The sequence below is a fragment of the Cornus florida genome, unplaced genomic scaffold (genome assembly GCF_030987335.1).
Source record: "Cornus florida cultivar Cherokee Brave unplaced genomic scaffold, ASM3098733v1 CherokeeBrave_3.0.0_Hap2_Chr05, whole genome shotgun sequence".
NCBI classification, from domain to species: domain Eukaryota; kingdom Viridiplantae; phylum Streptophyta; class Magnoliopsida; order Cornales; family Cornaceae; genus Cornus; species Cornus florida.
In genome coordinates, this window is record NW_026775575.1 from 8,014,598 (window position 1) to 8,086,686 (window position 72,089).

Genomic DNA, 72,089 nt, shown 5'->3' on the forward strand with positions numbered 1-72,089 from the left:
GTACATCAATAAAATAATAAAGCTGACAGATCGGCCACAAAATAGAATACAGTAACAGTGACAGTATAATACAGATCCAGAATAAAAGAAATGAAAGCATAGAACAACTAGAAGTGGAGTCTCAGGAGGCCCGATCGTGAAGATCTACAGTGGCTGGAAGTGCCGGCTGTGAGTTCGATCGATCGAAGATGGAGTTCGATCGATCGAACTTAGGTCTCCACTCTTACTGAATTTTTTTTTTTTTTTTTTTTTTTTTAGGTGAGATGCAAATTTCGATCGATCGAAGAAAGATTTCGATCGATCGAAGAGGATAAAGAATGTACAAGTTTAAGGGTTCAAGAGTTGATATGTGCTGGAACCTTGGATCGATCGAACTTGGAATTCGATCGATCGAACATGAAAAATTTGGAAAAGTCCCGAGAGCATGCATTTTGGAGTGTGGATGCAGGTCCAAAATTTTTCTAAGTGTTGGGACTCATGATCGATCGAACCACATGTTGGATCGATCGAAAGGTAGTTCGATCGATCGAAATGGTTTACGATCGATCGAACTTTTGAGAATTTGGAGATCCCGAGAGCATACATTTTGGAATTTGGATGCAGGTCCAAAATTTTTCTAAGTGTTGGGACTCATGATCGATCGAACCACATGTTGGATCGATCGAAAGGTAGTTCGATCGATCGAAATGGTTTACGATCGATCGAACTTTTGAGAATTTGGAGATCCCGAGAGCATGCATTTTGGAATTTGGATGCAGGTCCAAAATTTTTCTAAGTGTTGGGTGCAAAATGAGAGCTGGATCGATCGAGTCCATAGTTGGATCGATCGAACCAAGACTTGGATCGATCGAAATAATGCCTAAATGCTCAAAATGACTTGAATGCTCATGCAATCCCTTACTCAGTTCCTTCCAATTTATATGAACCACAAAAACAGTATCTAGACTTCGCAAGAATCAAAATGCAAATAGAAATGAGGGAGGAATAGGGTTTTGACATCCTACGAATTTCGATGCTAGTCTTTAACGTCTCTAGCAAGATCTAGGGTTCTTTTAACCCGGATCAAAGATCTTGCAATGCATCCCCTCCTTTTTGGGATGAGAGATGTTTTGAGTTCCACCCAACAAATGGTTCTTGGAAGAACTTGTTGGATTTAACTCAAAAGATGTTTTTAAATTCTTATCAAAATCTTCATCAATATGTTCATACACCGGGTCAATAAGATTTGCAGCCTCTAAATGTCTTTGAAAGACTTGGCCCTCTATGTATGGTTTCAATCTTTGCCCATTCACCTTGAAGATGTTCCCCTTCTTCAAGTCTTGTATCTCTACCGCTCCATGCGGTGCAACCGAGATAATTTCATAGGGACCTTCCCACTTGGTTCTCAATTTGCCGGGAAAGTGTTTTAACCTAGAGTTGAAAAGCCAAGCTTTTTGACCGGGTTCTAAGGACTTCTTCACAATATGCTTATCATGGAAGGCTTTGGTTCTTTCTTTGTAGAGCTTGGCATTATCATAAGCATTGTGCCTTAGCTCTTCCAATTCACTCAATTGAAGTAGCCTATTTTCTCCGGCTTTGGCTAGGTCAAAATTGAGCTTTTTAACTGCCCAAAAGGCTTTGTGTTCTAGCTCAACTGGAAGATGGCAAGGCTTCCCATAAACAATTCTATAAGGGGACATGCCAATGGGAGTCTTATATGCCGTACGATAAGCCCACAAAGCATCATTTAGCTTTCTTGACCAATCTTTCCGGGTGGGGTTAACCGTTTTCTCAAGGATATGCTTAATTTCCCAGTTAGACACTTCAATTTGTCCACTTGTTTGAGGATGGTAGGGAGTGGCTACTTTGTGAGTGACGGAGTACTTAAGAAATAATTGCCTCAAGAAATGATTGCAAAAATGCTTTCCTCCATCACTTATCATAGCCCTTGGCATACCAAAACGAGCAAAGATATTGGATTTAATGAATTGAATGACCACGGAGTGATCATTTGTTTTGGTAGCACAAGCCTCAACCCACTTAGAAACATAATCAACGGCAAGAAGAATGTATTGATAACCATATGACATAGGAAATGGACCCATGAAATCAATGCCCCAAATATCAAAAATTTCAACAACCAATATATTGGTTAATGGCATCATATCTCTTTTAGACATTGTTCCCATCTTTTGACACCTCTCACACGACTTGCAAAAGTTGTAGGCATCTCTATGAATTGTGGGCCAAAAGCGCCCACTTTGAAGAACCTTTAGGGCGGTCTTCTTTGCACTAAAATGCCCACCACATGCAAGTGTGTGGCAAAACACTAGAACACTTGGGATTTCACTCTCTGGAATGCATCTTCTCACAATTTGATCGGGACAATAACGGTATAAAACAGGGTCTTCCCAATAGTAATTCCGGATGTTGGCAAAGAAACGATTTTTGTTGTTCTTTGACCAAGAGGTTGGAAGCTTGCCTAATGCCAAATAATTCACAATATCAGCGAACCAAGGCATTATTCCATTTGAGACTTGAAAAAGTTGTTCATCCAGGAAGGAATCATGAATTGGAGGACTAGGGAAAGGCTCTATTTGTAATCTGGAAAGATGATCAGCAACCACATTTTCGGTGCCCTTTTTGTCCTTGATTTCAAAATCGAATTCCTGGAGGAGTAAAATCCATCTAATCAATCTAGGTTTTGTTTCCCTTTTTGTTAAAAGATGTCTCAATGCAGTATGATCAGCGTAAACAACAACCTTAGATCCTAGCAAATAAGAGCGGAACTTATCAAGAGCATATACTATAGCAAGTAATTCCTTCTCGGTAGTGGAGTAATTCAATTGAGCTCCTGAGAAGGTTTTGCTTGCATAGTATATGGCACAAGGGAGTTTACCTACTCGTTGGCCCAAAACTGCCCCCATGGCATAGTCAGAAGCATCACACATAATTTCAAAGGGCAAAGACCAATTAGGAGGTTGCATGATAGGGGCCGATGACAATGAAGTGCGTAATTTATGAAAGGCGTCTAGGCATGCTTGATCAAAGACGAAAGGAGTATCCTTGGCAAGAAGATTGCACAAAGGTCTAGCGATTTTGCTAAAGTCCTTGATGAAGCGACGATAGAAGCCGGCATGACCTAGAAAAGAGCGAACTTCCCTCACCGTTGAAGGTGGGGGTAGTTCAGAGATGAGTTCAACTTTCGCCTTATCTACCTCAATTCCTCTTCTAGATATGACGTGACCCAAAACAATTCCCTCTTGAACCATGAAATGGCTCTTTTCCCAACTAAGAACAAGGTTTGTTTCACGGCATCTTTTAAGCACTAAGTCCAAATTTTTGAGGCAAGCATCAAAGGAAGACCCAAAAATAGAAAAATCATCTATGAAGACCTCAAGATACTCTTCCACCATATCCGAAAAGATAGACATCATACACCTTTGGAATGTAGCAGGAGCATTGCACAAACCATAAGGCATCCGTCTATAAGCAAATGTGCTAAATGGACATGTAAAGGTGGTTTCTCTTGGTCTAATGGGTCAAGGGCCACTTGGTTGTAACCGGAATATCCATCTAGAAAGTAATAGTATTGTTGCCCCGCCAATCTCTCTAAGATTTGATCAATGAAGGGTAAAGGGAAATGATCCTTTCTAGTGGCGGCATTTAATTTTCGGTAATCAATGCACACACGCCATGAGTTGGCGGTGCGCTTAGAGATTTCCTCACCTTTAGCATTTTCAACCACGGTAATTCTCGACTTTTTAGGAACTACTTGTGTAGGACTCACCCATTTGCTATCGGAGATTGGGTAGATGATTCCGGTATCCAAAAGTTTCACTACTTTTTTCTTAACTACCTCTTTCATGTTAGGATTCAATCTCCTTTGGGCATCCCTAAAGGGTTTTGTATCCTCTTCCATGAGTATACGATGCATACAAATGGAAGGATCAATTCCCTTAAGGTCCGCCACACTCCACCCTATAGCTTCTTTGTTTTCTTTAAGTACATTAAGTAGAGCATTTTCTTGGTCCTTATCTAGGCTTGAAGAGATGATAACCGGAAAAGCGTCGCGAGGACCTAGAAATGTATACTTAAGATTAGAAGGCAAAGTTTTTAGTTCAAGACTTGGTAGAGATACCAAAGATGGAACCGGAGGAGTACTAGAAAGTGAAGGAAGAGGCTCAATTGGAGTTTTCCATGGTGGACAATTCAAACTTGCTATGGATTCCATTATATTGCTTACTTCATTGATTGAATTTTCATTATCAAACCCACAACTCTCATACATTTCAAGAAGACATGAGTCAAGAGGATCATCGGATAAAAGAGATGAGAGATCATCCTCAAACGGTTGTTTCATGATCATTGTGGGAATTGATTCCTCAACAACCTCATCTAACACATCAATAACATAACACTCATTTTCATCTATGGGATGTCGACTTGCATTGAAAACATTGAGTTTGACCATCATGTTGCCAAAAGAAAGATCCATGATTCCGGACCTACAATTGATAGTGGCATTGGCGGTGGCAAGGAATGGTCTTCCCAAGATGATTGGGATTTGAGTAGTGGAATTAGCAACCGGTTCAGTGTCTAACACTACAAAATCAACCGGAAAGTAGAATTTATCTACTTTGACAAGGATGTCCTCAACCATACCCCTAGGTGTTTTGATGGATCTATCGGCTGTTTGAAGCACCACCGAGGTTGGTTTTAACTCATTTAACCCCAATTGGACATACACAGAATAAGGAATCAGGTTAACACTTGAACCTAAGTCAAGAAGAGCTCTCCGGATCTCGTGATTTCCAATTACACATGAAATGGTTGGAGCACCGGGGTCTTTGCATTTGAGTGGAGTATTTTGTTGAAGAATGGAGCTCACTTGCTCCGTGATGAACACTTTCTTAGGACCTTGTCCTTTGTTCCTCCTCTTTTATGTGCAAAGATCTTTCAAGAATTTGGCATAAGGCGGAATTTGCTTAATTGCATCTAAGAGGGGAAGATTTATGTTCACTTGCTTGAAAACATCCATCATGTCAAGTATTTTCCCATCTTGCCTCTCTTGAGGTGAGGTTTCTCTCAAAGCATAAGGGAAAGGAGCTTTTGGCTCATGACATTTTTGCACTTGAGAAGATGATGAAGATTGAGTATTCCGATTTGGAACATTCTCATCCAAAGAGATAGGTATGGAATTGGAATTTTGATGAGTGACAACATTTGGTTGCACCGATTCACTATCCTCCTTTGGCAACTCAACCTTATTGTCAACTTGCTTACCACTTCTCAAAGTAGTGATTGCTTGTGTTTGAACTTGTGAGGCATTCTTCGACGTAGAGTTTGCCTCCACACAAAATTGAGCTTTTGGGTTCCTCTCGGGTTGACTAGGTAACTTACCCACTTCCCTTGCATTCAATGCATTAGCTATGATCCCGATTTGGGACTCTAGCTTTGATATAGATTGAGTGTGTGAATGCAACAAATTTGTGTTCTTCTCTAGGCTATCCAAAGCCATTAAAACCTTATCTTCAAATGTAGAATCATTATGAAGTGCATGAGGAGAATGATGCTCCGTTTGGAATTCATACCATTGAGGATTTGAAGAATTATTCATTCTTTGATGATATGAAGGAGTGAACCCTTATAAACTTTCATTTCTCTTATGAGGTGGAATGTACTTGTTTTGAAAATTCTGAGCTTGAAAAGAATTTGGATGTTCATTCCACCTTGGAACATAAACATTGGAATAGGGATGAGCAAATGTAGCATTGACTTGTTCATAGTGTTCATTATAAGCATGTCCGTGGGGACAATCAAAAGTAGTGTGCAAAACAGTTGAACATGTCATACAAGGCTCATTCATTTGAGAGGTATGATGATGAGGATAGGAATTATTAGCCGGTTTTTGATTTAACAAGAATTGGTCAAACTTTTGAGAAAGAGTTTTAATCTCGGCTACAATTCCCATTGAACTCTCTATTTGACAAACTTGAGAATTTTTCTTCTTCTCTTTTCGTTCATGGTCAATTTGAGAAGTATAAAATTTTTGTAAAGAGTTTTCGCTCATCTTCTCAAAGAGTTGCCAAATGTCATCCTCATGTTTCCCAAAATATGATCCTTCACATGATGTATCAACAATATCTTTATGAATGTCGGATAGGCTCTCATAGAAGGATTGAACCACTTGCCATTTTGGAATGCCATGATGTGGGCCTTTCCCTAGCAAGTCATTCAATCTTTCCCAAGCCTGATGTAATAACTCCCCTTCTTTTTGAGAAAAAGTTCTAATTGAAGTACGCATAGCATTGGTCAAGCTCATGGGATAAAACTTTTTTAAAAATTCATTTTGCATTTGCATCCAAGAAGTTATAGAATTTGCTTCCAAAGTATTGAACCAATGCTTTGCCGTGCTTTTGAGGGTGAAAGGGAAAAGGAGTAGTCTAATCACTTCCTCCGGGACATTCATGTATCTAATGGTTGAACATATTTCAAAGAATTCATTTAGATGCTTATAAGGATCCTCATCATTTAGACCAAAGAAAAGTGGACACAATTGAATAGTTTCGGGCTTGATTTCATATTAATTTGTCTCGAAATTAGGCAACATGATACAAGAAGGTGCATGGTATGCATGGAGATCATAATAGTCACGAAGTACCATTGGAGGCATTGGAGCTTGAGCTCCGAGACCGTATTGATCGGGAGGGAGGTTTTGCATGTAATGCGGGTCTAGGTGGCCAAGATTACCCTCTAGGTTTTCCATGTGAATGCCTAGAGTGAATGATCAAGTAAAGACTACAAATCACAACAAAGCAATCAAACAAACACTTCTCCTCCACAACAAGTCAAATATCATCAACTTCCTCCATATACAATAATTCCCATACTCCCATGCTTTCAATGATATGCAATGCCACCACGTGGGCCCCCGATTTAACTAAGGAGGTTAAGTAAGAAGGTCTCACAATAGTCCTTTAGCACTTCAACTCCAAATTTAAAAGCTTAGCTTAGCAAAAATTTTTTAGCAACTCTTCATTTTAAGCATTTTTCCTTTGCTTTGCTTTGCTCCTTAGCTTGGAAGTTCTTTGCTAGCTCCTTGCTCAATGCACCTTGTTAATGAAGAACAAACTTAATAAGTAATCAAAAACAGAAAATAAAAAGGAAGTAAAGACACGATCAAAAGAGTACTAATCCTAATTGAATTTCACAATTCGACGTTGCCAATTTAAAATCCCCGGCAACGGCGCCAAAAACTGACCGGGTCCTTTACGAGGGTCGCGATACCAAGTCAAGCTTGAAGAGTTGTGTGTGTTTAGGAGGTGGCCAAGTTTTACATTTATAAAAAGCCACTACTACCTTTCTCTATATAAAATATAGATAGGGCGAGTAGGGATCGTCCCAAGGGATTTGATGGTGTATCGAATTGTGAACTATGGTAATTAGGGTTTGTAGGTCGAGTGATCACACAATTGGTTGGTTGGTTGAATATACTAAATGAGCTAAACTATAATAAAGCAATGCAATAAGATAAAAAGTAAGTAAGAAGGAAAGGTCTTGGGGTGTAGAGATCACCACCAAACAATACTATTCCAAACCATAATCAAGTGACTAATGAGGGAAATGAATGTGTTGCAACAATGTTGTGTGTGTAAAAGACATTCAATTGGTAAGGGTGACTCAACAAGTGCAAATTGTCTCAATCAACATGTGTGAGGCCACAATACATCTATTGGTAGAGGAATATATTGTCTAAACATCATGTGAAGATAACAAAATAACAATTCAAGTCATTGAACCTTTCATTAAGCTCATAGTCCAAGCAATCCATAAGGATGATTTAGTTAAACATGCATTATCTAATCATCATGTGAGAGGTACAAAATATCTATTGAGAGAAGAATAAATTGTCTAAACACATGTGAAAGATACAACATATCATAACTAATCATTAACCCTTCATTAAGCTCAAAATTCCCTTACATCACAAAATTAGAGCATATGCTTCTTGCATTCAAAAGCATGGAACATCAAAGAACAAGTATGAATTGTTTCCCCAACTAAGACTACACTACTTAAAAGAGAAACACAATCCATCAAGGAATAAGTATGAACCATCTAGAGACATAACAAGAGCATTACATTAAGAACTTCATATTTTGGCAATCTCAAGATTAAAGGCATTAATACACATAGACATGCATCAATAACATTAAATCTAGAGGTGAGCATCTACTCTAGCATACATAGACATATAGATAGAGAAAATGATCAATTAAAAGCATTAATCCGTAGAACTCAATGAATAATCAAGATCTTCATAAGTTCAAGAATCAAAATATGCATTACAACATACATCCCTCAAAATTACACAAGATTGGGTAAAGAAAGCATGCTTGGGGCTAACTCTAGCCCCAAGAAGAGGTCTAGCCACTCATGGTAGTGATGATCCAACCCTCAAGGGCTAACTCCATGGCTGCTCCTTGTAGATGCAGATCTCCTCCAATGGTTGCTCTAGCTTCCTCCCTTCTTCCTCTCCAAGAATAGCTTCCAAGATGATTTTCAATGTGTGACAAGAGACTCTAGGCTCCTCCCCAAAAAGTGTATCATATTCCTTATATAGGTAGGTCAAATACACCCTATGATGAGCTGTGGTCGTGCAAGGCATATTCTCCAATGATTGGGTGAAGGACGGAATAAATGAGCTGGACTTTAACTTTTTCTCGCTGGAGGAAGTTCGATAGATCGAACCTTAACTTGGATCGATCGAAGATGGGTTCGATCCATCGAACTGCATCTTGGATCGATCGAAGTGGTCTGACTCCTCCGGATAAGAACAAGGCTGAGATATTTCGAAGATATTTATGGGGAAAAAGACAAAAGTGGTTGGTAGGCGTACAGCTGTGGATAAGATTAATCATTTGAATAGGACAAAATAGGGTTCGATCGATCGAAGGTGATGTTGGATCGATCGAACTTGGAATTTTAGCAAAGGCCAAGGTTGGATCTATCGAGAAGTACTGTGATCGATCATAGATGTTCGATCGATCGAACTCTAAGTTGGATTGATCGAACTTTTCAGCTGCACAACTTTGATTCCTTTTTGCTCCTTGCTTTCTCCACTTTGCTCACTCCTTTGGTTTATCTCAGGATTGCTTCAATTAAGCTGTTATTTGGCTGAGTTAGCTCAATTTTGGGATTAGTGCCTGAAAATATAAATAACACGTAATAAGTCTAAAACGGCAAAGTAAGATAGATAAAGGTACTAGAATGCTTAAGCTTAATGGGTTTAAATACGCACTTTTCGGTGCTCATCACACCCCCAAACTGAAATATTGCTAGTCCCTAGCAATGAACTAAGAAGTAAAGGAATGAAATGAACAACTAAACAAGTATAAACTGGAAAGCAAGTAAAATGATAGCGCCACTTTCGTAGGGAACACGATTGCATTTAGCATATGCAACAAGCCTTTTAAACCCCTAGGTTACCCCTAGTGGACGAGTAAAGTCTCGTGAGGGTTTCCAGAAATGGTACCCACAAACATTAAGCTCATTCTTTCAAAAGAGGCACCAATATTGCAAACCAGCATTGGGAGAAAACTACCTCAAGTATACAATTTTTCAACCGTTTTTAAGCAATCTCCCAAAATTTCAATATCAAGCAAGCAAGCATGGTCCTCCACACATCAAGAAAATGATCATTAAAAATCAAAACAAGTCTAGAATCCATGTGAGAGGTCCGGCATCAAGTGTGTTGCTATCTTAGCTAACTAGAGAAGTAATCACATCCTTACCCTCAAACTAGCACACAAATCTAGTACCGATCGTCAAGATAAGAGAGTGGACCTTTTATTAAAGCTTTATTGTTCTAGGTGCGCTTATTCTTTTCACTCTATTTCTTTTTTTTTTATTTTTTTTTTTTTTATTGAGGATCAAAGATGGAAGTATTGTGCAATGTGTTGATCTCTTAAGCTTTCTAGAAGATTCATGTAGCGAGCTTTAGGTCAATGACTCCCAAACCAGATGGCTTTAGGGCATTAGGTGTTAAGACATCCCTAAGGACTTACAAACTCAAATAAACTAGGCTACAAATCAAGACGACGACCATCTAATCATTTCCCACTTCTCACCTTTTGGGAGAAGTCCTCACTTTTATTGCTTTTTGCAACTTCTTCTTTCTTTTTTTTTTTTTTTTTTTTTTTTTTTTCAATTCAATTATTAACCTAGAGTTTGGGCCCTCCACCTTTCGGCGTGAGAAGTTCACTGCTTAATGAGGCAAGAATCCCGGCTACTCAATGAAAAGGGGTTGTTATCCACCTTTATCAAGAATGAAAGCTTTCAATGCACTACTAGCCCAATTGGGATATAACCAATTCAATAATCAACAAAGCATGTACCCCACAATTGAATGCTAGCGTGCGCCGGTGCTAGTGTAGAATCCTAGAATGAATCTCAAAACAATCACAAAATCAGGATGATGTGGACCACAAATGCAAGCAAGATATCAATCTTTTGAATAATTTACTCCTAAATGGCATCCTCAAGGCATACAAGGAGTATTGGACTCTCAAGTCAAGGAATTTTTAAATTTTAAGCAATATAGTCCTCAAAAGATCAAAATCATAGCTAGAAATGGACCAAGTATAGAAATATTCCTCAAATACACAAGACATGCTCAAAATTTGAATTTTAAAGTAACACTGAAACATACACCAATACCCCCAAACTTAAAGTGCACATTGTCCTTAATGTGTGAAGAGAACAAAGGAAAGAGTATACCAGTGCTTTAGACATGAATGATCGAGATAGAAGTATCCAAAGTGGGTGGCATGGCCCCCCCAAACTTGTGATAAACTGTGGTCCTGAAAAGTTTGCACTCGGATAAAGTCATTAGATAACAAGATAGGATAATCAGTGCACAGTGGACATGCAAGTGTAAGATGGGATAAATAGAGAATAGAGAGAGAGGTGTAAGAGTGGTCCTGAAAAATTAGGCAGCAGTCTCTCACTGAAGTCACTGTGGTGTACCTGATGGAGTCAAATATACAAATATGAGATACTAAGAGACATCCATAATCAAGAAGCAATATATAGAGAATATAAAGTGCAGGTACATCAATAAAATAATAAAGCCGACAGACCGGCCACAAAATAGAATACAGTAACAGTGACAGTATAATACAGATCCAGAATAAAAGAAATGAAAGCATAGAACAACTGGAAGTGGAGTCTCAGGAGGCCCGATCGTGAAGATCTGCAGTGGCTGGAGGTGCCGACTGTGAGTTCGATCGATCGAAGATGGAGTTCGATCGATCGAACTTAGGTCTCCACTCTTAATGAATTTTTTTTTTTTTTTTTTAGGTGAGATGCAAATTTCGATCGATCGAAGAAGATAAAGAATGTACAAGTTTAAGGGTTCAAGAGTTGATATGTGCTGGAACCTTGGATCGATCGAACTTGGAATTCGATCGATCGAACATGAAAAATTTGGAAAAGTCCCGAGAGCATGCATTTTGGAGTGTGGATGCAGGTCCAAAATTTTTCTAAGTGTTGGGACTCATGATCGATCGAACCACATGTTGGATCAATCGAAAGGTAGTTCGATCGATCGAAATGGTTTACGATCGATCGAACTTTTGAGAATTTGGAGATCCCGAGAGCATACATTTTGGAATTTGGATGCAAGTCCAAAATTTTTCTAAGTGTTGGGACTCATGATCAATCGAACCACATGTTGGATCGATCGAAAGGTAGTTCGATTGATCGAAATGGTTTACGATCGATCGAACTTTTGAGAATTTGGAGATCCCGAGAGCATGCATTTTGGAATTTGGATGCAGGTCCAAAATTTTTCTAAGTGTTGGGTGCAAAATGAGAGCTGGATCGATCGAGTCCATAGTTGGATCGATCGAACCAAGACTTGGATCGATCAAAATTATGCCTAAATGCTCAAAATGACTTGAATGCTCATGCAATCCCTTACTCAGTTCCTTCCAATTTATATGAAACAGAAAAACAGTATCTAGACTTCGCAAGAATCAAAATGCAAGATAGAAATGAGGGAGGAATAGGGTTTTGACATCCTACGAATTTCGATGCTAGTCTTTAACGTCTCTAGCAAGACCTAGGGTTCTTTTAACCCAGATCAAAGATCTTGCAATGCATCCCCTCCTTTTTGGGATGAGAGATGTTTTGAGTTCCACCCAACAAATGGTTCTTTGAAGAACTTGTTGGATTTAACTCAAAAGATGTTTTTAAATTCTTATCAAAATCTTCATCAATATGTTCATACACCGTGTCAATAAGATTTGCAGCCTCTAAATGTCTTTGAAAGACTTGGCCCTCTATGTATGGTTTCAATCTTTGCCCATTCACCTTGAAGATGTTCCCCTTCTTCAAGTCTTGTATCTCTACCGCTCCATGCGGTGCAACCGAGATAATTTCATAGGGACCTTCCCACTTAGTTCTCAATTTGCCGGGAAAGAGTTTTAACCTAGAGTTGAAAAGCTAAGCTTTTTGACCGGGTTCTAAGGACTTCTTCACAATATGCTTATCATGGAAGGCTTTGGTTCTTTCTTTGTAGAGCTTGGCATTATCATAAGCATTGTGCCTTAGCTCTTCCAATTCACTCAATTGAAGTAGCCTATTTTCTCCGGCTTTGGCTAGGTCAAAATTGAGCTTTTTAACTGCCCAAAAGGCTTTGTGTTCTAGCTCAACTGGAAGATGGCAAGGCTTCCCATAAACAATTCTATAAGGGGACATGCCAATGGGAGTCTTATATGCCGTACGATAAGCCCACAAAGCATCATTTAGCTTTCTTGACCAATCTTTCCGGGTGGGGTTAACCGTTTTCTCAAGGATATGCTTAATTTCCCGGTTAGACACTTCAATTTGTCCATTTGTTTGAGGATGGTAGGGAGTGGCTACTTCGTGAGTGACGGAGTACTTAAGAAATAATTGCCTCAAGAAATGATTGCAAAAATGCTTTCCTCCATCACTTATCATAGCCCTTGGCATACCAAAACGAGCAAAGATATTGGATTTAATGAATTGAATGACCACGGAGTGATCATTTGTTTTGGTAGCACAAGCCTCAACCCACTTAGAAACATAATCAACGGCAAGAAGAATGTATTGATAACCATATGACATAGGAAATGGACCCATGAAATCAATGCCCCAAATATCAAAAATTTCAACAACCAATATATTGGTTAATGGCATCATATCTCTTTTAGACATTGTTCCCATCTTTTGACACCTCTCACACGACTTGCAAAAGTTGTAGGCATCTCTATGAATAGTGGGCCAAAAGAGCCCACTTTGAAGAACCTTTAGGGCGGTCTTCTTTGCACTAAAATGCCCACCACATGCAAGTGTGTGGCAAAACACTAGAACACTTGGGATTTCACTCTCTGGAATGCATCTTCTCACAATTTGATCGGGACAATAACGGTATAAAACAGGGTCTTCCCAATAGTAATTCCGGATGTTGGCAAAGAAACGATTTTTGTCGTTCTTTGACCAAGAGGTTGGAAGCTTGCCTAATGCCAAATAATTCACAATATCAGCGAACCAAGGCATTATTCCATTTGAGACTTGAAAAAGTTGTTCATCCGGGAAGGAATCATGAATTGGAGGACTAGGGAAAGGCTCTATTTGTAATCTGGAAAGATGATCAGCAACCACATTTTCGGTGCCCTTTTTGTCCTTGATTTCAAAATCGAATTCCTGGAGGAGTAAAATCCATCTAATCAATCTAGGTTTTGTTTCCCTTTTTGTTAAAAGATGTCTCAATGCAGCATGATCAGAGTAAACAACAACCTTAGATCCTAGCAAATAAGAGCGGAACTTATCAAGAGCATATACTATAGCAAGTAATTCCTTCTCGGTAGTAGAGTAATTCAATTGAGCTCCTGAGAAGGTTTTGCTTGCATAGTATATGGCACAAGGGAGCTTACCTACTCGTTGGCCCAAAACTGCCCCCATGGCATAGTCAGAAGCATCACACATAATTTCAAAGAGCAAAGACCAATTAGGAGGTTGCATGATAGGGGCATATGACAATGAAGTGCGCAATTTATGAAAGGCGTCTAGGCATGCTTGATCAAAGACGAAAGGAGTATCCTTGGCAAGAAGATTGCACAAAGGTCTAGCAATTTTGCTAAAGTCCTTGATGAAGCGGCGATAGAAGCCGGCATGACCTAGAAAAGAGCGAACTTCCCTCACCGTTGAAGGTGGGGGTAGTTCAGAGATGAGTTCAACTTTCGCCTTATCTACCTCAATTCCTCTTCTAGATATGACGTGACCCAAAACAATTCCCTCTTGAACCATGAAATGGCTCTTTTCCCAACTAAGAACAAGGTTTGTTTCACGGCATCTTTTAAGCACTAAGTCCAAATTTTTGAGGCAAGCATCAAAGGAAGACCCAAAAATAGAAAAATCATCCATGAAGACCTCAAGATACTCTTCCACCATATCTGAAATGATAGACATCATACACCTTTGGAATGTAGCAAGAGCATTGCACAAACCATAAGGCATCCGTCTATAAGCAAATATGCTAAATAGACATGTAAAGGTGGTTTTCTCTTGGTCTAATGGGTCAAGGGCCACTTGGTTGTAACCGGAATATCCATCTAGAAAGCAATAGTATTGTTGCCCCGCCAATCTCTCTAAGATTTGATCAATGAAGGGTAAAGGGAAATGATCCTTTCTAGTGGCGGCATTTAATTTTCGGTAATCAATGCACACACGCCATGAGTTGGCGGTGCGCTTAGAGATTTCCTCACCTTTAGCATTTTCAACCACGGTAATTCTCGACTTTTTGGGAACTACTTGTGTAGGACTCACCCATTTGCTATCGGAGATTGGGTAGATGATTCCGGCATCCAAAAGTTTCACTACTTTTTTCTTAACTACCTCTTTTATGTTAGGATTCAATCTCCTTTGGGCATCCCTAAAGGGTTTTGTATCCTCTTCCATGAGTATACGATGCATACAAATGGAAGGATCAATTCCCTTAAGGTCCGCCACACTCCACCCTATAGCTTCTTTGTTTTCTTTAAGTACATTAAGTAGAGCATTTTCTTGGTCCTTATCTAGGCTTGAAGAGATGATAACCGGAAGAGCGTCGCGAGGACCTAGAAATGCATACTTAAGATTAGAAGGCAAATTTTTTAGTTCAAGAGTTGGGGGAGATACCAAAGATGGAACCGGAGGAGTACTAGAAAGTGAAGGAAGAGGCTCAATTGGAGTTTTCCATGGTGGACAATTCAAACTTGCTACGGATTCCATTATATTCCTTACTTCATTGATTGAATTTTCATTATCAAACCCACAACTCTCATACATTTCAAGAAGACATGAGTCAAGAGGATCATCGGATAAAAGAGATGAGAGATCATCCTCAAGCGGTTGTTTCATGATCATTGTGGGAATTGATTCCTCAACAACCTCATCTAACACATCAATAACATAACATTCATCTTCATCTATGGGATGTCGACTTGCATTGAAAACATTGAGTTTGACCATCATGTTGCCAAAAGAAAGATCCATGATTCCGGACCTACAATTGATAGTGGCATTGGCGGTGGCAAGGAATGGTCTTCCCAAGATGATTGGGATTTGAGTAGTGGAATTAGCAACCGGTTCAGTGTCTAACACTACAAAATCAACCAGAAAGTAGAATTTATCTACTTTGACAAGGATGTCCTCAACCATACCCCTAGGTGTTTTGATGGATCTATCGGCCATTTGAAGCACCACCGAGGTTGGTTTTAACTCATTTAACCCCAATTGGACATACACAGAATAAGGAATCAGGTTAACACTTGAACCTAAGTCAAGAAGAGCTCTTCGGATCTCGTGATTTCCAATTACACATGAAATGGTTGGAGCACCGGGATCTTTGCATTTGAGTGGAGTATTTTGTTGAAGAATGGAGCTCACTTGCTCCGTGATGAACACTTTCTTAGGACCTTTTCCTTTGTTCCTCCTCTTTTGTGTGCAAAGATCTTTCAAGAATTTGGCATAAGGCGGAATTTGCTTAATTACATTTAAGAGGGGAATATTTATGTTCACTTGCTTGAAAACATCCATCATGTCAAGTATTTTCCCATCTTGCCTCTCTTCAGGTGAGGTTTCTCTCAAAGCATAAGGGAAAGGAGCTTTTGGCTCATGACATTTTGGCACTTGAGAAGATGATGAAGATTGAGTATTCCGATTTGGAACATTCTCATCCAAAGGATAGGTATGGAATTGGAATTTTGATGAGTGACAACATTTGGTTGCACCGATTCACTATCCTCCTTTGGCAACTCAACCTTATTGTCAACTTGCTTACCACTTCTCAAAGTAGTGATTGCTTGTGTTTGAACTTGTGAGGCATTCTCCGACGTAGAGTTTGCCTCCACACAAAATTGAGCTTTTGGGTTCCTCTCGGGTTGACTAGGTAACTTACCCACTTCCCTTGCATTCAATGCATTAGCTATGATCCCGATTTGGGACTCTAGCTTTGATATAGATTGAGAGTGTGAATGCAACAAATTTGTGTTCTTCTCTAGGCTATCCAAAGCCATTAAAACCTTATCTTCAAATGTAGAATCATTATGAAGTGCATGAGGAGAATGATGCTCCGTTTGGAATTCATACAATTGAGGATGTGAAGAATTATTCATTCTTTGATGATATGAAGGAGTGAACCCTTGTAAACTTTCATTCTCTTGTGAGGTGGAATGTACTTGTTTTGAAAATTCTGACCTTGAAAAGAATTTGGATGTTCATTCCACCTTGGAATATAAACATTGGAATAGGGATGAGCAAATGTAGCATTGACTTGTTCATAGTGTTCATTATAAGCATGTCCGTGGGGACAATCAAAAGTAGTGTGCAAAACACTTGAACATGTCATACAAGGCTCATTCATTTGAGAGGTATGATGATGAGGATAGGAATTGTTAGCCGGTTTTTAATTTAACAAGAATTGGTCAAACTTTTGAGAAAGAGTTTTAATCTCGGCTACAATTCCCATTGAACTCTCTATTTGACAAACTTGAGAATTTTTCTTCTTCTCTTTTCGTTCATGGTCAATTTGAGAAGTATAAAATTTTTGTAAAGAGTTTTCGCTCATCTTCTCAAAGAGTTGCCAAATGTCATCCTCATGTTTCCCAAAATATGATCCTTCACATGATGTATCAACAATATCTTTATGAATATCGGATAGGCTCTCATAGAAGGATTGAACCACTTGCCATTTTGGAATGCCATGATGTGGGCATTATAGAACCAGGTGAGCTGACTAATAAGTTGAGACTCATTTATACCTTATGCATTCATTGCCATAGACAGATGTGTGGCTGTCGGGGTATGTGGTTTAATATTATTGGCATGTGTTGCTAAGTGATATGCTCAGTATATTTATTAATACCTTGAGATGTGTTACCACTGTGTAGGACTTATAGTCTGTGTTGTCAGTACCGTGCACCATGTATTAATAGCTGATTTCCCAGGTAGGGAAAGGAGACACTTAACCACCTCGTGTGAGTCTAAGTGATCACCGTCTATTCTGGTTGAGGTCTTATTATACATTGTGTAGTTTCCTTAGGATGTATACAGATATAGTACTCATCCAATTCATAATGATTAATTTATTTGATTCTCTGATTTGGGTCACAGTAGAGAGGACTTGCTCGTGGGGTTGACCCACCATTGTTGTTATTTCAGGATACGGTCAGTATCCGTTCCAAGGTTGAGGTTAGCAGTGTGGGACCACCGTCCGAACTCATCTACTCTTACGATCCAGTTCAGGGTAGAAGTTTTATGTATTACTTCAGTTTCAGTTTTTATTTACTTTTGACGTTGAACTCTCAGGTTTATATTTAGGGATCCTTGACATAGGATTTCTAAGTTGTAACGGAGTACTGTATTAAATAAAGGATGGATGGAGGTTTTATTAATTAGTGTTCCTTTCCTATCTAAATTCTTTTATTATTATCATTTTGTATTCCATGCTTGTATATTGCCAATTGTTTTTGATATCCCTCGTTTTTTGTGTATAAGCCTGATCAACTTATGCATGAAAAATGTTAGGGGTGTCACAATACGCTACTCCTATTGTTGGTGTGTCTTTAGAGTCCTCTAGGACGATTGTGGTGTGTTATCATTGTAGTCAACTAGGATACCGCAAGGCAGAGTGTCCACTTGATAGACCTAGTTCCAGAGTTTGTTTACGGTGTGGTCAGCCGGGCCACGTGAAGAGGGACTGTCCACAGAGGAGATGAGACATTAATATGATTGATTCTTGATGTAACGGGGGATACCTATGAGATTAGGTGGATACCTGTGCACTATTATGCTTGTTGTAACGGGAGCTACCTGTGAGTTTTGTAACGGGGGGTTACCTGTGACTGTGTTGTAACGGGGGATACCTATGAGTCATGTCGTGTTGTAACGGGGGACACCTGTGAGTCATTTTGTGTTGTAACGGGGGACACCTGTGAGTCATGTCGTATTATTGTCTGTGAGTCATTTTGTGTTGTAACGGGGGACACCTATGAGTCATGTCGTATTGTTACCAATAAGTCGTGTGTGTGTTGTGTTATGTTGTAACGGGGGTTACCTGTAAGTCTGGTGTTGTAATGGGGGATAGTCTTATAACGGGAGATACCCGTGAGTTTTGTAAAAGGTGATACCTGTGAGTTTTGTAACGAGAGATACCTGTGAGATTGGGCAGACTCCTGTACACTATTGTGCTGGTTGTAACGGGGGATACCTATGAGATTGGGCGGATACCTGTACACTATTGTTCTAGTTTTGTGCAGTATCTGTTTCATCTATGCCAAGATGGTGGACATGTCCGCTAGTGTGGTTCTGGATTGGGGTGATGCTGATGATAGTTGGTGTGTGAACCCGTGGGGCAAGATATAATTCGAGATGTTTTGTATGTGTTTCATGTTCTAATGTTGTACCGGTTGTGATCATTATGTATTAAAGCAATAACGTATTTGTGTGACTATGTGTATTCCAGACAGTTGTATTGGATAATGATGTATATTTTATGAGTAGATGGGCTCTTATGTGTTAGTTTTATTAGTAGATTGATGACAAAAGGGTTTTTAGCCATGTTACTTTAAAGGTTATTGATGTGGTGGTCAACGTTACGTAGTTGTTTATATGAATGAAAGGTCTAAATTACCGCTTGTAAAGATTTTCTTTGGGCAGGATGGGACGCGATGTCCCCTTAACGTTTCAAGAAGGGGCACTATTTTATATTACGTATGGACGCTAGGTGTATGAGTTATAGATCGAGCTGTTTCACCTCCATATTGTTCCTTTTCCTTGGCATCTCGTATATAAGGTATCGATAAGCGCATGTTCAATTTCGTTACGGGAAAGGGATTTGTTTTCCCCTTCTTCTTGATTCGGTCCTGGCAAGGACTTTGTTGCTTGTGAGTTTCGTATCTCCATATAGAAGTTGTGTGTGTCAGTGGATGAAAGGACTTTATAGAGTTTCTCTTTTATTAGGGACCCCGAGTGAGGGTTTGATCTGAATCGTTCGACTAGTGATAAGTGCTCAAATGTTGCACATTTTAGCACCTAAGTTAGGGTATTTTAGTCCTTTCATCTATCTTACTTTCCTGTTTTAGTTCTAATTCTTGTTTTTGTCTATTTCAGGTCAATAAGGTTCAAACGGGCTAAAAACAGTCCATTAAGCCCTTTTTAGAGTCAAGTAGAAAATCCGAAAAAAGTTCAAAAAACTGCACTGGAGCATCCACGATCGATCGCAAATTCTTCACGATCGATCGTAGGCCACATCATCGTTCGCAGCCATGTCAGCATTGGATAAGGCCACCACATCATCGTTCATTCAAAGTCACGATCGATCGCAGTGTTCGCAGTGCCACGTCAGCACCAGCTCAACAGAGAAGATTGTCACTTGTCAAGATGAGACTGTCATGTCAGCTACAATCGATCACAAAAGTTCGCGATCGATTGCAAAATTCCACATCAATCGCAACTCTACTAGCAGTTAGCTGTTTTATTCCGGTTTCGCCCGAACTTCACCTACCAAGTGGCTGCGAGATTGAACCAATAAGAATCTCATTTCTGACTTGTTTAGCAAAGCAAAATGAACCATTTGTTGGGGGTTAGCTAATTTTAGATAGAGATCAACTTTAGACATTAGAAATTCTTTCTTTAGAATTAGGGTTCTTAGGAAAAAAAGAGGCAAAAACATCGAGATCTTGAGGATTTCTACCAAGAAGACCAAGAGAAAGAAGATAAAGCCATGTTTGGGAATTGCCCTTGAGGATTCCAATACCACATCTACCTCCTCCATGAGTGGCTAAACACCATCTTAGGGCTTGGAAGAGCTCTAGGCTTGTTCTCTAAACTCTTGTGCTTATAGCCACTTGATTCCCGAATATGCATAGTGTGAATTTCCCATAGTTTAGACAATTAACCATGTTATGAGGCTAGTGGTAAAGTTAATCCCTAAGTTCTTCTTCCCTTGATCTCAATACTTGTTAATTTAGTTTATTTTCAGTTTTATTGCAATTTAGAAGTAGAAAACAACAAAATCATCTTCTCTCAAATTAAATTAGGATTAATTTTATACTTAACAATCCACCATAATCCTCGAGGTTCGACACCCTCAACATAGCCCTATCCTATAAGGATTCGTTCTATTGCGAGTGGTTTTATCATTGAAAACATGCATCAACCGTAAGAGTAGATCTGTGCTGTAAACCTAGTTCATTGGTGACTGAATGATGGTTGTCTGCTCGCCCGATGTGGGTAAGTTCATGCCAACTAGCTCACCAAAAGTAAGTGCCAACTGGTTGACCGGAGCGAGTTCCGGCTCTGCCGTGGCCGGTGTAGTTGGGATTCTTTTACCGGATGCGTGGAGGGCATCCTCGAATTTTTCCATTTGAGTAAGCAGCTGGGCATTGATGTTATACATCGCTTGTAAGATGTAACCTACATCGAGTCTGTACTTTAATTTTACCGATGAATGAGATCTGGCGCTAGTGACTCCGATGGCAGATACGTTTATCTGTGCTGGTGGAAGGTGTGGCTCATCTAGATTCATCTTCTTGCTAGGATATCCCCAGCGGAGTCACCAAATGTATGTACCTGCTTTTTGAGTCAAACTAAGAATGAAATCATATCTAGGAATATCGCCAAAACAATGCAAAGAATACAGAAGAGTGGATTGAGGGAGAGAAAATCAACCCAATCTAGGGATTGAAAACGATGGTAGAGAAGAACGATGCCTGGAGCTTTGATAGAGCCCAATTCTTCACCCTTATCCTTTCTTTCAACCACCTCTTTATAACCCTAGGTCATCAAGATTGTATCCATTAGGCCTAATGATAAAGTGAGTCAGGGCTGATGAAGAGTACATCAAAGTCTTATCAGTTATGGCGATGTGCAAAGCTTCAGCTCAATCTAGCGACCTCAGTCCAAACCATCAGGTGAGAGCAGCAATTTTAGACCACCACCACCTGAGAATTTTCAGCGAGCCAAATTGAGAGCACAAATGTACAACGCCAATATATAACAGTTCCGATGAACCTCTGGTGATCTTCAGTTCCAGCCCATCAAAGACTAATGCAAATGGGCAAGGTGGAGTGGGAAGTATAATGATGGGCAAACGACATCACTAGGTTTTTTATGTCCTCTTCCGTCATTTCACAAAATAATGTATTTTAAAATTATTTGTAAATTGTAACGGTAAGGGTAATTTAGACAAACTCTATTTTAAATGTCTCAGAGGGATCTATTTGCACAAATTTAAAACTTTAGTGGTGTTTTCTGCACGTGTGGGGTGTGATATGCACTGTAAGCATACTACAGGGGTGTTTTCTGCACTTCACCCATATTTAATATTTATATAAGTTAGATCTAGAAACTCTTGGTAAAGTTAGCAATTTTGCACAAATGCTTCCCTTTAAAACGTGATAAAAAGGTAATTGAATTTGACAATAAAATATCTTTCCTCTTTGGTTCGAACAGACACAATTGGTTCTGTTTTAGACCACAACTGGTTGTATTTTTAATGAGAAGTATTTTCCACCTATGAAAAACATAACCGATTGTGTTCCAAGTGCAACTAGTTTTGTTTTTCCTGAGACTAAAAATAAGCTTGTTCTAATTCAAAAACATCCAACTCTCAATGTTAAAACATAACCCTAAGTAGGGATGTCAACAGGGCGGATTCAAGACGGGACACCCCTTTCCCAAACCCGTCCCACCAATTAAAATTTTTTCCCAAACTCGAATGGGGTGCTCCAAATCAGTTCGGGGCAAATCAGTTCGGGGTGGGTTCAGGGTGCCCTGTTATGCATATTTTTTTATAAAAAAAAAAGTAAATAAATAATTCAAATTTGAATAAATTTAAGATAAAATTTGTAAATGTTTAACAATAATAATAACAAAAATGTTGTTAAAATTTAAAATTATCATAAGAAATAAAAGAAAAATATAACTTATAGGTAATAAAAAATATTTATTTATTAGCTACAAATTAGGGATTATTACGTATAAATAGTGCTAATGACTCATATTTACCATTTGATGGAATCAAAGTCCCATAGTTTCAAAAAAATGAAAACATGAAAAAACACTGTTTACCCTCATTGAGGTACCACTTTTAAGCGCATAGGTATCGCTTTTTGTGCATGCAGGTACCACTTTTTGTTATCAAGTACCAAATTTTTTTGCTACACAAAATTGGTACCTAATGCACAAAAAGTGGTACCTATGTCATTAAAGTGGTACATTTATGTCCAAAACAAAGTGGTACCTGATGCACAAAAAGTGGTACATCAGTGCACAAAAAGTGGTACCTCAGTGAGGGTAATCAGTGTTTTTTCATGTCCACGTTAACATTTTAGTCAATTTTATTTTTTCGAAACTATGAAACTATTAAATGGTAAATATTAGTCATTAGCACCATTTACTAGCACCCAACCTCAGGCAACCGATACTGGTGTTTCAGGGAAAAAGAATATAGCCCATTCTATGATGGCCTAACCCACCAATTGAGTTGTGAACATTCTGCCAAAGCCACGGATTGCTATAACTTTGTATTTGAAAATTTAAATTATAATGACCAACAATGAAAAGAAAAAAAGAGTAATGCTACTGTAAGGTCAACCTCATCATTTTTTTTTTAATAATTTCTTAGCATTTTCTTTGTTTTTTTTACAAATATTGAGGGCCAAATCTAACCATTTGAAAGAGGATTGTATGAGAATTATATAATCAAAATTTTGTACTAAATTTCATTTCCATACGTCAAAGTTTGACACTTCTTTTTACCCTATTAATGTCGACCATCTAATTTTATTTTATAATATTTTGAATTGATTTGTTTTTTATGTAAGTGAGATCATTGTATTATTAGTAACACGATGATATAACTTACGTATTATTTTCTTTGCCCAAAGTATGTTAAAATGTATTTAAACCCATTCTACTAAGGACAGCAGGTTAAATTACATTCCTTTAGACTGAATATATGTATTTACACAATCCAAGGTTCCCATTCTCACGTTCCACATGCGCCCTCATTCACATTCTCACTCTATGTGACTTAAATTTTGCCACTTTCACATTTCAGCTCTCGAAATCGCTCCGACCCTCGCTTTATGTGACTTAGGTGCTATTTAATAACTCAATTCAGTGCTTAATTCTGAACATATTAAGTGCTTATTCAATTGAATTAAAATAAGATAAAATTTTAAGTGACAGAGACACCTCTTATCACTAAATGTTAAACACACTTCCCTAAACCCCGCGACTTGTAGGATGGTTTAGAACACACTTGAGATACACGTGATTCTATTACTACAAATTATTTGTGATCCCACCATCCACGTATTTTCTCTCCAAAATAGTCACTGATGCCTATAATTGTAGAGTAATAACCATTCCAACCGGCACTAGCCTTCTCTTCATGAATCATGAATGGCATACAGAGGAGCAGTAGCAACCCAATGAGGACGTTGAAGGGGATTGTGCTTCTCTTCTCCTTGCAATATTCAAAGTATAAAAATGATGAACACCCACTGTACTTCGCTACAATCTTGTAGGAGTAACTACAGCTCTGTTTATACATCTACATTTGTCCAACCATACAACAAAAGTAAACGCTATAATACAATATATTATGGTCCCTTGTGTGTTGGGTGTTGAATAATCCAAGATTTCTGGCATCACCTGTAATTAAATGCAAGAAATGAAAGAAAATGAATGTTTTATTGTGTGAGAAGGAGAGAGAATATGAACAAATAATAATAATAATAACAATCTCCTATTTATTTCCGAACTCGTTGACTAAGAAATAATACTAGAAATTGATATTTGAGGGGTTGACAAGCCCCACCCTTCTCCTTTCCCTTTTCCTTTCCTTGTTTATAAACCCAACACCAAATAATTTCTCCCTTTCTTTATCCTTTTCCTTCAAACTTCTACATTCATATTTAATTCTAAATTTATCACATAAGTTTGCTAACACTTCCACCAAGACTTGTATTAAATGCCCTTCCAAATGATTCTATTCGCAGCCCATCCAAAAAAGATGTATTCGTTGCGTTGAAATTCATGTTTTATTTTGTGACCGTAATTTCGGTCCCGTGATTAGTGGATCACATTTAATTAGATATTTTAATTTATTTTATTTTATTCCTTTATTGTAACCCTAATTGATAAATATAAATACAAGTGTCTTCACTCAATGAGAGGAAAGCAATTACACAATTTATTTTTTTATCATTTTGGTATCAGAGCCTTACACACTCCTCTCTTCAAACCACTGGCCGACACCACCCACCTCCCACCTCCACCCTCTTCCCTAACTTGGGAGTCTAGCCTACCTTCGAATCTCTTGGGAGTGTTTTCTCGTGTTTGAACCCCTCTTTCGGGGTATTTTTCAGTGAGTAGTTGTGATGTGCTGGGGTGATCTACCATTCTTTGATGATTTCGGGCTACTGGTGTGTTCAGTAGCATCTTCGTGAGCTTCGCGATTTTCTTGTTGGAGAAATTTGTAAAGTTTTCTGAGTTCTTTTTTGATGGGTGACTAGTGAAAAAAGTAAGGAGGTAGTTGTTTCTCAACATATTCCGGCTCGACGGGTTACAAGTGTGTTGTTGAATGGATGTAATTCTGCATCATGGTCTTGCTTCTTTCGGCTTTATCTTGGAGCGAAAGGGAAGATGAGTTGGATATTGGGAAAGGAAAAGAAACCTGGTGTTGATGATCCTAAATTTGCTACATGGGATATGGACAACTGCACGATTCTAAGATGGCTATTTAATTCTATGGAGAAGCAACTTTACAATATGTTCATGAACTATGACACGGTACACAATCTTTGGACTGCTTTGACTCAGATGTATGTGCATGCGCGCAATGATTCCTGAATCTTTGAGTTGTACAGGGAAATCCCGGGCAAACCAGGAACTTTTGGGATTATCTATGGCAGATTATTTTGGGTATTTACAATCTCGTTGGGAGGAGTTGGCTCCGTATGAACCCCTAAGTGATTTTCCACCAGACTTTGCCTCTATTGTTGTTAAGCGTTTAGATCATCAACATACCTACCAATTCTTGATGGGGTTCAAACCTGAATTCGAATCTCTTCGAACTCAGATTTTGAATTCATCACCCATACCATCTTTGTATGATGCTTTTGCGACTATTGATAGTGATGAGCACCGACGCCGCTTACTTCAGCCTATTCTGATCCATCTAGTGCAGGGGATCAAATGGCGTTTGTGGCTAATTCTGGGTCCCGTTCTATTGGCGGTAAAGTTGTTCGCCATCAGTGTGGAGAAATCGGACATATGAAAGCCCGTTGATTCAAGTTGCATCCTGAGTTGAAGCAAAAAAAAAATTCAGAAATCGGAATGGTCCTTCACGCACCCCCTCCCGCACCACTACTATTGCTGATGCTAGCCCTGGGCCAGTTATTAACTTCCCAGATGTCACTCAACTACAATCTCAGATTGGCCAACTTCAAGATCAGCTTAGTACTCTTGTTCAACGGCCTGCAGTGTTGGTGTGACTTCTCCTACCACCTCCACAACTACACTTGCCATAGGTAACTCCCACTTCTTTTCACGTTAAGAAAGGGAATCCTACATGTGTTCTTGACTTTGGCGCAAATGATCATATGACTGGTTAGTTATCAGTGTTTTCTGATGTTACCCCTGTTCACCAATCTGTTTTCCATGCAAACGGGTCCAAGTCTTATATACATCACAAGGGTAGTGTGCGTTTGTTTCCTGATATTAATTTATCATCTGTTTTTCATGTTCCCGGTTTTACCTTTAACCTCTTACCTGTAAGTCTTCTTGCAAAATCTCTTAACTATGCAGTAATTTTCTTTCCTGGTCATTGCATGTTACAGGACCTGGATTCAAGGAAGATTTTTTGCAGGGTATATGAGTGCGACGGGCTATACTACTTTGGCGATTCACCACCTTCTTCTTTCAGTCTTCAAGCATCTGTTTTACCTAATTCACTTTCTTTTGTTTTTTCTTTAAAAACATTGCAATTGTGGCATGCCGGTTTAGGACATACAAGTTTTCAGTACTTATGTTGGTTATTTCCTGAGTCAATAAAAGCTTGTAAGACTTCCAAATTTCATTGTGTGGTTTGTGAGCTTTATAAACATACTAGATCCAGTTATATTCCTCGTATGCATCGTGCTCCTGCTGCATTTGATTTAATACATTCTGATGTGTGGGGTCCTTCTCTCGTTACTACATTGTCTAGTTATCGGTACCATGTTATTTTTATTGATGATCATACTCGGTGTACATGGGTATATTTGCTTAAAAAGAAGTCTGAGATTCCTCATGTGTTTACTCAATTCCTCCAGTCAATAAAAAACCAATTCAATACGGTTGTCAAAAATATTCGATCAAATAATGGGCGTAAATACATTTCCAATGATTTTTGCTCTCACCTTAATGAAAAATTGTCACATCATGGATGTCGTTCAGTGCCTCCTACGAGGAATGAATGTACCAAAATATTTCTGGCATATAGCTGTTCTCACTGCCTGTTATCTGATCAATTGTACTCCCTTCAAATTCTTAAGCCCGACAATACTTTATTTTCCATTATCCCTCAAGTATTTGGGTGTACGTGGTTTGATCAAAATCGTAGTCCTACGCGTACCAAACTTGATGATAAAGTTGTTCAGTGTGTCTTTCTGGGTTATTCTTCTATGTCTAAAGGATATCGATGCAATAATCCTGTGTCTAAACATTTTTATCATTCTATGGATGTCACTTTTTGTGAGGAGAGACCCTTCTTTGGCCATTCTTCTCATGTGCAGGAACATGTCTATATATGTTGCTCCCACTGCAGAGCCTTTTCCTCTGGCTCGACCTCTTTCCTCTTTTTGAGCAGAATAATGTGCAGGAGCCTTCTACTCCTACTCTTCCCACTGAGCAGGCTCCTCCTCCTTTGTAGGTATATTCACGTCGCCCTCGCACTCAGGATCCAATGAAACTCCCTTGGATACAGGGACTTCCCCTCCTATCTCTGATGCACTTCCTCCTCGATATTCATCCTGTGTTCGAAAACGGGCTTGGTATGGTTTTTCCTGCAGTACTAATTATCCTATTTCCAAGTATGTGTCTTATCATACTCTTTCAGATTCTTATAAATCCTTTTTGGGTAAGCTCGATATTCCTCGATCCGTTTCATAGGCACTTTGTTATCCTGAATGGGTTGAGGCAATGAAAGTGGAAATGAATGCTCTTCAGAAAAATCAAACTTGGGAACTTGTCTCTTTACCTGTTGGGGCTAAAACAGTGGGGTGTAAGTGAAATAGTTGGTTGATGGATATATTGATCGGTACAAGGTGGTTGCTAAGGGATTTACTCAGATTCCGGGGCAGGACTTTAATGCTACCTTTGCTCCAGTTGCTAAGTTAACAATTGTTCGCCTTCTAGTGTCAATGGCATCTTCTCATTCTTGGCCTATCCATCAACTGGACGTCAAAAATGCTTTTCTTAATGGAAATTTACAGGAGACCTTCTATATGAATTCGCCACCAGGGTTTCGAGCTGAGGGGGAGTATTTGGGTAAGGTTTGTCGGTTGCAGAAGTCTCTTTATGGGCTAAAACAATCTCCTAGAGCTTGGTTTCGTTGTTTTAGTGTTGTTATGGGAATGAACTTTACACAGTGTCACAGTGATCATACGTGCTTTGTTCGGAGACACATGAATGGTAGATGTATTATTATCTCAGTATATATAGATGATGTTATCATCACTGGATATGATGCCCTCCGGAATTGCTCATGTTAAGAAGGATTTGGGTCAGTTCTTTGATATAAAAGATTTGGGTCCCTTGATTTTCTTGGCATAGAGGTTGCTCCGTCAAGTCATGGCATATCTTTATCTCAGCGTAAGTATGCTATGGATCTTCTTCGGGAAACAGGAATGATGGGGTATAGACCTGCCTCTACTCCTATGGATCCGAATATTAAACTTTCTGATGAATCTGGTGACTTGCTTCCTGATCCCTCTATGTATCAACGTTTGGTTAGTCGTCTCATTTACTTGACGAATACCAGGCCAGATTTGACTTTTACAGTTAGTGTTGTGAGTCAATTTATGCATGCTCCGTGTTCGTCACATTTAGATGCAGTTTACCATATCTTGAGATATCTCAAGACTTGTCCTGGCCTTGGCTTATTTTATGCATCGGGTAGTCAATCTGGAGAGTCATGTTTTACAGATGCAGATTATGCAAGATCTAAAACAGACAGGCGTTCTACTTCTGGATTTTGTACTTTCTCTGGCAGTCATCTTATATCATGGAAAAGTAAGAAGCAAGCAGTAGTGTCTAGGTCATCTGCTGAGGCTGAATATCGTGCTATGGCACTGGGCATGTATGAACTTCTATAGTTTCAATCTCTTGGGCTTCGCTGTGGAAGATTCTTCTAAATTGTTTTGTGATAATAAGTCTGCTATCATGCTTTGCTTCCAATTCTGTTCTCCATGAGAGCTCTAAACACATTGAAATTGCAGATGGTCTAAACAATAAGTCTGTTATCATGCTTGTTTCCGATTATGTTACCATATCTTGAGATATCTCAAGACTTGTCCTGGCCTTGGCTTATTTTATGCATCGGGTAGTCAATCTGGAGTGTCATGTTTTACAGATGCAGATTATGCAGGATCTAAAACAGACAGGCGTTCTGGATTTTGTACTTTCTATGGCAGTCAATTTATATCATGGAAAAGTAAGAAGCAAGCAGTAGTATCTAGGTCATCCGTTGAGGCTGAATATCGTGCTCTGGCACTGGGCACGTATGAACTTCTATGGCTTCAATCTCTTGGGCTTCGCTGTGGAAGATTCTTCTAAATTGTTTTGTTTAAGTCTACCATCATGCTTGGTTCCGATTATGTTCTCCGTGAGAGGTCTAAACACATTGAAGTTGATATTCACTTCTTTTGGGAAAAAGTTCAGTCTGGTGCTATTGTTCCAGTGTTTGTTCATTTGTCTGATTAAACAGCCGATATGTTTACTAAGTCAGTGGGGCCATCTCTACTTCAGTCCTCAATTGGCAAGCTAGGTCTGATTGACATCTTTGTTCCAGCTTAAGGGGGAGTGTTGAAATTCATGTTTTATTTTGTCTCCGTAATTCCAGGTCCCGTGATTAGTGGATCACTATCAATTAGAGATTTTAATTTATTTTATTCCATTATTGTAACGCTAATTGATAAATATAAATACAAGTGTCTGCACTCAATGAGAGGAAAGTAATTACACAATTTATTTTTTTATCTTTTCATTATAATAGCAAAAAGTCTTCCAAGTCAACAGCAATATAATTGCCTTCCAAACACTTCCAAAATGACTTCCGCAATTCCACTCTTTTGAAATCAGTGTTACACTCACATTGTAACCCAATATACTTGTGCAAGTACAAGAGTCATATCTGTCTGCATAAAAAGTTGTGTCAAGAAAGAATAGAGAGGATTATTTGAGGGCTAATGAAAAAAATCTGGGTTGATCTGACTCACGCTCTTGCTAAGTAATAAGGAGTCTTAAACCACTAAGTACTAAGATAAATTGCCAATGGACCTTAACTTCTCTACCTCTTTTTCATTTCCTGTTTTATTGTATTTTATTTACGAGGTCCATGTCTCCTTACTACCAACATGACTGGATGAAAGAATAACTAAGTTAAAATGCTTAACAAAGGCAGTAGCAAATTCTTGGCCAGAGGATAGATGTCACTTACACTTGAATCACTCTGAAGCTTATAATATCTTCCTAACCCTGAGGTATGAGTACATAAGAAAAAAAGCCACCACTGCGCCGAAAATAATTCCTGCTGTTGTCAGCCAAAATGCGAACTACATAAAGCCAAACAAAGAAATAGTGATAACATGACCATGTGAATATCACCCAGACAAGAACAGAGAATGTGCATTGTGTATCTAGAGATCCAAGAGGAAATACCACACGTTCTTCAAGATAGGACTTCAAGTTCATGCCAAATATACCTGTAGTCAGCAAAATAACAAGCTCTTGACATGGGCTAAAGCATGAAAACATTCATATCTCACTGAGATTTTCTATGCACTATATTAGTTGTCCCATGGATATGATGAAATCTAATTTCTACTTAATTAGGATTTAGGAATTCCAAGAAATGGCAAAATGTACTTCCAATATGTTACTTTCCTTCTTGCTCTTGTCTTTGTTGTGTCAAATACATATTTGTTCAGTGCATCTTATTTGTTTTGTAATTTACTTCCTTGAAAATCATCAAAAGGTTACCCAACTCAATGTACTCAACCATATATACATAGGCAACTAGAATAAAACCTAATCAAACACTACTATGAAATTAAACCCCAAAATAAGAATAAGCCTAAATTTTAGAAATCCCAAAAGGAAATAAAGATAAATATTTAATCCTTCTTCAAAAGTAGAGGTGAATCAGATGTGGTCCGTGCATTAGAGTCACATCTTGTTCTCCACCACATACCATGATTGCCATGCACACCAAATTTCAAGTTGATCGAAGCTACCCAATTAATAGACTCATGTTTCTTTCCAAAAAAAACAGGAAGTTAAAAGTAGAACTTTAGTTTGACAAGAGACTGTATGAGTCCCATTCGCTAATTAATGTGATATTTGATATACACTACAAGCATGATGATGAAATGAAATCCAATGGTGAGTTTGGAAAATGATGATTCCTTCAAAAAGTTACTAAAAAGTGTAATGATAACATTTCTTGCCTCATGTATACTTTCTTGTTGTAATCTGATCTTTCCTTTCTAACATTTTATCTATCATACATAAATACCATATCATATCGTATACCCTGCCAAGCCGAGCAAGACAGCCCAAATGTAATTTAATCCACACTTTTTAGCACGTGTATAAAATATGTATTCAGACATTACATATACATGCTTAAAACATGTATTCAGACATTAGATATACATGCTCTTCACCATAATATCTACAATACCCTGCAAAGTTAGAAAAGAAATACAAGATAGAAGGAATAGAAGTGTAAAGGCTTGAATAAGGCTGAAACTCTGATTCACCACTCTGGTATTTATATACTAAAAAGAACACATGTTAATATTACAAGAAAGGAAGCTGAACAAAATCATTACATATTCTATTCTATGCCTAGACATATGCGTAAATAAAGTCAAATCTCATTATATGGACTCTTTAGCATATAAATACATCATCTATCTCTAACCCTAGAGAAGATTGATTACTTCAATTGGAAAACAAGCTTTTTATCTTTTACATGAACATTGAACCTTTAGAGAAATTTGATTGTTTATCTTTGAGAGCACACTCTTAAAAACAAGAGTAATTTAGGGTGATGTTCGTATACTGATCAAGACGGAATCTTCAACGTCATATTACAGAGAAATTCAGATTTGAAGGAAGAGGAGGTTTTGATTACACTTTAAATGAGTCAAAGCATTCAAGAGTGTTTGTTGACATACTAGCAACCCTTCTACAAGGATCAAGGAGTAAGCCTGAAATCTAGTACATTTGGACGGGGGTGTTGCGAAACCAGAGAGACATTACTTGGTAAAGCGAAGTGGGTGTGAGCCTGAGTCAAAGTCCATTGTACTTCGCTTCAACACTAATAAATCGTTTCACTCGAGACGGCGAAAGTCTGTGTGGTTTTTGTTGTCAGGACCTTATTTGTTAGTACTTATATAATTTTAAGGCTTATGTGTAATTTCTGAAACTTCTTATTATAAATAAAATGTGGTGGAAGGATGAAAGAATTCTTTCATTTATAAATAGAATGTGGCGAGGCCTCGAAAAAAAAAATTTGGACCTGTTTTTTATCTATTGCAATCTCGATTGGTTTTTTTTTTTTTTTTGTGTTAGCGGAGTGGCTTTTTCTTCGTCGTTTGCAATTCTGGTATACTCTATTTTGTTGCTTTCTAGGTTTGTGTGGTAAATGTGTCGTCGCTTTTTTATGCATATCAGAAGACGGTAATCTTTCTAGTTGAAGTTTGTGTGTTAGAGAGGTGGTTCTCTACGTACTTTGTTGCTATTTTGTTTGTGAGGATTGTATACCCAGAAACTACTTGATAAAATGTCTGGCTTAGAGGTGACTTCAAAAGAAGTTGGGTCTCCTCCTAGTTTAACTCCAGTATTAAGAGGTAGTAGTGATCACCATCCAGGCCTTTGTATTACGGCTGTTAGGCTGGATGAGACAAACTATATGGTGTGAGCTCAATCTGCTCATATGCATATCACTGGTCATAGGATGATTGACCATATCGAAGGGACTGTCACGTATCCCTCCAATAGTGATCCTAAATTCAAAGAGTGAAGTGCAAATAATGCACTAGTTATGACGTGGTTGTTGCAGTCAATGCAACCACAAATCAGCAAAGGGTTTCTATTTGTAAAAACAGCTAAAGAGCTATGGACGGCTGTGGAAGAGACGTATTCTTTGGTTGGTAATTTTGCAAAACTGTATGAACTCCAACAACATATTTCAAGATTCAATCAAGAAGACCAAACTCTTACTTCTTATTACCACACTCTACGGGGTAAATGGGAAGAGTTAGATCACTACCAAGACTACATACCTGTGTGTGCAGCTGATGTTAAAGCATTTTATGCTATAGTAGAAAGGAATCGAATCTATGAGTTCTTGGATTGCCTGCATCCGAGATAAGAGCATGCCAGGGTACAAGTGTGAGGCAGATATTCAGCCCCTACTTCTGTTAGAGATAGGGCTACAACTCGGGCGGATTGGACGGGTTTGAGGTCTAACTGGAGCCTAACCCATTATATGAAATGCTAAACTCAAGTCCAACCCTAACCTTATCCTCAACCCTAACTTTTCAACCCGAGCCCAACCCATCCTTTTTCTTTTAAATTCGGGCTTGCAACTCGGGCTTAGATTTCGTGTAAAAATTTCAGGTTAATTCGGGTTACTCATATACCTAATCTTCACATCGAAAATTTAATACGATCTTGAATTAGTTTTAGATTAAATTACTCTTAAACAAGAAAAAGCTCAAAGACTTTTTGTAAATTTTTAATAAATTACAAACAATAAGTTAAGATTTAACAAAATAAGTCGAAAAGAAAAAAGGTAATTATAGTTTAAATAATATATATAATGTATTTAAAGTAAAAATATATATGAAAATAATATTATAATTCGGGTCGGGTTCGGGTTGGCTCGAATTGCTAGCATTTCAACCCAGGCCCAACCCTAATTCAATTCGGGTTGAGATTTTTCAACCTAAATTCAACCCTAATTGTAAAAATGATTGCTCAAGTCAGTGAAAAATCGGGCTGAACTCGGGTTGGGTTCGGGTTTCCCAACCCAAGTTGCACCCCTAGTTAGAGATGTGTTTTCGTATATCCAGGCCGAGGAGAGTAGAATGAAGGCTATGTCTGCACCTGTATACACTAAGCCTGAGCCAGAAGTACCATCTACTCTTGCCACATAACAATGGAACAAGCCCAATCTTCCAAAAAGAGGGAAACAGGATGACAAGAGTAAGTTGAGGTGTTATCACTGTGGGCATACGCGCCACACTAGGGAAACATGCTGGAATCTACACGGTCACCCTACTCCAGCTCCTGCTCCTGCTAGGCCAAGGCCTGGTCCATTTAGGGGGTTATCTACGGCACATACTACAGAGCGTAAGATTACTTCTACTGGTCATGCCTCCTCAAGGCCACCGAGTTCTTTATCCGGGGCTGAACTTGGTGCTCTTTGACATCTACTAGCACAACATTCCTCCATTTCCACCTCTAACTTTGTTCAAACGGAAACCTCTCATTCGGCACATCAAGTTTCCACATTATCTGGTGGGGCACCGTGGATCATTGATTCAGGAGCCACTGATCACATGACTGGTATGGCATTTAATTTTTCTTCATACGGTTTATGTTCTAGTAAGAATAAGGTTAGAGTGGCTGATGGCACCTTCACCTCCATTGCAGGGAAGGGCACTGTTTCTACCTCTCCTAATCTTAGCTTATCCTCTGTTCTTCATGTTGCAAAGTTTACCAATAATCTTCTTTTTGTCAGTCACATTACAAAAGGCTTGAATTGTAGTGCAACCTTTTTTCCATCTCACTGTGTTTCAGGACTTGGCCACCGGGAAGACGATTGGAAGTGGACATTAGGACAATAGCTTGTATTTGTTGAACGCGAGGCCAACTTCTTATTATGTTGCAAATCAATCTAGTGTTAGGAATAGTAATGTCAATAAAGATCTGTTAATGCCATGGCATAATAGACTAGGTCATTTACCTCTTCCTGTTTTGAAGCATGTGCTTCCCTAGTTTGCTTCTGTTGGATCTTTTGAGTTAAATTGTGAAACATGCGTTCTTGCCAAACAATGTCGTGTTTCTTTTTTTTTTTAGTTGCCAAACAATGTCGTTTTTCTTATCCTACTAGTATTAATAAAAGTACAACTCCTTTGCAACTTGTTCATTCTGATGTATGGGGTCCTGAATCTACTACTTCGTTACTTGGTTTTCGTTACTTTTTTGTGTTAGTCGATATACTTGGCTTTATCTTATGAAAACGAAAGATGAAGTTCATTCCATTATTAAAACCTTTCATAGGATGGTATGTACTCAGTTTGGTTGTCCCCTCAAAATCCTTCGATCTGATAATGGAGGAGAGTTTATGTTGGTGGTCTTACCTCCTTTTTTGCTGATAACGGGATTGTCCATCAAACCTCTTGTGTCGATACACCACAACAAAACGGTGTAACTGAAAATTACGGAGGTAACCTGTTCTCTACTAATTAGGATGGGAGTGCCTAAAAGTTATTGGGCTAATGCAACCTTAACAGCTACATACCTTATCAATCGCATGCCTTCTAAGGTTCTTGGTTATCAATCCCCCTTCTCTGTCTTATACCATGACACTGCCTTGTTTACTATCCCTCCGAAAGTGTTTGTGTTCACCTTCATCATCGCAAGGACAAAATAGACCCTAAGGCAATCCGATGTGTCTTTCTTGGATACTCCGCCACTCAGAAAGGGTATCGGTGTTATAACCCTACCACTCGTCGTCGCTTTGTCTCCATGGATGTTACATTCTTTGAGTCTGTTCCTTTTTTTTCCACTACTCGAGATTCTCTATAGGGGGACACTACTATACAGGTAGAGAATTCGTTGTCCATTTTGAGGGAATACCCCCTCCTTTGCTTGTCCCATTCAGGGGGAGCTTCTTACTGAGGTGCCTATGTCTAGTCCTCCTAACACTAATGATTTGCAACAGGGAAAGCAGCCAATTGTCTACACTAGGAGGGCAAAACAAGTTATTGACTCACCCCAGAACCAGGAAGTCTCCCTCGATCTAGGTAATTCCTTAGTTGACATTGATACTCTTGATTTTTTTCCCAATAGAATACATGTTGATCTTGATGTCCCTATTGCTCGTAAGGGTGTTCGTAGTTGTACAAAACATCCCATATCTCAGTTTGTATCCTATGATGCTATTAGCCGAGATATGATAGGCCCAAATCATGGGATGTGACTTACCATATTATTTGAGATATGATAGCCACAAATCATGGATTTGACTTTATTTACGCATATGTCTAGGCATAGAATATGCAATGATTTTATTTAGTTTCCTCTATTGTAACATTAACATGTGTTCCTTTTAGTATATAAATATGAGAGTTGTGAATGAGTGTTTAACACATCTCATTCAAACCTTTTACATATTTCTCTGCTCTTTCTTCTATATTATATTTCTTCTTGGTATCAAAGCTAGGGTGGTCCAACTGCAATGAGTGCATTGCAAGTTTGGCACCACCCATTCAAGAATGGTCTGATGACTCGCGCTTACAGGCGGTGTGTACTCCAGCTTGAGAGGGAGTGTTTTCAGGGGCTTATCTGTTAGTACTTATATAATGTTGGGGCTTATGTGTAATTTTTGAAACTTGTTATTATAAATAGAATGTGGTGGAAGGATGAAAGAATTCTTTCATTTTTTCTCTCTTTCCCCGTCTCTCTCTCTTTTTCTTCTTCTTCTTTATCACTTACTCTTGATTTGATTATATATTACAGTCAATAGTTTTTGTCCCGGTTGGTTGGATTTCTTTCAACAAGGGTTTCCATACTCAAAAACCCGGTGTCATTTTTGTGATTGTGGATGTGAATATGGTAATCATTGTGGCAATTAATTAATCACGAAAATTGGGCAAGTTGACCTATTCATCCCAACCCCAACCCCCCCCCCCCCAAGGCCATTACAATGCATCCTCAAACATGATGCAAACCACAACTCCCAATTTAGACAATGTATCCTCAAGCATAGTTTTCAATGCATCCTCAAACATGATGCAAACCACAACTCCCAATTTAGACAATGTATCCTCAAGCATAGTTTTTATAAATATATAGCCAACGACTATGTTTGGCTGCATTAAATTGACTAGCCAAGACATAACTATAACGTTTTCTCTAAACCACCGTGGATACGTCTTATCTGACTGTCTCATGAGACCATAAACCATTAATAATATCTCCTCAAACCATAAGCAACCAATCATGTCTTCTCATACCATAAAAAACCATTATTGTCTCCTCAGTCCATTTCCCTTCATACACATGGTTAAAATATGTAGATGAATGAATCAACAATGTCTGCTCAGACAATAAATAATGAACAATGTCTCTTCAGCCCATTCCCCTTCATACACGTCTAAAAAATATGTAGATGAAAAAATCACCAATATCTCCTCATACCACAAACCATCAACAATGTCTCCTCAGACCATTCTGAATGGTTGGGGCCGAACTCGCAACGCCCTTGTTGCAAACGGACCAACCTGGCTTTGATACCATGAAGAAATACAAGGTAGAAGGAATAGAAGTGTAAAGGCTTGAATGAGATTAATAATATGTAAAGGCTTGAATGAGGCTATAGTATTTATATACTAAAAAGAGCACATGATCATATTACAAGAAAAGAAGCTGAATAAAAACATTGTTTATTCTATGCCTAGACAAATTTATAAATAAAGTATCCCATGATTTGTGGCTATTGTATATCGGCTAATATGGTAAGTCACATCATATGATTTGAATGTGACTCATGTTTCCAATATAAAGCCTGACTCAAATTTGCTAGGCCTTTAGCATCAAGTCTAGATTTCTATATAAGCTCATATGGTGAGCTGAAGCCTCTTTACATGTAGAGCAAGATGAACAGCAGGTAACCCAAGGCCATCTTCATCTCTAGTGACATAGTCCTAAGGTTGACACCTGCCTTTATATAGAAACTAAGTGGTTCATAGAAATGACAAGTCACTAATAAAATGAGCAAATGACAAACTCTATGCAACAAATAACATCCAGTCATCCAACAAAGCTAGAACTATAAATGTTGGGAGAATATCATAGGAGTGATTTTAGCCTATGATAGAATATTGATTGGAGTAATTTATGGGATTGATTTTAGGAATCCTCCATCAATGTATTTTCCATATTTATCACTTGTATTCTTTTACCTATAAATAGAAGTGCTCATTGTAAACAATATTAAGAGAGAATATAATGAAAGTGATGTAGTCCTTTGGGCTTTGTGTGCCATGATGTAGGCCATAGTGGCCGATTCACGTTATATCCCTGTGTTCTTCATTTTTAATTTTTCTCTTCAGTTTTTATATCTTTCAACAATAAATAATTAGTAGAGATCTATTGTGTTTTATTAAGGAATTACCTGCAACCAAAGCACCCAGTGCGACACAAAACGTGCCAACCTGAAGCAGCAATTCCACTCTGCTAACCTCAAGCCTCCGAGAACTGAGAACAGAAGAAATAGTGTTTGCAAAGTACCAACAAAAACGTTTGCTGCTTCTTTGAATAAAATAAAATAAGGAAAAAAAAAAAAAAAAAAGACTTCATGCAATTGGAATAGAAATCTTGAATTCTTTACTTAACATTGCTAACATGGCTACAACTAGGTGTCACACCCTGTCAACATCAAGAGAGGTTATGACACAAAAGCTTATTGAAAAAGCTGCATGACACCATGTCATGATGTTATTAGTTGTGTCTAAAGTCTTCTAGTTTGGTCTAAATTTGTCTAAATTTATGTCAAATGTTTAGGAATGTAATAGCCTTATGGAGTCTAGAATAATAGGGTAAATTATTCTAGATTGTTAGTCTCGTAGATTTGTGTAAATACCTAGGATATTTTTCAGGGAATTCAATAAACTTCCTAAAGGAGGTGGGAATGTTCTGGGCATCCAATTTCATCCATTGGTTTGTTTAAATCTAGACCGTCTATTAAATGGGTTGTGGCTCGAGCATCCTTTATATTAATGACTAATAATAATAATAATAATAATATATGTACTTTTTCTTGCCAAGCACGTGTGCTAAGTGTGAGAGAGTTAGTGAAGCCCAATGCGAGTGAAGGAGATGGCTACTATACTACTAGAGGAGATGCACCAGCAGGTAAGCATTGGCATGGCCAAAGCTGACGGCTGTCATGAAGTACACAACACATGGGTGTCGCTCGGGTTAGGATGAAACTCTAGACCTGTGACATAAGATGGCCATAGGATAGTTTGATGGCTATGATGGTTCGCTTATGTTGTACAGGCTTTTATATGCTACAAGTAAACACTAGATATTCGGCTTAGCTTATAAATGCTCTATAAAGCAAAGTTCTGAAGTATTTCACACCAATATGCTTGTAACAGATTATTAGAAAAACAATATGTTTAACTAATATTTATTAATCAGAAATAAAAAATATAAAAAAACTACTATAGCAGGCCAGGCTGGTGCTCATGTGTATAGTCAAATCCAGCTTTGAGATAGAATAGTAACACAAAAGTAAAGAGGTCATCCAATCAATGGCATATCCTAGTCCAGGAAACAAGAAAAAGATTCATAGTTTTCTAGGACCAAATTAAATAACTGTTTGAGGTTCTCTTTTTTCTCACACCTCGTGTTTTTTCAAAAAAGTTCTTATGTTGGTTAGACAAAATTTTGGCTGCAAATGTAACAAATATAGCTAAAATCCAATATCACATTGATTTTGTAAGACTAACAAATAGATCACAAAAAATTAAGACATTGTACATACCTTAAGTTGACAGCTATTGAATCTTCCATTTCTTTTGCAGAGTCAAGAAGTCTTTCTGCTTGACCATGACAAGATTCACATCTGTAGGTGTTAAGATGATAATGAGACTAAACATGACAATCGATAACATTGCTACAATATTTCGTAACATCGTATTAAAGTTTCTCTAATAGATAAGATGCAAGAAATTCCCCAACCAAATAGAAGAAACTTCAACGATTTACCTGTTTTATTTAGCTAAACCAAACTTGAAATATAGATAGATTGTAGTCTTAAACTGGTTCAATTTGAATGGCTTCATGACCAACATATACAAGCCTTTTCCAAGAGATACAATTTAGAATAGGCTGGTTACTTCAAAACGATAGAGCATGTCCTAAAAAGTGGATATGTCTAGCGCTGTATTGCAAATAATATGGATATTAACCACAAACACCCCCCCCCCCCCCCCCCCCTTCTTTTTTCTTTTTCCTTTCAAAGAATGACAGACATTAATAATAAAGTATGGAAATTTTTATTAAATTCTATAAAATTATTTTTAAAGGTAACGGATGATTAGACCAAAAACACATCGAATAAAATGCATAGACAAGTACTGAAAATATATAAGGACGATTTTGAATCTAGCATGTCTCTCTCAACATATACATACAATTTCTCTGTTTCTTTTCCCTTTTTCTTATCTTTTTCCTTTTTCATTTTTCTTAAATCATTCAAATATTCAAATTAATCTTAATGATAGAAATTTGATTTATCTCACTATTTATTGTATAAAAGTAAATGGAATGGTATATAGATATCAATTGTATTCTAGTTTTATTTATATATGTTGGTACGTGATTTATTCCCTATAAGGAAATATGTCCATTTTTTTTTTCTGGCAGCAAGCTTTACTAAGAATCAATGAATTAGAATGAGTGGCATGTAAACCCACCATTCTCTCTCTACTTTTTTGTGCATGTGTGCAAGGCTTGCTGCCAAGGAGCATTTTTTTTTTTTTTTTTTTTTGTTATAAGTTTAGATGTATTAAAGGCATTCACAAGGGGAACACATCCCTCAGAAAATACAAAAGGCCAAATAGGGCCTCTAAACTCTCAAAGATTCCAAAAGGCCAAAAGGAGCATAATATGTGGGAAGGTCACTTTTATTATCATTCTTTAGTTACCAATTTTTTTTTTAAAGATATTGTCATATTATTTAGATACCGTAAAACTTTGATATAAATTCCATATATCGCATAAACCAATTTTTTTGTCAATACATTGATATTTCAATGATACCTTGCTGATTAGAACCACTAAAATATTTCATATCTGTTTCTTGCAGTTTTCATTCTATCACTTGAACTCAATAATTAACCATAAAAGGCTAGTGCACAAGACTCCTACCATTGCAAGGTCTGGGGAGGGCTAGATGTATGCAGAATATATTGAATGTATCAGCTTGAATAGTTGTAATGAGGTTGTCCAACAAACCAAGCTTTAAAGCCTTCAACTTTAAATAAATATCTTACCTGATAAACCAACGTATATGAATTTAGGAGGAAAAAAAAAATGAAATGAAACAATATATATGCATTTCAAATCACAGTATACCAGCCATGTAAGAAAACAAATTTTCCCAAAAGCTCGACTTGTTAAGGAAACAACATCAACAACCAAAGCCTTCTCCAACTATTTGGGGCCAGGCTACATGAATCCTATGTTTCCATTCCGCTCTATCTAAAGCCATGGCCTTGGTCAAACTTGTTAAAGAATCAACTCAATAATATATATCAAGTTATTTTGCCCTTCATCAATTTTGGCCCACTCTCACACGTGGAGAGAGAGACAATTAAACTAGAGGTAGACTAGCAAAATATGGTCCCAAAAGAATGGACATACTAAAACCCAAGAACCCTTTGAGGAAAAGCTATGATATCATCTTAGAGAATGTATAACCCCAAAAGTTTAAACTATTAAGATACAATTCTTATAAACGCAATATCAACAAACACAGAGTTCATGATGAGAAGTTTTTTTTTTATTTACCTAACTTTTGTTTTTGAAATGTTAACACAATAGCTTAGTTCCAAGTTGTTGGAGAATATTATTATAGGAACCTTAAATTACTCCACAGAATATTGTAGGAGTGATTTTAGTCTGTGATAGAATATGATTGGAGTGATTTATGGGATTGATTTTATGAATCCTCCATTAATGTATTTTCCATATTTATCACTTTGTTCTTTCACCTATAAATAGAGGTGCTCATTGCAAAAAATCTTTAAGAGAATATAATAAAATTGATGTAGCCCTTTGGGCTTTGTGTGTCTATCCTTGTGGTCTTCATGTTTAATTTTTCTCTTCAACTTTTTATATATTTCAACATGCTATCAAAGCAGGTTTATCATACCCTACTTTATACTCAACTCGTCTCGGATCTACGGATCAACTTGTCTCGGACTCTCAACAACGTATTTAGTTTCAAGTTGGACACTTGAGTTAAAATCTCCGTGTACCAACTTGAAGGGGGGGGGGGGGGGGGGCATTATAGGAACCTTAAATTACTCCATAGAATATTGCTCTGAGAATATTGTAGGAGTGATTTTAGTCCATGATAGAATATGATTGGAGTGATTTATGGGATTGATTTTATGAATCCTCTATTAATGTATTTTCCATATTTATCACGTTGTTCTTTCACCTATAAATAGAGGTGCTCATTGTAAGCAATCTTAAGAGAGAATATAATAAAAGTGATGTACCCCTTTGGGATTTGTGTGTCTATCCTTGTGGTCTTCATGCTTAATTTCTCTCTTCAACTTTCTATATATTTCAACTCTCACACGTGGAGAGATAGACAATTAAACTAGAGGTAGACTAGCAAAATATGGTGCCAAATGAATGGATAGACTAAAACCCAAGAACTCTTTGAGGAAAAGCTTTGATATGATCTTAGAGAACGTATTACCCCAAAAGTTTAAACTGTTAAGATACAGTTCTCATAAACTCAATATCAACAAACACAGAGTTCATGATGAGAAGTTTCTTTTTTATTTACCTAATTTTTGTTTTTGAAATGTTAACACAATAGCTTAGTTCAAAGTTAACAAATTAGTAGATCTAGCCCGCTCTTTAACAATGTACTGCGCAAGGAACTGTGACTCAGTTCAGAGGTTCATTAGTCCCAATAGTACCAAGGTCGTGTACTATCATCCACAAGTTCAAAAGCAAGATAATAATTTTTTAAATAATAATAATAATAATAAGAGAAAAAACAATTAGAACTACAATACTTGAGACACATAAAGAATGTATCAACGATAGAAAGACAACTTGCAGGCTTCTCTTCTATTGCTGAAATATAATTTTTCGAATCTCTGTCACTGGACTACAAAGCAAATAAAATTTTCGTATATTTTTTAATTTACATATTTTTGTATACTTCGGATATATGATACAGGATTTAGCAAAAGAAAAATGAAGTTGAAAGAAGAAAAAAAATCCATGTTACCATGCTAAGTTCATAAAGAATAACAAATTATTGCATCAATATACCATCCTATATCAGAGATGATCTTAAAGCAAAAGAAATAACCTTTGAAGATAATTTTCCAAAAGCATTTCGATTTCTTCCTCCTCTTCTGCAAATAAATTAGTAAAAACTCAATTGTAATCCACTATACAATGAATAAGCATCTGCACTCTTCCTGAATGCAAATCGTTATTAGCAAAAGTGAAGAAACCTGTAAATGACTTACCCTCGGCAATCTGTTTTTCTAGAGGAACAGAGCATTCCATTTCATCATTTCCTTTTCTAAGTGTGCAATTTCTTCCCATGATACAGATACGACGTATTTCATGAGGGTCCTCTAGAATATCAAGCAACATTTGTTTAAGAGCCCCTGCCCTTGAACCCAATTCAACCTTTGACACAAAAAGTTAATGACCAACTTTTTCTCAATGCCATCAATTTATGCAACTTGAGAGCTCATAACATAATCATAATTAAACTAACCAAGTTCTGCTTGCTAATGCGAAGTTGCTCCAATATGACAGCTGTTAAACGGTTTGGTAAAACCTCAAGTAAAGATTGAACCTGAAGAAAACGGCAGAACACTAGTCGTAACCAATGAACACGCGAGATATTATAATAGTAAAATCAAAAATTCAACGTGTGTAGTGTTGTATCATTTTAAATCAACAGAAGCACAGGTGTATGTGTATGAATCCCTGTGTTAATGCGTCTAAAATCAGAAAATCTGAATGTTGCTCATGATTTTTTCCTGACATCATCCATTAGTAAGGTTGGTCTTTTCATCGGAAGACCATTAGAGAGAGGGGGAGGGAGAGCTGCATCATTATTGTATTGTTTCAAGAAGTTATAGCCCCGTAAAACAAATATAGAAAGTGATTACATTTGCAAAGCCCTTTCCAACATTTTATCTTTGAATATTATTACAAAGAAAATACACATCGGCACCAGCAGCAACAGATAAAATAATGCCAAGGTGCCAACCACCCTTATCTTCAGATTTAGTACCAAAACCGTACTAAATGTGATCTTGATAAAAATCTAGCAAAAGAAAACGGAAAAAAATAAATATATAAAAATAAAGAATATACTCACTATGTTTCCATACTCACACGTGGTTCTAAATCCATTAATGTCTGCTCCAGTCTCTGTATTCTTGAATTTAAGGCTGCTTCAACAACCTGGATATACCACATTAATAGTCACTTAAAAACTCCACAAAATAAGATAATTTAAACATAATAGTAGGTTCTCTCGGATGAATATGTAGGTAGGGAAGAACCAAATAGCCATGCTTTTAAACACACACACAATTGGAAACAATCAGAAACATTAAATCTTCTTAATCTCTTCAGAAGAACCAGGGATGCAAATAAATTAAGCTCATTCGGTTAATTAACCAAGCCTGAGCCTCAATTTGAAGCTCATTTGGTTACTGAGCTGAGTCTTAACAGGCCCAAACTCGGCGAAGTTTTGCTTGCATATAAGAAGCCCACATTGGTTGAGGTTAGGTTCTTCTACCAGAGCCTGGCAGAGGCCCCAGGCCCAACCTTTCCTTGGAAGGCAATTTGAAGACAAAAACCCCTTGAAAGTGGCTTTTTTTGCTTGGTCTGTTGCTCTCGGAAGCATTCTCACTCTCGACAACCTCACAACAAGACGACAGAGAACCATCTCCTTCTCTACTGTCCAATGGCGAGGGATGTTTGGTATATGTTCTTGGTTGCGTTTGGCAAGTTTTTTTTTTTTTTTTTTTGATAAGTAAAAATTTTATTAAAAAACGCTCAGAAGGGGAGCGAAACCCAAGCAAATACAAAAGACCACAAAGGCCTCAAGCCTTCAAAGAGGCTAAAAAATCAACTACTTCCTCCAAAGAACAATGATCTCTTCCTGAAACCCAACAAAAAAGAGTAGAAATAATAGAGAATTTAAGCACCGAAATCGACAAAGCCTTTCCTTCAAAGAATCTCCTATTCCTTTCAAGCCATAAACACCACCACACACAAAGCGGCGTAGCCCTCCATGCGTCTTGACTGAGAGCCCCCACAGGGCAACCTCTCCACGCCTCAATCAACCCTCTAGCAGATCCAGGCATAACCCAAGAAACACCAAATAAGCCAAGCATCAAACCCCAACACTCTCTAGCCAAAGGGCAATGAATAAGAAGGTGATTCACAGACTCCTCATCACTAAGACACATAGAGCAACGGTTGACCACCACCTGGCTTCTCCTTCTCAGATTATCCTGGGTTAAAATCCTACCCAGGACCGAAGTCCACACAAAGAAAGCCACCTTAAAAGGAGCCTTGAATCGCCAAACAGACTTCCAAGGGAAACTAACTCCAAGAACAAAAGAGAGGCACTTGAAGAAAGACCTCACCTCAAAGCGCCCCTGAGAGTTTGCAATCCAAGACCAACAGTCCGAATCCTCCTCCACAATCCTCTGGCGATATAACAACTCCAAGAAACAAATAACCTCCTCGATCTCCCAATCCTGAAAGGAACGCCTGAATCGAACATCCCAAACCAGTCTCCCATTATCAAGATGATAACAGTTAACCACCATGGCCTGCTTATCCATAGCAATCCTGTAAAGCTGAGGAAAGGCGAGGGCAAGAGGCACATCTCCACACCACACATCCTCCCAGAAGCGAATCCTCCTCCCATCTCTGAGACGAAACCGAATGTGCTTGGAAAAATCATCCCAACCCTTCCGAATAAATTTCCAAACCCCCACCCCCCGAGGATCTCTAACTGCCAAATAACTCCACCCTCCTCTCATTTCCCCAAAACGACATACCACAACCCTCCTCCAAAGCCGATGTCTCTCCACCCCGAACCTCCACAACCATTTCCCAAGGAGGGCCTTATTAAAGGGCACCAATTTACGGAGACCTAACCCACCATTGCGAATTAGCCTGCAAACTTGGTCCCATCTCACCAAATGAAACTTAAACTCTTCACCTCCACCCCCCCACAGAAAATTACGCTGCAACCTCTCTATCCTTTCCGCAACTGAAGAGGGAATCTGGAAAAGAGAGATAAAATACGTGGGAAGACAAGAGAGGGTGCTCTTAATCAGCGTGACCCTACCGCCCTTGGAGAGATACTGCTTCTTCCAACCCGCCAACCTTCTCTCAAATCTGTCCACCACTGGATCCCAAATCCCCACACACCTCGAAGGAGCTCCCAGAGGCAATCCTAAGTAAGAAATGGGAAATGAACCAGTACGACAACCCAGAATATCAGCAAAAGTCTCAATCTCAGGGACCTCCCCAACCGGCACCAAAACACTTTTTCCCACATTCACTTTAAGGCCGGAAACAACTTGGAACCAAATCAAAACACATCTCAAATATCTAATCTGAGAAACGTTCGCATCACAAAGAACTAAAGTGTCATCAGCAAACATCAAATGAGAGATTTCCAACTGAGAATCTGCCTCCCTGCCCACCCGAAAGCCTCTCAAAAGACCCAACTCGGTAGCCCTTCTCATCAATCTACTAAGGGCCTCTATCACAAACAAGAACAAGAAGGGGGAAAGGGGATCTCCCTGTCTTAAGCCCCTTGAACTAGAGAAAAAACCAGTAGGAGCACCATTAACAAGGATCGAAAAGCAAGCACTGGAAATACAAAAATGAATCCATCTCCTCCATCTATCGCCGAACCCCATCCTCCCCATCAGGTACAAAAGAAAGCTCCAACTTACATGGTCATACGCCTTCTCAATGTCCAACTTAGAAAGAACACCCGGGGTTCCACTACGCAATCTGGAGTCCACACACTCACTCACAATAAGGACTGAATCCAAAATTTGACGGCCTCCTACAAAAGCGTTTTGAGAGTCCGAAATGATGCCATCCAACACTCTCCTCAACCTTGAAGCAAGCACCTTGACAATCAGCTTGTAGATGCAGCCCACCAGGCTAATAGGGCGAAAATCTCTAACATCCAAAGCACCTCCCTTTTTTGGAATGAGAGCAATGAACGTGGCATTCAAGCTTTTCTCAAAAGATTCCCGAGAATGGAAAGCATGGAAAGTGCCCATCACCTCTCCTTTAACCACTTCCCAACATTCAAGAAGAAATCTCATAGTAAAACCATCTGGACCTAGGGCCTTATCCCCATTGCAACTCTTCAAAGCAAACAGAACTTCCTCATTAGAAAAAGGCAACTCCAAGCCCAAACACTCCTCCTCAGAAATGGAGTCAAACTGCAACCCTTCGAGCAAAGGTCTCCACTCAACAGACTCGTTGAACAAATTCTCAAAAAATTCTGAGAATCCTTTGCGAATCTCCTCCTCTTTACAAAAAATGACCCCTTCGACTCGAATCCTCCCTATATGATTGCCTCTTCTATGAGCATTAGCCAATCTGTGGAAAAATTTAGTGTTTCGATCCCCCTCCTTAAGCCACAAAGCTCGAGATTTTTGCCTCCACGAGATCTCCTCCAAGACAGCAATCTCAGAAAACTCTGCCTTGCACTCCGCCCTCCTAGCCTTCAAAGAATCCACCAAATCCCCTTGACCCTCCATCTAATTAATAGCCGCTATTTCAGCAAGAACCCGATTTTTCCTCCATTCAAGGTTCCCAAAAACCTCTTTCTTCCAAGTCTTAAGATTATCCTTTAAAAGACGCAATCTGCCTGCTAGCACATGACTAGGGGTGCCAACCACACCAAACCTTTCCCACCAGAGACGGACCCTCTCCAGAAAGCCCTCAGCCCGCAGCCACATGTTCTCGAATCTGAAAGGAGAGCGCCTACTGCACAATCCGCCACAATCCAACATCAACGGAACATAGTCAGAGAAAGGACGAGCCAATGTAGCCTGAACAACATCAGAGAATCTCTCCTCCCACTCCCCGGACACAAGGAATCTGTCAATCCGAGAAAGGGTAGGAGGAGATCGGACACTGGACCAAGTAAATGGCCCTCCAACCAAAGGCAAATCAATCAATCCAAACTCATCAATAAACTCCGAGAAAGCCTCCATATCAGAGGTCCACCTACCTCCCGTTGACCTCTCAATCGGAGAACGAACAGCATTAAAGTCCCCACCAATACACCAAGGCAAACACCAACGACTTCTAATCTCTCCCAACTCCTCCCAAAGTAAATGGTGCAAACCGTCCTCCGAAGGACCGTAGACACCCGAAAAAACCCAATGAACCCCATCCTCAGCCAAAGCAAGAACACATGAAACAGAGAAACGCCCAACCTGAGCATCCACTTTAGACACCCATCTGTTATCCCACATAATTAAGATGCTCCCCAAGGAACCAACAGCATCCAAAGTAATCCACTCCACAAATCTCCCACCCCAAAGACTCCTCACAATCCTGTCAGACATCAAAGCAAGCTTAGTCTCTTGGAGGCACACCACATGGCCCCTACCTTTACGAATAACCGACTTCACTACTTTCCTCCTAACTGGATCATTGAGACCCCGAACATTCCATGAAAGAATTTGTAACTTCATTGGGAAACACTTGGGATAACCAACCCTCCTTCCCTTCCTCCACCTTTCCCTCCTGATCTGGACCCCCGATTTCTCCTCTCATACGTGATAAGGTCATTTGGACTTTGCATCACTGTCTCCTCTTTCTCCTCCTGCAACCCCACCTTCTCACCCTCCTTTTTCTGAAAATGAGATTTGAGAACATCATTAAACAAACACATCGCCTCATCCACCCTGTCCTCAAAAGAAACACCCAGCAGAGGGCCCACTTCCAGACCCTTCTCCCTCACCCACTCCTCCTCAGTGTCATTCACCCCAACATTTGTCGAGGCACTGGTCCAATTCCCTCCGGGGGGGACAACAGCCAAAGGCACAGCCAAATTCACTGCTTGTTCCAAGTCTTCCCATGGAATCATGCCCGAATCCCCATCAAAAGAAGAACCTGCAGCTTCCTCCCAATCATCAAGAACAGAAGAAAAATGCGAACAAAACTGCGAAACAGGCTTCTCCTCAGTCAAAACTCCTCCTGAATCACAGAAAAAACCTTTCGAAGCCAAATGGTTTCGTAACTCCTTCAGCAGAATTGAGGCCGTATCATCATCAAGTTTCAACTTAACATCCCGTCCTACACAAACTGTAACACCCTCACACAAGCCATCACATCTCCGAGAAAAGCCAAGTCGATTCCCAGCAACACCATCCGGCCTGTCGGTCAAAACAGATTCCCTCTCACCCACCGAAGCTAAAGGGTGAGAAACATTAGTAGAACCACCCAACACCCGTCCCAAAGAAGTGGTCGATCCCCCCAAGAAAGGAGAAGAAGTGGAAGAAGAGCACATCTTAGGAGAGGGAGAACCTGAAGGAACTGAAAACATACCGGAGTCAAAACCCATCTGCGAAGACGCCACCCATTTTTGCTTTTCCTTTTGAGACCACTTTTTGCGAAGAGCAGGAAGGATAACCTTTTTCTTAGGCAAACGATGTCTTAGCACCTGCTCCTTCACTCTCCGATCTCCCTTGATTCTCGCTCTCATCGAACCAGTTGCACAAGGAGCCAAAGCATCTCCTGAGACATCTCCTAATGAAGACAAGGGCTCGAAACTATTAGACCCCAACCCAGATCCACAGTTCTGTCCAACCTTAACCCCCAAATGCTCATCAACATAAGTTTCATTAGAATAGTGGACGCTCGGCCCACTAACAGAAAAAACTTTAGGAGAATGGACGCTCGGCCCACCAACAGTAGCTTCTTTAAAAGATTGGGTACACTGTCCACCAACAGACAATTCTTTAGAGTAAATGGGACACGGCCCGCCATCCACAATACCAGAAATAGGCCTCTTATAAACTGAAGGAGGTCTTTTAGGCCCAATAAGGAGTCCAGCAAGCTTAGGCAAAACATTTGAAGAAACAATAGCCCTGGAACCAAGCCCACCATTCAGCCCAGCAGAGTTAGAATTTGAAATGATCGTGGGAACAGCTGTTCTCCACTGGGAACGTATAGGGCCTGAGCGCCAACCACGTGGACGATCAGGAAACCACCCCTTCCCACGCGCCTAAAAGGCGTGAAGAACACCGCGTCGTCTTGATTGATCCCGTTGCTGCACAAAAGGCCGACGACCATTACCGGCAAGACCTCCTCCCCTCTGCAACGTTCGAAACCCTTCTTATCGTCGGCAATTCTGAAAGGCAGGGAGCCCTTCCTTCCGGTTCTGCTTCTGATTGAAAATCCGTTTAAAGCATTCGGAATTACGTATCCATAGCGCATCTCTCCATTCTTCCCACCTCTGAAATGCAGCCATTCCTTTTTTCCCCATGGATTCCCACCGTAACCATTCTTTCTCCTTGAGCAAGTGCGAACCATCACCGCCCTCCAAGCTCTCAGTCATGGGGACAAGCTCGGGAGGCTTCTCCTCCCAAATAAACACTTTATAGCAAAACTGTTCATCGTGAATGAATACAGACAGAGGGCAACTTCGACCATCAGAGACGGTGATGCGAACTCGTTCAGCATCCAAAGCTTCATCAGCATCCACCCAAATAAACCTACCACAAAGATCGCCGACTGCCACGAACAGAGCATGACTCCAAAGGTGGAGAGGAAGACCGTACAGCGATACCTTCTTCAGCCCCTTCTCTTTCAACTCATCCGAGCACCCTACCCGAAAGCTCCAAGCCTCCAAACACAGAGATGCCGTTCCCCGGTCACGGCAACCCCCTTTGAGAACACGAGAGGCTTCGGTCGAGGAGGGGAAACGGAAAAGCAGTAAGGAATCCGGCAGAGTCGAAACCGTTACACCTGAGGATACCTTCCAAGTACACGAGGCCCAAGCTGCGATATGAGCCCCATCACCCACTTCCTTATCAAATTTCCCAACCAGACACGACCGAAGATCATCTCTTCTTCTTTGAACCGAATCATCATCCAAAAATATCGATGGGCCACGATAAGGATTTACAGATCTAGCAGATCCACCTTGGAACAAGCGAGGCAATCTAGCAACCTCCAAAAACGAGCGCATGAGAGCAACAACCGAACTTATATTACTAAACTTTACAAGAACGGTTTTAGGCAATTCTATTATTGGCCGATTACTCTCTTCATCACGCGTGGATTTCTTTGTTCCTCACTCACTCATGGTCTGCCATGATGCAGCTGTAGCATATGGAGTTAAATGTTCAGCCAAGGTTTTGGGGAAATTTTCAGCGGTCGGTCCACAAGCTCCCTTGAATATCATGAAGTTTTAGGTGTCTCCCGCATCCACGATGGACTAGTTAGAGCCTTACAGTGGTGTATAGTGGAGAGCCGAGCCAAAGATGACTGGAGGGCCACTCCCCTTTGTTTATAGTAAGGTTTGTGGCGCGAGAGGAATAGGTGATCCTTTGATGGAGAGGAGTCAAATACAATATACTGTCTACTTTATTTTTTGGGTTAATGGGAGGAATTGTAAATCCTTGGGGCATCTTTTGGACTTCGTGGATAGCTTGAAATTATAGTTTCGCCTTGGGTGCCTTTTGTGTTCTTTTGGGAGCGCTCCCTCTTGAGCGCCTTTAATGAAATCTTACTTATCAAAAAAAAATGTGGATATTTTTCTTTAGAGTTGTCAAATCGTCTTACCTGTATCTGTGCTTCCTAGTTGTCAACTTGTTACTGAGTTTAGATGGTTTATAAACAAGTTTGAGTCAACCACTGAACTCAATTGCTTGACCCCCACATTCTAGCATCGAGTCACCAAAGAATGCTATATTTATGATAAATTTAAGTACTAAATATTTTTATGGTATGGTTCTTTCAATACCTAAGCAATGAAATGAGAATGGTTAGCCTTGGATTAATATGCATTATCTGCAGATTGGTATGTATTTGATTGTGAAACTATGTTATGTATCAGAGTGCTGAATATTAATTATCATCGAGTTGTTGACAGGATTACAGTAACGAAACTATTAAGCAAATTAAGATTGTGTCTTGGTCTTAGACCAGAAGGTACCTGTTTGTGTCAAGCGACCCTACAAAGACTTTTGTGCACTTTATACTATATTGGAAGTTGGCGCATTTGGGTGACAATATGGGGAATGACGTCACACATTGGATCATTTTCTCTAAAGACAGTGATTTTTACTTTCGATGAACTCATAGGTTTGTTAGGTCAACAGGACTTCGTTGGCAAATTTCGTACAACATGCAGTTTTGATTTTTTATTCTTAATTTTGTTTATGCTTTTGAAAAGTTAGTTTAATTAGCTGAATTTCGTTAGTTAGAAGAATTAGCTCTATCTAACGGCAAATTGGAAATTCCAAAATGCATCGATGAAAAAAAAAAAAAAAAGAGAGAGAGAAGAAGAAGAAGATTAATTCAATTCTTAAATTTTTGCACTAACCAAATTAGGGTTCATAATCAGGCATTGACATCATTAAACATACTAGAATCTTATATTTGCATGTTTTAATTCTTAAAAATATTTTTTTAAATGCATTTACTTTTTATACACTAGAACAGGCAAATTCGATCGATTGTACTTTACTAAGTTCAATAAATCAAACTTGAGATTTGATTGCTCAAACTATGCGAAAAGACCATTCCCAAAAAGATTTTAAACATTATCACCCTAACCATTTTTAGCCTCAAAGGTCTACTAAAAGTCCCTATGCCTTCAGAAAAATACACCAAGCATCTAAATAATTTTAGAGCATTTAAAGGAAAACTTGAGTGCATTGCTAGACCTTTTATTTCTTTTATTCATTTTTTTTTTTTTTTTTTTTTTGACAAATAAAATTTTATTAGAAAAGTGTTCAGAGGGGAATCAAAAAATCAAGCAATTCATCCCCAGATGAAGCAAAATCACGAGGCATTTGTAAATTAATATATGTTTTCTTTTCTTTTTCCATTAAAGTTGCTTCCAAAATGTGTTGTATACCTTTATCTCCCTAGTCCCTACTCCCCACAAGGTAGTTCCCAAGGCTCTCAATGAAAAGAAAAACCTTGGAGGTCACGGGATCAAGTCCCAATCAGGCTTTTTTCACCAGAGAAGATAGATGATATTTTTCTGTAAGCTTTCTGGCCAACTAAAAGAACACGATAAAACAAAAAGGGTAAGAGCAGGACACGGTAGAGTCCAGAGAGCAATTTCATGTTTTCAAGGCTCGGAGGGCAGAAAGAATGAAGCTGTTCTCTCTGTGTGCCTTGCTGGATAAAGTGTTTTCTGCACATACAGAATAGAAGTTCCGTTATGGTAAATTTTTTTCCCCTTAAAGTAAGAATTATTTACACAGAATATGTTGCTCCAGAGAAACATCTTGGTGTCAGATTCCGTCCAGATGTCTGTCAAATTTTAATGAGTCACATGGAATTGAAGAACACTAGGTTCAAATATATATGCTAACCATTACCAAAATCAAATTTAAAGTAAAAACTATCCTTTAATACCAGAAATAACAGCTTCGAACATAATAAATGGAAAAACTAAGCATCAAAACATCAATAATATCCCAGCATGTTGCATATATTTATAGTAACAGACTAACCTCAAGTTCGAATGGCATCGATGGCACTCCATTCATGTTTTTAGGGTTCAAGCGAGGTAACAACGCATCTATAAAAGCTTTTCCTGCTTTACTACAAATGTACAATGCAACTAGTTCAGCATTGTTAGTTCTGTTGGAAATTATGTAAAACCATCCAAAAACATAAAATAAATACCAAATATTGGATATTTTGCACTGTTCAAGTAAGCAAATATTACCGGTTATAGTTAAATATAAGAACACGCTCTTGCATTGCTATTGCCCGTAATGACCCCAAATTCAATAGAATAGCATGCTCACGGACCTAGGAGAGGAATCAAAAAACTAAACATTTAAAACATGAATTTTGACCAGAAAATCCAAGTATGATGGTGCTGATATCAACTAAAGTAGAATTTTTGTAATTAGTAAATAATTATCAACTACATAAATCAAATTATGTTGTAGCAGCAACCCGAAACTATACTTCTCTAATCACACTCAACCATCTTCATACGACCCTAACACTTTTATTTTAAGTCTTAAACATTCATACTATCCAATTTTAGTTTAAAAAAAACACTCTATCTCCTAACATATCATCGAATGTGAAGGCCAACTACACAGTTACATACTGAAGGCCAGTTCATAGGAGTGACATCAAGGATTATTGACTTAATTACCATGACATACTTCAGAAACCAGACAACAGTGATCAACTAGAATAAGATTGCAACATTTTCTGAGTATAAATGAAGTAGTCTGGCCTTCATTAACAATTTGATGAATTTTAGAACTTACATCACTAAAGCATGTACTTGTTGAAGTCTTTTGTGCAATGAATCTATAATAGAGAAATGCAAACAATACAAACTTGTACTTTTTTATACCTCGTGAATGCTTCCATATCAAAGAAAAAGAAACAATTATAATATGGAATGTACTAGAAAAGAAAAACAAAATCACATGATAAATTTCAATAATAGAATTAGCTCTTGAGCCTCATCAGGAAGGTTTTCAAAGTATCTATGGGAGTAATACCAAGGGCAAGAGTACAAAAAGCTCCAATATAATGAATCAGATTACGTAAATTCATCTAACCAATAAACAAACACAAGCACGCAGCATAAACAACAACAGAGCACAAATTGATGCAATACCAGCAAACAAGGCATCGAATTTATCAACCACAATGATGGATCAACGCTCCGGATATCTCGAGGACGAAGACCTGATGTTGAAAACAATAGACAGAGACAGAGATAGATAACTTTAATTTATAATGGTTCCTAAAATTCCTTGCAAAAATTGAAACAATCACAAAGAACTTAATTCATAACACAGATGCTACATTTCATGGTGAGTGCACAGACTTCTAAGAAAACCATCAAGATGCAATTTTCCAAATATGTATGGGTATGGGTGTGGAATTATACTCTCTCTTTATATATATATATATATATATATATATTTGACTCACCACTTGACTTCAAGAGCTGCCGTCTGTTTATTTTTCTAGTAGAAACCATCCCATTCGACTTCACTTCAACCACCTATACAGAAATAATAATTTAAAAATCATTATTCATACAAAAATAAATAAATAAATAAATAAAAGTTCAAAGTTAGTTAAATGATCTACCTCGTAAACTGGCTCTCGAATTCCAAGGGAAAGAGATTCACCGGAAGAGGTTGCGATCCTCTGCTGCGAATCTATTGGAGTTGAAAGCTGAGGGTCGTCCTTGATGGACGCTTCATCATCACTATCGGCGGTCAATGTTTCCGGCTCGCTCTCGTCCGTTGATTTGGTGGAGCAATTGAATCTTGAATAGGAGTAGGAGTAAGAGAGTTCCACCGAGATTGGGACCCTGCTCTTCCGAGGACTAATCTTCTGAGAAGAACAAGGCCATGATGACCTGAACAAGCTGTAGCTGGTGAAGAAGAGCAGGTTGTGAGTGGTTGGTGTGGCGGCCATTTTTAATGCGAGCTCCAAATCCAATGGAGCTCATGTGAAAGGGTGGTTAGTGTAGGTGAATCGTCTCAATTTTAGGTGCTGTCTCTGTCTCTGTCCGAATCACTATGTACTCCAATGTATGTCTGTATTTGCTATACAGATATAGATCAGAGATACTCAGTCATATTAGTAATGTATGTATATACAGATATAAAGACATACACGTATATTTAGATTTTAGATACATCTGTGACGCGAAAATATTAGTGGCTCCAATCGTTTGCATATATTATTGTGGTTAGATTTTTTTTTTTTTTTTTTTTTGTAAGCTTCTTTTAAATAAGGGTTAATTATAACAACACTCCTTGAGGTTTATCGTATTAACAAACATATATAAGTTAATCCTTTTTTAGACAAGAAGACCCCTTTAAATCGACAAATTTAAACAATGACACCCCAAATATAATAAAAATACATGTTTACCCTTTGACCACGTAAAATGACCAAAATAGCCTTAACCAATATACACAACCACCACTCACCAGTCACCACAACAGTAACCTCCATAACCGCCGTCTTCTTTCCACCACCATCACACAAACCCAACAATTCAAAATTACACACTTGTATCTATAGGGCAGAGGCAGCCATTGAACCCGATCATATCACCGCTACCACCAATACTACCCACCCCTCCTTTCTCTCTCTACCCACCACTGCAATCTCTGCCACCACAACCAAAACCCATCAATTGAACCCATGAAATTGTAATTTGTAACAACTTTTGTGTTTAAATCAACCTTGAATCAATTGAACCCCCCATGAAATTGAACCACATTTGAATCAATTAAATCAATTAATTTGTAACAACTTTTGTGTTTAAATCAACCTTGAATCAATTAAATCAATTAAACCCATGAAATTGTAAATTGTAATTTCTCTTTACCCACCACTGCAATCTCTACCAGCTCGTCCTCGCCGAATCCATCACAGTCGCTGTTTTCAGTTGTCGCTTCATCCCGCCAAGTCTCCCGTTTGCTAAAAATAGATGACGGTGCGGGTTCGGGCAAAGGATGTTGTCGGAGAGTATGCTGGAGTTTTTGTTGGCCAGAAGCCATTGTTGGGCAAATCAGAATCCGAGCCGGCGATGAGGAATCAGTTGCGATTCCAGAGAAGTGTTTATGCCCCATCAACATAAATAAATCTAAGATTATGATGGCGCTCTCTCTTTCTTTCTCTAGATATAATATATATATATATATATATATATATATATATATATATAGTCTTCAGTCTTGGAGATGAGAGCGACAAAGGAGAGGCATTTTGTAGTGGAGAAAGAAAGTAATCAAAGACGACGGATGGAAGGATCTGGTCAGCGCCGTTTGACCGATTTGGGAGGCTATTTTGGTAATAAGTACTCCATCCCTGGGTTATTTATTTAGATTTGGGCTGTGTTGTTTTGGTTGGTCTGTTTGATATAAAGCCTATTGTTCAATCTTGCTCTTTTATATACAAGGATCACACGGTGCTCTCTCTCTCTAGCTTATCTATAAAGAGATGAGAACAAGGAGAGAGACTTGTTATCCGAGAGTGGACATGTGTTTGGACAAGAGAGAAGTCATCAAGAGGAGAGTTTTAGCCGGAGAACAACAACAGAGGAATTTCTGGAAACGTTTGAAGACCGCCGGAGACTATGATTTGTTTGATTCGTTGCCGAATGATCTCATTCTTTTTATTCTTTGCAAACTTAGCTCCACCGCTTCTTGGAGCCGGCAATGAGGAATCAGAATCCGAGCCTGCAATAAGGAATTAGTCGCGATTTCGGCGACGATTTTCTGGTTCACGATTCACGATTCTTGTAACGGCTCGACGGCATCATCGTCAGTCCTCAACGCAGAGCTTGGAGCTACAGCGGTGGCGGCGAGGATATCGGAACTGCAGCGTGGGAGGCGAGGCACCGATCATCGAGTTTGGGTTTTTTTGGAGTAGAGGGTAGAGAGAGTAACCTAGGGTAATTCTGTCATATATATATTTTTGATATTTCAAATTAATAATTGATATTTTATTGAAGGGCAATCTCGTCTTTTCACAACTTTTAAGGACTTGTTTGGATTAAATTTTTGACAAGGGGTGTGAGTGTTCAAAAAATGACTAACTTATATATTTCTATCAATACCCCAAACTTTAGGGGTGATGTTGTAATTAACCCTTTAAATAAATACAATACATGAAGGGAGGCCCCACAAAACGTGGACAGCCCAATCCATCGTGAAAAGACAAACAGCGCAGCCCAAGGAACAAGGTAATAAGCCATATACAGACCCAGCCCAGCAGCTACATTGAGACATTTCTAGTCCAGCAAACCCTAGACTATGCATGTCTAAATGATACAATCATCCAGTAAGAACAAAAATAGGGTTGAGAACCCTAGTTGGCGTGATCCAGTGGCTCCGGTGGTGGCCTAATGAAAGACCGCTAATCCCAGTCCAGTTTCAGCCGTCTTACGAGTGATGACTCTTTGACTATTACGGTAAGCAACTTCGATTTGACTATGTCATTGATTTGCCTATAAACCATGTTTTGTGTGGATTTTTTGTTGTTGAAGCGTCTGTTATTGCACTCCATCCAGATCCTATTGATGGCGGTGGAAAGCGTGAGCTTGTTTACCGAGGATCGCAAGTCCCTATTTGACCATCGTGTTGTTGCCCATTTAATAAACACAGCCCAAGATGAAGGGGTGTATGAAATCGACATTTCTGCTACAGAGCAATCCAAATTGGTGATGGTTGTGGGATTCGTCAACCAAGTTGTATAGGTGACAAGTTCTTGGCCTGCGAAGGACCTCATGCTGCTTCTATTAAGTGTGGGTAACCTCTTTTGCACTGCGAGCCAGAGAGAAAACTTATTGACTCATTTATTATTTTGGAACGTTTATGAATACTATTTATATACAGGTAAAAAGTTATTATATAATTTTAATTAAAATAATTATACTGAAATATCAAAATAAATTTTCTTTTATAAATAATTAATTAGTACTTTTTTCGAGTAATTAAAATTTAAAATATTTATAAAGCCAAATATTTTGTCTTTTGCACATTCATTTATAACAAACAAATTCTAAGAGTAAATATTAAAGTTTAAGGGGTTATAATTTCTTATTTAAATAATTCTTAACTGTGATATGAATAGTAATTTTAGATAAATATTAAAATTCAAAATTTTTAAATATTACTCTAACTAAATTTATAAAATAATTCTAGTATTTAGTAGGAGAATGATATAAGTTTTTTAATATTATATATTTAATTCTCTAATTAGATTTATTTTAATTGAATTAAATAAATTTTTTAATATTATATATTAATGTACTGAAATTCAATAATGTGTTTCCTCCTCTAATTAGATTTTTTAATATTATATATTTCCTTCTCTAATTAGATTTTCTTTTCATTGATTTTCAATATTTCCTACTACCTATATTATTATTAATTAATTAAATATTCATGTATTTCCTTCTCCAATTAAATTTTTTAATATTATATATTTCCTTTTCTAATTAGATTTTTTTTTAATACGAGTATTTCCTACTACCTATACTATTATTATTGTAATACCCCTATATTTTAAAGAAATTATTTATTGAAATTTATTTATTTTTTATTTTTATTTAAAATAATTTGTTTGATTTAAATGGGAATTAATTGCTTTTATTTTATTTTTAATTGATTTGTTTTTTTTAATTGAGTGCTTAAATTAATTGTCATATTTTTAATTAAATTATATTTCATGATTATATATGATGATTGTTTGTGTGTGTTCTTAATTATTGATTGAATTGGTGGCGTGTCGATTTTATTGGTATGGTGTGACTTAGTTATAGATTCTTGTTTTGTTTATGTGCTTCGTGTAATTAATTATTTTAAATTAAGTATTTATTTAATTATTTTATTTATTTAAATTAATTGGATTAGACTTAAGGAGGTTAGACCAAAGGGTATGGTATTGTATTTGAATGAAGCCTTGTTGGATTAATTAAGGCTCATATTTATGAGATTATTTAAATGATCATTTTTGTATAATTATAATATATATATAAAATTAAATACATATATATATATATATATAATTAATTAATAAGTGTTATGAAAATATATATATTTATATATATAAATATATATGATTTAATTAACTAATGATTATTTATGGAAGGTATATATATATATATATATATATATATATATATATATATATATATATATTATATTATATTATATTATAATATATGTATAATATAAAGATAGTTATTATTTCTTTTATTTGGTAGTCATAATAGGAATAGGATTAGGTATTAGACCATCTCCAATGCAAAATGCTATTTTTGCATGCTAAATCTATATTTTGAGAGGAACTACAGTGTCAAAATATTATATTTAAGCAATTTTGCTCCAATAGTGCATTTCATCCAAAATGCTATTTTTTTTACACAATAACCATTCTTTTTCACCTACCATTTCCAACTATCAATTTTCAACAACCGTTTTTTTTTTTTTTTTTTTTTTTTTTTTTGTGAGTGTTTGTATTTTGTTTAGCTTATTTGCCTCATTAAAAATAAATTAAATATAAATGATATATTTGATTATATTATTAGTAACTCTAATAATAATATAATATATTTGATTATATTATTAGTAAACCAAAAAACAAAATATTTTTAGGGCAAATCATTTTAGCTGAACTTGCCCTCTCAATTCTTGTTCTCGACTCTGAACTTGCCCTAATAATGTACATGTGGTTGACATATGAAAATATTAATAAATCATATTCATTTTTTCATCCAAAATTCAAAAAATGTTGATCGTTTTGGTTATTGTAGTGTGATGTACTTGTGCATATTCATGTGATATTTTTTTATCTTTCAAAAAATATATGTATATACATTTAAATTATATATATTTAGTCAGATGATGCATATTTTATATGGACAGTGCTAAAAATAATAATAATAATAATACATATCTTATATGAATACAGAGTAACTTTTTTATTTTATTTTATTTTAAAGCATTTGTATGGATAAGTTACATTGCACAATTTTTGTAAACTATGCTGCGGCGAGTTTATAATTAATGATTATGATACAGGACTAATAATTAATTATGTGCTTATGTATCTCTCTCTCTCTCTCTTAAACAACAAAATACGTTCTCTCTCTACAACTGCAAACTACAAAATCCACAAGAATCAGAAGTTCAAAACCCATATATTTCAGTTTGGTAGAAGTAATAGCAATAGCTATATTTTGTGTTATATTTGACAAAGCTATATTTTGGCAGCCCATTTTACAGCCCATTGGAGAGCCCGTATTAAATACACCTGCTATATTTTAAAATTGGCAACCCATTTGGCAGCCCATTGGAGTTGCCTTTAATGTGTATAAATATACATATAAAGTTTTAGGGTTAAAGATTTTCATGTTAGAAAAATAAGAGAGGTGGAGAGAGAGAAGAAGAAGAAGGGCTAACAAAGAGGAGGCTGGATTAGAAAAAAAGGACGCTAAAATTGGAAAAGACAACCAAGACTTGAGGCGTCGGTTTCGTTTTGAACCTTTAGGCGAGTTCTTCTCTATATTTCCTCTTAGGACTCATAAGGATTTCACCTTGAGTATCAATATTTAGATTAAATTTATTTGTTTAAAATCATGGTTAGATCGGAATAATTAAAAGCATGATTTATTATGTTTTTATTATTTTGGAATTTTAGATTTTAAATTGATATATATATATATAAGTGTTGTATATATATTTAAAAATCAATTTATAGATTGATCTTTGACTTGTGGGTGTCGAGGGCAACAAGCTAAATGTGTGTAGTGTAGCTAAGTTTGAATTTGTAGAATACCACTACTACCTCTAACTACTAATATAGCTAAGGTGAGTAGGGATCGTCCCAAGGGAAAAGAAACAGTATTGATATGGAAACAATGTTGGATTAGTAGGTCGAGTGATCAAAAGATGGTTTGTTGGTTGAGTTAAATTACAAATTAAACTAAACAAGTTCAATATAAAACAATTAAAGTAAATAAAGTGTAGAGAATAGGAGAAAGGAGTCTTGGGTCATAGAGTTCACCACTAAGTACCACCTTCCTAGACATTCAACTTTTAATGGATTAAAGGGGAAATTGTGTTATAAGTGAAAGTGTGTGCCATTGATTGAAACATTAGCATAGATGGCCAAATAAGTATACATTGTTTAACCAATCTAATGAATAGCACAACATATCAAATTAAGCCATTATCCTTCCATAAGCCCACAATCAATGCATATCATCAAATTAGAGAAATATACTACTTGCATTCATAAGTATGGAACATCAAACAATAAAAATGGATTGTCTACCTATCTAAGAAAGTAAGGCAACTACACTACAACTAAGCTAGTGATATGGAAATTAAACTAATTAAACTAAGGTTGTGGCACAATCCATCAAGTGACCTATTTAAAGACCTCCATCATATCTTGAATTTTCTCCCCTTGTTTACCAAAGTGGGAGGGTTCCTTGAGACATTCAGGATAAGGCGCTTTTGGCTCATAGGTTGTCTTAGGGTTAGGAGCAGATGAAGAAGTGACTCCACCTTCAACTTCTGTGGTGGATTATGGAATAGAACTTGAGGAAACATCCTTGGGATGCGGATTACGAATGATAGGAACAATGGGAACCCTAAGCATCTCTTTTTCTTCTTGTCCTTTTTCAACTTGGTTATCAACCATTTTACCACTCTTCAATGTAATGATAGACTGAACTTGCTCATGATAAATACTTGAGGGATTGGTTTCATCAATCATGTAAATCTGCCCTTTCGGGTTGCCTATTGGCTAACTAAGCAGCTTTCCATCCTCTTTTCGAGATAGAGTACTCGCTATTTGCCCAACTTGTGCCTCTAGCTTTGCTATGGCTTGAGCATGAGAATTAAGAAGTTGGGTATTGGCTTTAAGATTAACAAGAGCATTGAGTACTTGATCCTCAAAAGGTGAATTTCTAGGAGGAGGTGGAAGATTAGGAGCTTAAGTGGGTTGATTCCTAAACTGAGGTGGACGGTAAATACCGGATTGATTGAAAGAATTATTTGTAGCATATGAATGGATGAATTTTGATACTGCCCTTGTGATTAAGGAACAGTGGTTCCTTGATTTTGATTACGCCATGATAGATTAGGATGATCTCTCCAACTAGGATTATATATAGAAGAATATGGATTATAAGCGGGTCTTGAGAATACAGCATTCACTTGCTCCTGTGGGCTCTCAGATGATTGTCCAAGCATAGGGCAAGTGTCAGCAAAATGGGAAGGATTAACATAGATTGAACAAACTTCCTTTGGCAAGGCAGTTTGTGGATTAGCAACCGAAGTAAATTGATCAAACCTACTGTGCAAAGCTTCTATTTGAGCGGCTAACTCACTAGATTTATCTGCCTCATAAATTTTTTCAACCTTATGCATTCCAGGTGAAGGCCTAGACCTAGAAGAAGAAGCATGTTGCACTGAATTTTCACTTAGGGCCTCAAATAGTTTCCAAGCGTTAGCCAAACTCTTACACAGAAAGGCTCCATTACTGGATGCATCAACCATGTTTCTATAAGAATCTATAAGACTATCATAGAAAATCTGTATTAAGTGCCATTGAGCAATATCATGGTGTGGACACTTTCTTAGAAGATCATTATATCTTTCCCATGCATTATGGAGCTGTTCTCTTGGGATTTGGGAAAATGCCATGATTTCTCTTCTCATTTGTGTGGTTTTACCCACAATATAATATTTTTTTAAGAACTCTTGTTGCAATATGTCCCATGTAGATATGGAATTTGTTGGAAGGGACTGTAACCAAGTTCTTGCTTTGTCCTTGAGAGAAAATTGTAAAAGACGCATTCTGAATGAATCATTGGTAAGAGTGTTCAACTTGGTAATCGAACACAATTCCAAAAATACATCCAAGTGCTTATAAGGATCCTTTGTTGCAAACCCATGGAAGGTATGAAGCATTTGGATTATAGCAGGCTTGATCTCAAAATGGGTTGCATCAGCATCCGGAAAAATAAAGCACGAAAGGGAAGTATATGTGGTAGGAATAAAATGATCCCTTAATTGTGGTTGTGGTGGAAGAACAGGTGGAACCCGTTTTCCATTACCATTACCATTACCATTACCATTGCCATTGCCATTACCCGGTGCATCCTGCTGATCAGCCATATTATCAGAGGAACTTCCTATTGAATTCAAATGTCTTTTGAGTTTTCTTAATTGACTAAGAGTTCTCTTTATTTCAGGATCATGCTCTAAAGGTTTTGACCGATTATGGCGAGTTAACATGCATTAATTCCACTAATCCTAATAGTAACAAAAATAAATTTTTTAAGTAACAGAAAACAGTAAAAACTCACAGAAGTTTAATAAACCAAAGCTTTTTATCCCTTAAGTGTCTTTGTCCTCACTGTTAATTTGTACCTGAAAAGAAAAAGAATTAAAGTGAGATATCAGAAAGTCCGAAGACTGGTAAACAAAAAATAAAACTAATTAAAACTAAACTAATAACAAATTTCCCCGGCAACGGCGCCAAAAGTTGTTATGTGTTTTTGCATACTACTTATAAATTTACCACTCCCAACAACACGTATCCTTGCAGAATTGCATTATAGAGAGGGTGTCGAACCCACAGGGAGATGAGTTATTAAATTTTGCTTTTAACTAATTTCTGTTGGTTCACAGGTAATGATTGAATTGATTGATTTATTATCACGATTATAAACTACTAAAAATAAAATTAATCCTGAAATTAAAATAGAGTGATCAGAGAGAGAAAGGTCTTAGGACTTTGACTTCATCACAACCTTATAACTATGGTTAACTACTTCAACTCTGGGGATTTAATCATATTATATTTCAAATGAATTGAACTCAATAACATTCGTTCAATTCGGGTTTTAAAGAAAGATGTTTTATAAAATTTAGTTAATTATAACCTATCTACGGTTAGCATGGACTATCCACCTACCTACTCTAACTACTTTAACTATTTTGTAAACAATCCATCTTTCCTAAGCATAAACTATGAAAACATTCTTTTATAAAAAACTTTAGAATACCATTATATGACCTCCATTCGTATGTCCGGCAAGGCTCCGCCAAATACCGTCCAATAAGAATGGGTTGAGAATAGAAAATGAACAGTTATATATAAGACAAGGTAATAACAATTCGACAATTGTTTAAAACATTAAATCCAATTGAGTTGTCTCAATTGCTCATAGTTATGTAATAAAAAACATAATATATATTAAAAATATCCCAGAGTTAAAACAATCAAACCATAGTACTAGATTTGGTTACATTAGTGCCCTAAGAGAGGAATTAGCTACTTATGACGATGTCGGATATCATCTGTGTTGTAGTTATCTCTATCGTCACGGACGGCACTTCTCTTCTTAGGATCTTTACCTTCTAAGGTTATAGAAACCCTAGAAGCCACTATAGTATCAGCCTTTTGAATATACCGACAAAAAGACTTGGAATTTCGGACCTCTTCTATTAAGGCCTATGCCTTCTTCTATAGAAGAAAATAAGGATCTGGTAGGCTTTTAGGTCTTCTGGCCCATCTGTAGTGAAATACGCCTCAAAAAGGAATAATCTCGTAACTTGAAATCTAATCTGCCATGGAAAGCTCGAGCTTTAGGAAGTCGAGCTTAAGCTTTGAGGTTCAGGCTCGAGCTTGGGGAACAAGGCTCGACCTTCTCTGAATTCATGCTCGAGCTTCAAGGAATGGTGCTCGATCTTCACTTTGACACTTAGCCAAATTTCTTCAACTATTTTTTGAAGTGTCTTTTCTTTCAACACTTATAATATTTTTGGGATTAAAATCTTTTAACATTGCTCAATCCAAGCTTCATGGGCTCGAGCACTAGGTACCAGGCTCGAGCTTTAGGTATTCAAGGCTCAAGATTTGAGTGATGGTGCTCGATCCTTGAGTCTTGGCACGAGGCCCTGGGAGCTTGGTTCTTCAATTAAAATCAACTCTTCAAATTCCGATGCCTTGTGCTCGAGCTTGAGGGCCATGGCTCGAGCACCCTTAAGTAAGGCTCGAGCAGCCTCTGTTAGGGCTGGAACTCTAAGGTACAAAGCTCGAGCTTCAATGCCTTGTTGATTTTTCTTCTTCTTTTGTTGCAAGGCTTGAGCCTCTTGACTTGGGCTTGAGCTCTTGTTCTTGAATTCTTCCAAACTTCACCATTTAAGCTCTCGGCTTGCTTTAGATGACCGGCAATGACTCTGTAAGCTTTGATATCATTATAAAGTCCCGGTTTTAACCATTTCTCTGGGAAAGTACCTATAAACACACATTAAACATAAATCAGTCTAACTATAGATAGAAGTATCACTTTAGGCCTTACTATATGTATACTTAGGGGCTTGAATATGCAAATATTCAGCGCTTATCAGTGGTACAATCCATCAAGAAATAAGTATGAACCATCAAATAAACCATAAGAATAATCCATTAAGCACCATGCCTTGACCATCACTAGATTCATAATATCAATACACATAAACATGCATCAATGTCACAAAATTTAGAAATAAGCACATGACCATTCATTCTAACATACATAGACATATGAATAGAAGTAAAAGATCAATCAGAAGTATAAAACCACACAAATCATGTAAAAACAAGATTTATATAAATATGAGGTCAAAACAAGAATTATAACACGAATCCCACTAATTACAAAACATCAAAGTCTAGGAGGCAAGCTTAGGGCTATCTCTAGCCCAGATAATAGTTTAGCCACTCATTGATGTTGTCATCCAACCTTCAAGGGCTATCTTCATGATTGAATTCATCCTCATCCTTTGGTGTTCTTGGTAGAAACCTTAAATGAGTGGAAGAACTTTCCCAAAATGTATGTTTCTCTCTCTAATCTCTAGCCAATTCTCTCTCTAACTAACCAACCTCCTCACTATAAATAGCCAAATTCCTTGTATAGGTAGCTCAAATGTCACACCCAATGGTTTGATCTCGTACACTAGGACCTTCAAATGATTGCACCACGAGACACCTTCAATTTGGCTTGAAATTTGTTTTTCATGCAATTTGAGGTAGTTCAATCGATCACATGGTTGCTTTGATCGATCAAAGTATGGGGGCGCAATTATTTGGATAAGGACAAAGGCTGAGATATTTTTGGGAAAAGGACAAAAGTGGTTGGTGAGGAGAATATCAAAAGGTTCAATCGATTGAATGAAAGGTTGGATCGATCGAATAGGAAATTTTTCTGAGGATAAGAATAAGGGGTTCGATCCATCATGGCAGGGTTGGAACGATCACAACGTGATCAATTATAGCTTGGTTCGATCGATCGAAGAGGAAATTTTCACCACTTTGCTCCTTTATTCCACTAGACTCAAGATTGCTTCTTTCAGTGCTCTAATTCAGCTGAATTGACTTATTTTGGGGATAAGTGCCTGAAAAAGAGAATAACATAAAATTATATTAAAACGGGGAAATAAGATAGAATAAAGTCCTAGAACATTCAAGATTAAGGGGTTTAAATGCGTACTTTTCAATGCTTATCATACCCCCAAACTTAAATATTGCTAGTCCCTAGTAATGGACTATAAAGGAAAAATAAAGAACCAACAACTATACAAGAATGAACTAGAAAGCAATAAAAAGATAACACCACTTTTGTAGGGAACACGATTGCATTTAACATATATAACAAGCCTTTCAAACCCCTAGGTTACCTATAGTGGACGAGTGAAGTCTCGTGAGGGTTTCCAGAATTGTTACTCACAAACATTAAGCTCTTTCTCACTAAAGAGGCACTAATATTCCAAACAAATATTGGGAGAAAACTACCTCAAGAATGCAAATTTTCAACCATTTCCAAGCAATCTCCTAAAATTTTAACATCAAGCAAGCAAGTATAGTCCTCCACACATCAAGACAATGATCATGCAAATTAAAACAACTCTAGAATCCTTTTTAAGTGAATCGGCATCAAATATATTGCTATCTTAACCAACTAATGAAATGTCACAACCGGCCTCAAGCTAGCACACAAATCTTGTATCGATCATCAAAACAAAAAATGGACCTTTTATTAAAGCTTTATTCAACTAGATGCACTTATTTTTTTCACTCGATTTTTTTTAACTAACCCTAAGTATCAAAGATGGAAGCATGGTGTAATGTAGTGATCTATTAAGCTTTCTAGCGATCCATGAGGTCAAGCGTTAGGTCAATGACTCCTAAACCAAACGGCTTTAGGGCATTAGGGGTTTAAACACCCCTAAGGACTTACAAGCTATCACTTAGTGTCATCTCGAGTGCTCGAAAATGGTTTCCGAGACTCTTTCCTTTGGATTGATGTAATGACCCGTTCATTTTCCTTCCTTTCCTTTTCTCAGATTTTCACGGATATTTTTTTTCCATTGATCTTTTCCTTTCTGAGTTCAGTTTCTCGGCACTTAGTGTCATCTTGAGTACTCGGGAATGGTTTCTGAGACTCTTTTCGGTGGATTGACGACTTCTTTTGAGGACCGAGTCATTTTCACATTTTCACTTTTGTGACACTATTCACTTTCGTCTTTTTCTCGGTTGTCACTTTGTTGGCATAACCTCACTTTTTGTGTTCGGATTTGATTCCGGTTTTGCATGCATCCACGATATTTAAATCCCATACTATGTGTATTTTCACTTTTGTAGAAAAGCATGCTAAGTACTTACTTTTCTTGTAAAGGGTATAGATGCATGACCATTTTGTAATTTTCTAAACTTTAGGGGTTTTTGTGTAATTACTGTAAAGTAATTATTTTTCTTCTTAGGGACCATTTTGCAATTTAATTTGAAAGATATTTTCAAAAAGGACCTTTTTGCAATTTCCGAAAAGTGTGACAAGTGTCACACTCTCATTGGTCCACTTGTTGACATGCGTGTGGAAACACTTTGAGGCCTTGGATGAGGACATGTGGATGGTGGAGATTTAACCACTTGTTGGCCTAGGATTGGTGCACTTGTTGGCTTGGATGGTTGACAAGTGTAGGCTTGAGATTTAGCCTAGGATGGAGCCTTAGATTTGCGACAAGTGTAGGCTCACAATTTGATCTTGCATTAGTGTGTGTGAGAGAGGTAGTGTAAGAGCACATAGTGGGTGGAGGATCTCTATCCCCTCCACTCACATTTCATCTTTATCATTTTTCATTTCCTCCCTCTTTTGTAAAGAAAACCCTAGCCTCCATGGATGGAGCCTAAAGCCTTAAGCTTTGACCTTGATTTTTGAAAGCTTTCCATTGATTTCCAAGCTTGAACTTGGGAATACATTTTGTTCCCCTCATCTTCCTCTTCATAACCCTAGAAGTGTTTGCCATTTTGTGTTGATTTTGCCTTGGATTCTAGAAAGACACTTCTCTAGTGAGGTAGGGAATGTTATAGGGTTATATGTTTGTTGTCTTGCATGTTTTTGATGCTTATACAACTTGTATGCATGTGGTGTATTAATTTGAGAAATTATGATTAATGGTAGTTTGCTTATAACTCATTTTAGACTTAGTAAATGGCATGGCCATGAGTTGATCTTTGATATATATTAATTTGGGTTGATTTAGATGAGTTTTCAAATTTAGAGATTAAATGGATTTAATTTGGTTTAAATTCTAGTAAATTGTGTTTTGCTTGTAATCTATCTTAGACTTGATATATGGTATGACCATGACTTAGTGCTTGATATAAATTAATTTGAGATCATTTGGACAACTTTTGAAATCTAGAGATTTAATTGATTTAAATTAATTAAATTTTATTTGATGATATCTTGCTTATCTTGCACTTTTGATTTGATATATGTAAAGACCATGATATGTTACTTAACATATATTAATTTGAGGTTATTTGAAATCTAGAGAATTTAATCACCTTGTTTAATTAAATTCTATCTAATGGCTCCATGGATCTATTGGTATTTTAGAAGTTGTTTCTATATTCAAATCATGGATTTGAACTTGATTGTATTTTGAGTATTGGACAACTTTGTTGTTATATTTATATTCATGAGAATATGTTTTCTTTATAGAATATATTGATGCCATGTGTAGTGAATTGCACACTTTATAATTGACATTATGTATGTCATTTTAGAATTGAAACTCTAAGGCATGGATTGTGTGGTTTTAACCTACTTGTGCATGGAAGGTGTTTTCATGCATTATATAAGTTATGAACTTATTTGGTTTAATTTTGGAATCTTGGAACATTGTTGAGTTGAGATGGCTAGGGTTTGATAGTATGGGGACGTGAGTCCTCTAAGTCATTGAGATAGTGCGCACTTAGGGTAGTCTTCCCTGTGGGTTAGTGCTCGGAATAACCATTGATGTCTCGGCAGAATTCCGAGCGTAGATGTCCAAGTCTTCCACTATTTGTTTTCGCATTCAATTCCAAGTTAACAATCATGTTTATATTGTAACTTATGGTTTTGGTTATTGGCGATTTTGATGTTGTTAAGTACATTTATGTTTATGATTTTAATAAATCATTTTGATGCTGTTAAGTACATCCATACTAAATTGATATATTTAGTTGATTTCACACTTTTAGATTTCTAGTTGATAGCCTAGAGAACCTATGTCTTGATGTGTGGTATTAGATATTCTAATTATGTTAAATTGTTATATTTAGTTGATGTTGCATTTTAGACTTCAAGTTGATTACCTTGAGAAGCTATATGTTGTTGCTTTGTGTAAGCATGCTCCTATGTTGTTGCTTTGTGTAAGCATGACCCTATGTTGCTAAAATTGCATGAATGAGGTGATTGATGCTAGAAATGATCCTAGGTAGCTAGGATGCTCCTTGAGTCTCACCTTTGACATAGACGTTAGGTGGAATGAACCACAATAATTAAATCATGCAAACTTGTAAAACGTAGGTCGATGCATGCTCATTTCCTACGAGTAGCTTTATATTACTCACCCCTACGATACTGGGGCATATTTCAGGTACAAGAATCAAGGTTGCGATTCTCGTTATGCTTGGATAATTGGTGGACTTGAAGATTTCCATTTGTTGTAAAGGTTGGCTTGAAAAGCCACTTGTAGCCTTATATGTCAAAATATGTATATTTGAATTTAAACATGTAATGTGTACATGAGTGCACTCCTTACAATGTATTTGACATGTATAAGATGAGGCCGGAGGCCAATGACATGTATTTGTATTCTATGTAGTTTTGACCTTATGGTATATTATGAAAATATTGAAAAATGTTAAGTTATTGTCTCACTATGTTTGCATCGGTCATTTTCGGGAGCCGCGGACCATTCCCGCGCGCTCAAAATCACTTATTACGTTTGCGTGCATATTCTTTTCAGCCTAGAAGTGTATTTGGGGTCAAAAGTATGTTTGGTGTAAACTTACATTTTTTACCGTTTTGAGCCTAAATTGGGCATAAGGGCATTTTGGGGTTTTCACATGAAAAACAAAGTTTTCTTTTGGCATAGTTGGCTAGAAAACATGATTTTGAGGGTAGTTTATTCTTTGTGTTTTTCTCAAAAAAGCCCAGAAAGTCCTCAAAATTGCATTTCAAGTCAGCATTTCAAGCGTAGCCTACAGGAGTTTGAGCGCTTTAAATAGGGAGTTCGAGCGCTCGAACTTTGGGCAGATTTCTTAGGGCAATTTTTGAGCGCTCGAAGTCCTTGTTCGAGCGCTCGAAGTACTGTTCACGGGTGTGTGTGTCTTGGTTCAGCACTGCACCTCCGACTTTAAATCATCATAATTTCTTCGTTTTAATTCCGAATTGGTCCGTTCTTGAGTCTAAATTGATCACGTTGAAATAAGCTTTCCAATGGTACTAGTTAGAGCTTCAGATTCTTCTTGTGCCTCAATTTATTCAAGTTTTAGTAAGGTAGTATCTGTTTTTAGTTCGAACCGGGATAGGGTATTCCTTCCTTCGACTTCAGAACTTGATATCTTTGCCGTCCGGACCCCGAATCAAGTGATTCTTGAGTCTATATTTATTAATTTTTTGTTGTATTTCCAATGGTGTGCACGGTGGCACCCATTTCAGGGTGGAATGACCATTTTGTCCCTAGGTTCATTCTTTTCCGTTTTTGAAACGTTGCTTCCGCATTTTCTTCCTTTAGGTTTCTTGACCTTATTGAGGGTCACATTGGTGTCTTAGAGGAGTGTTGTATCTCTAGAGACCATTGTTTTGTCTTTTGCTTCCGCATTTTGGATCCGTTTTGGGTCATCACAGGACACACTGGGTTGAAAAATCCATGGTCGTCTCAATTGATAACTTTCTTTAAAGACCGAGTCATTTTCACATTTTTATTTTTTTACACTATTCACTTTTCGTCTTTTTCTCAAGAATGATTTTCTTTGTGTAACCTCACTTTTTGTGCTCGAATTTGGTTCCAATTTTACATGCATCCATGATATTTAAATTACATGCTTTGTGTATTTTTACTTTTCTAGAAAAATATGCTAGTTGTTTA

The 72,089-nt window shown here is 37.7% G+C and overlaps 1 protein-coding gene across 3 annotated transcripts; it reads right to left on the reverse strand.

The window, feature by feature from the left end:
- Positions 1–23,677: 23,677 nt before the first annotated feature.
- On the reverse strand, positions 23,678–55,694 carry LOC132306101 (magnesium transporter MRS2-11, chloroplastic). Of its 3 annotated transcripts, none has more exons than XM_059803331.1 (14): positions 55,231–55,693; positions 55,069–55,141; positions 54,749–54,819; positions 53,828–53,913; positions 53,610–53,700; positions 44,242–44,310; positions 43,613–43,693; positions 43,356–43,521; positions 43,193–43,238; positions 39,614–39,694; positions 38,237–38,319; positions 30,481–30,524; positions 30,260–30,374; positions 23,678–24,210 (listed from the first exon to the last, which is right to left on the reverse strand). In XM_059803331.1, the coding sequence occupies exons 1-13, from the start codon at positions 55,561–55,563 to the stop codon at positions 30,279–30,281; spliced, it is 1,320 nt and encodes a 439-aa protein (XP_059659314.1). In that variant the 5' UTR covers positions 55,564–55,693; the 3' UTR covers positions 23,678–24,210; positions 30,260–30,278. The 3 variants fall into 3 exon arrangements, with proteins under 3 accessions (XP_059659314.1, XP_059659316.1, XP_059659315.1); XM_059803333.1 differs by lacking the exon at positions 23,678–24,210 and adding an exon at positions 29,736–29,953 and having other exon boundaries at positions 55,231–55,694; XM_059803332.1 differs by lacking the exon at positions 23,678–24,210 and adding an exon at positions 29,736–29,957.
- Positions 55,695–72,089: the final 16,395 nt, after the last annotated feature.

What these genes read in the sequence shown, in the direction of transcription:
- LOC132306101 (XM_059803331.1), bottom strand. Translation starts at nt 55,563, where the DNA reads ATGGCCGCCACACCAACCACTCACAACCTGCTCTTCTTCACCAGCTAC. An exon ending in TTCGAGAGCCAGTTTACGAG is followed by an intron (nt 55,142 to 55,230) that starts GTAGATCATTTA and finishes ATTTCTGTATAG; the next exon opens with GTGGTTGAAGTGAAGTCGAA. An exon ending in GCAGCTCTTGAAGTCAAGTG is followed by an intron (nt 54,820 to 55,068) that starts GTGAGTCAAATA and finishes TTTCAACATCAG; the next exon opens with GTCTTCGTCCTCGAGATATC.